The sequence below is a fragment of the Leptonychotes weddellii genome, chromosome 15, assembly GCF_054177405.1.
Source record: "Leptonychotes weddellii isolate Sample4059 chromosome 15, ASM5417740v2, whole genome shotgun sequence".
Classification (NCBI taxonomy): Eukaryota; Metazoa; Chordata; class Mammalia; order Carnivora; family Phocidae; genus Leptonychotes; species Leptonychotes weddellii.
Window position 1 is genome coordinate 31,886,234 of NC_138383.1, and position 68,566 is coordinate 31,954,799.

Below are 68,566 nucleotides of genomic sequence, written 5' to 3' on the forward strand. Positions count from 1 at the left end.
TTGTGCTGTGGTGTGGAAGAGCCCAGAAGGCTCTCACCTTACTACCTAGCAGCTCTTGACTGTGTTCATTGCTCCATGCCTCCCCTGATAGGCTTTTCCCTTGATTCCTGTCTCCTGCGGGGCCTCTGCTTGGACTGTTTCCTGCTAGGGTTCTGCTCTCTAGCAGCAGCAGGCCCACTATGTGTGCATTTCACTGGCTTCAGAGATGTGGAAGAGAGGAAACCTGGTAACCCAATAGCATAATAGCCAGAGCACTTCCATTCCATGCATTCAACGAAAATTCACACGCCGGCATTGTTCCAGGCTTCCGGCATGTATTAAGAAACCATCCAGACACAAACCCCCTCCCTAGAGGCATAGTCAGTCATTCTAGTGGGGGAGGGAGACAATAAACCAGATAAGAAACATGTTAGATAGTGATCAGCAATATGGAAGAAAAGGGGACATGAGCAAGGTGGGGATGGAACAGTGGGGGCTCACATTTTGGATAGGGATGGGCTGGGAGGCTTACTGAGAAGGGGCTTTTTACCCCCACACAACCCTTTGAGCAGGGAAGGGATCCCACATGTGTTGTACCTCTAGTAGATGCCCAGCATCACCCATTTATACATGCCATGTGTATTTTTTTCCTTTTCAATGTACAGATGAGTAAAGTGAGGCTCAGAGAAGCCAAGTAATTTTTCCTAGGTCACACAGCCAGTGTATGGAAGAGCCCCCAGGACACTGGAAAGCCCATGCTTTCTCTGCAAACCCACACTTTCTCCGTGAAAGAGTTAGCCAGGCCAGGCACCACTGACTCACTTTATAGGGAAGGAAACAGATACCCGGAGAGTCTTAGGTAGAGGTCAGGGATGCTGTTAAACAACCCACATGCAGAGAATTGTCTCCACAACAAGGAATTACCCTGCCCCACGGTCGAAAACATCGAGGCTGAGAAACCAGAGGTAGAGGGAGTCTTCTACAAGGGAGGTAGCTCATGGCAATGCTCTGCTCACGACCCTCTCAGGCTGCCCATCTCGCTCACAGTGGGCTGGGGGAGGACAAGGCCCTCCTGGCTCTGTTCCTGCTCTCTGTTCCACCTCCTGTTCCTCAGAGCCTTGCCCCTACTTGCCATCAAATGTCACCCTCGCAGGGAGGCTTCCCCACCGCCTCATCTAAAGCTGTAGCCTGGTCCAGCGTTCTCCATCCTCCTCCCGTGTTATAGGGGTTCCCACCTCACCGACGGCCTGACACACTAAGTTACTGTATTATTTTCTCTTCCCCACAGGGAAGGCATGTTTGTTTTGTTCACTGTTGTACCCCACTGCCTGGTGCTCAAAACACATTTGCCGAACGAATGAATACATCCACATCACACCGTCCCTGACTTGCTCCTCTCCTTGTGCCTGCGACCTGATTCCTGAGGCCACCATCTTGTCAGGAAACCAAGGATCATGCTTGAGCCTTCCCTTTCTCCTTCTGATAGCTTTATTGAGGTGTAATCCACATACCGTACAACTCATCCACTTCAAGTGTGCAATTCAGTAGCTCTTCCTAATCAGGTGGGTATTCATCATGTGACCACCATCAATTTTAGAACATTTTCCTTACCTCTCCCCTCAAAAACCCCATAGCCATTAGCCATCAGCTCCTAGTCGCCCCCGCACCCCAGGCCTAGGCAGCCAATAATCTACTTTCTGTCCGATACATGTGCCTATTCTGGACGTGTCAGATAAATGGAATCAGACAATACGTGGTCTTTTGTGACTTTTTCAGTTAGCATAATGTTTTCAAGGCTCCTTCATGTTGCAGTAGGTATTAGTACTTCATTCCTCTTTTTACTGAATGACACTCCATTGCATGAATTTCATCTTATTTATCCATTCATCAGTCGATGGACATTTGGATCGTTTTTGTGTGCATGTATGTTTTCATTTCTCTGGGGTATAGACCTAAGTTGCTGGGACATATGGTAACTCGATGTCCAACCTTTTGAAGAACTGCCAGGCTCTCCCTTTTCTCTAAGAAGTCATATCCAACCCTCCACCATGGGCTGGGGTTCTCCTTCTTGCATCTCCAGAAACCGCCCGGCCGCTTCTCACCTGGATGGCCACATGCTTCCTACCCGGGATGTCTCTCCAGTGGGTCCCCCTCAGCTGCACATCGGACTCACAGGGAGAAGGAGGTTCAACATCCCAGGGCCCAGGCCACCCCCCAGACCCATTACAGCAGCCTCTCTGGGCAGGCGGGGGTGGGGTGGACCCAGGTGTCAGCCTCTCCACGGCTCCCAGCTGATTACAAGCACAGCCATAGTACCTCTGTCTAACTCATCCTCCATGCTGCCACCTTAGTGCAAGTCTGGTGGTGTCACCCGCACTCTTCTTGAAAGCCCCTCATGGCTCCCTGTGGCCCTCCACAAAATCCCAACTCCCTGGGATGCACGCAGGTTTCTGTGACCTCCACCCGCCTGCCTCCGTCCTGCCGCGTCCCCTTCCTGACTCGTGTGGCCCCTCGCCCCACCACTCCATGCCTTCAGACACACCGGTCCCCCTCCCCTGGCTGCTCTCTGCTCCCCCTGGGGGGCTGGCTGGAACCCCTCCTCCACACTGACTGTAACCTTATGTTTACTGGCCAGTCCGTGAGCTCCTCCAGCCCAGGGCCAGCATACGATCCGTCTCTGTATCCTCAAGCTGCAGCTTGCCTGTGGGTTTGTCGGGTGGGTGGGGAAGGGTGATGAGTGAGGGAGAGAATGCCTGCTGGTCTCCGGAGGGACGGGAGCCAGGTAGGCAAGCCCAGCCGTTGCCAGACCGTCGTCTTCTGAGTCCCAGCACTAATCCTGGGGCGGCCAGCAGGCCCTGCCCGCCGCGCCTCCCGGACCAGTGAGGGTCAGGTGCGCGTCCACGCTGGTGGACTGGCCATTCCCCGCCGCGTTTCCCCACCTAGCCCCAGCGTGCTTCATTCCCTAGCTGCGGCCCTGGAGCCGGCAGGTGTTGGCAGAAAAGGGGGCACTGTGAGTGACCGTCCTTCTGCAGCTAAAGGCAAAGGGCCCCAACCTAGACATCAATCATGTAAATCCACTTTCAAAGGGCCTGAGTGGAGTGGAATGTCCCTCGTCCCTTCTTCAGCCATAAATCTTCAGGCTGCGGAAGGTAATTGTCCTCCTCTTGAAGAAGCTATAAAGGGCACGGCCCGTCAACAGTTGGCAGGGCAGAGACTATAACCGGCCCCCTGGGTGGGGCCCCGACTGTGCGCCCTCCGCCCGCTGAGCTCTCCTCCCCCTCCACCCTGGCGTGGGCTGCGCCATCTCGGGAGGGCCTGTCGCGAAGCTCCACTGCTTGTTCTGGAGGCTCCCACGGAAGCCTTCCATTGCCCCGTAAATAACCGAACCCCCTTCCACTGCTCAGCCATGCTGACGCCTCTTCACTTCCCGGGGCGAGAGGAGCACTGTAAAGGGAGTCCAGCTCTGCTGTGTGACTGTGGGTGACTGACTTCCCTCTCCGGGTCTTGGATTGCCTTGAGGTGAAGAGTTGAGGAGGGTGGACTGGCTGACGGAGAAGGGCCGCTGTCAGCTCTGACGTCACAGCCCGCTCTCCTGACAGCAAGGCTGTAGGAAGGTCTTCCCATGAGGGCCTGAATTATCCCCGTCGGTGGCGAGACCAGGGTCAAACCCAGCAAAACATAACAAGCTGGAAAATCACTCCTCTCTGTATCTTCATTTCTTCTATACCTGGCCTCAGGGTAACAGCAGGGGAGAGGGACACAGCACTGGACGAAGGAGCCTCCAAGACCTGAATTCAATCCCCGCTCTGCCCCTTACTGACAAGCGTCACTTGGGGCAAGTAATTTTTCCCTCTGTGGGACTCAGTTTGCTCATCTGTGAAATAGGGATATTTCACACTTCATTCACACAGGCACTTGCCGAGCGCCTGCTCTGTGCCTGGTCCAGGGCTTGGTGGGGGAGAGAAAAAGGTGGGTAAGGCACGATGCTAACTCTCAAGTTGCTCACAGTCTGGTAGGAAGACGGCCAAGCAAAAGGGCAATTGTAATACAGTGTGGCGAGTGATATGATAAGGATCATAATAAACACCATGACAACAGCTAGCGTTCATTTATGTCTTGTTAGTGCTCGGCACTCTGCTAGGGGCTTGATCATTTCATTCCCTCCTGTAACAACCCTCTGGGCTGAGCATGGCAAACATCCCATGTCACCGGTGCTCAGGGAAGGCAGCCCGGAGGAAATGGTGTGTCTGCTGGGAACTGAAGCGGGTATGGGAGCTTTGGCAGGCAGAGACTGAAGGGCTGGGAGGGAGCATGGGGACTGACCAAAGGCCTGCACACGCCTGGAGCCCACATGGCTGGAGCCCACGCAGGAGCTGGGGTGGGGAAGGGGCTGGTAGGCAGCCAAGCCATGGGAAGGGCTCCGTGGAGCCCTGTGGAGGATGAGCCAAGCAGCCAGCGAGAAAGGCAAGAAGACCTACAGACCTGCTAGCGGTGGGAGCCCCTTCTTTGGAGGCTGTCATCATAGTCCCTAAGGGCCTGGGCTTAGGGACTTGTGGCCAGAGGGGACTGATGGCCATGTGCGTAGAGAGTGATGCAAGCTAATGAGATCCTGCATCCAGGCAGCCTGGCAGAGCCCTCCAGGTTGTCCCCATTCTAGCATCAGTCTCATTCCCAAAGTGACCACTGCCCCGCTCGCCATCTTGGCTATCAATACACTGACTAGCACCAGGAGAGAGGGGCAGAATGGGGAAGACTGGGAAACCAACCACAGTCCTGAAAGAATAGAAGCAGGTAGGATCTGAGCAAGGAGGCACGTCAAACCCAGGGGAAGGACGGTTTGATTATTAAAGCAGTGGTCCAGAGACGATCAGAAAGACATCAAGTTACATCTCTGCCTCATATCACACATCCAAATAAAATTTAACATCTGTTAAAGAGTCGCATGGAAGTCAACAATTGGAAAACAATGTCCAGCAAGAGAGAACTGGTTAAAATGCGATGTATTGCTATCCTGTGGACAACTCTCGAGTCATTAAAATCGGTTTTAGGAAAATATTTAATGCTCATGAGAGGTTATTAAGTAAAATAGCAGACTACCAAAAACGACACGGTTATGATCACAGTTTTGTAGACTGATTTCCCACAATATATATGGAAGAGTGCTCATGTGAGTCCACGTGGATGGCACATACTCATACTCACACGCGCACGTATCACCAAAAGTCTGACATGAAACATACCAAAATGATAATAGCAATCATCACAAGTCATTTTTACTTACACAGACTTATTGGGGTTTTTTGCAAAAATTCTACAGTGAAGACTCATTGCTTTTATAATATGGAAAAGAGATAAATGTTACTTAGAAAATTAAACTATGCTGGCTCTAATATTAAAATAATTTAAACACTTTGGTGAAAGAAAGTGAAAATAAATCTGGGGAGCGTACCTCATGAAGGCTGGAAATCCAGTCGCCCAAGGAGCTCAACATTTTCCTAATGCCCCTCCACGAAATGACCAGGTATGACTATTAATATTCCTGGAACCTGACAGAAACTTGTGCTTCTCTGGAGAGGAGACCTCTTCCTGCGTCCCACAAGATGGTCCCAGCTGACCCAGGGGAAAAATGAAGTCCATGATTAGCGTTTTTTTCAATTAAGATTTATCTCCTATAAGATTTTCTTAACATTTGATGCCTGAAGTTACTGATATATTAGAATCTAGTATGAGATGATATCAGATTCAGTCCTGATTATATATTTAACTCTATTAAGTTTAATATGTCACCATTTCAGTATGCACTGGTTCTCAAAAGAGTGAAGACTACAACAGCCTGAGTCTCTGGTTTTCACAAGTTCTCCAGGTGATTCTGAAACTCACCAGCTGGAAAGCCGCTGGTGTTGCTTGTGCTTAGGTAGGGGGTCTCAAACTTCGCTGTAATTAGAATCACTTGTGCAGATTTTAAACCTGCTCGTGGCAAGACGGCATCCCAGACCGCTAAACTCAGATTCCGTAGGTTTTAAAGTTCCTCAGGGGATTGCAATTCAGCCAGGTTTGCGAATCAGTGTTCTACTGAGAGCTATCTGAAATCCAGGTGCTAGGTGAGCCCGAGAAACAGCCTGGGGTCTAAATGACTTTGTGTGTTCTCTGTCTCCATCTGCTGGCCATTCTCCCGCACTGCCATATTTTACCTGTAAAGGCGCGCGGCTGGCTTCTACTTTTAAGAACGTTTGCCGGGTGAAAGAACCAAAAAGAACTGACATTTTTAAGTAATAAAAATAGCCACAGAACGTATTATTGTATATAATCGGATGGTCTGAGTTATAAATGCAGTAGGATAACCCGTCTAGAATCTTTTCTGTCCTTAAAACTAAAAGCAGCCAAAAATGGTTGGCCGTGACCATTACAATGAGGCATGTTGGACCCCATCTTCTGAGTACAGTGAGTCGTTTCTGAATGAATGGCTTTTCTCCATTTAAAAAATATATTTAGTGCTACTGTAGCTGGCATCCTGTCAGCTGTGGGTACCTAATGGTAAACAGACACAGTCTATACGCTGAGAAAGACATCGAGAGAGAGAGAGAGAGACCGAGATTTTTAAAAACTATTATTATAGACTTTTGAGGGAGTATATGTTCCGTGAGTTTCCACATAGAGTTATGTAACCACCACCACAATAAGGATTCCAAACAGGTCCATCCACCCCCAAACACTCCCCCATGCTTCCCTGCTGTTGAATGCTTCCTCCATCCCAGTCCTTAGCAAACACTGATTTGTTTTTCCTAACTATGATTTTGCCTTTTCCATAATGCCATGTAAGTGGAATCATACAGTATGTAAGTTTGAGAGTGGCTTCCTTCACGCAGCACAATTTTCTTTCTTCTGCTTGCTTTAGGTTTCTCTTATTTTTCTAGAGCTTAAGTTTGGAATTGAGATTATTGATTTGAGACCTTCCTCCCTAATTTCGCATGCTACAAATTTCCATCAAAGCCCTGCTTTAGCTGCACTTATACATTTTGACATGTTGTAGGTTTGTTTTTGTTCAGTTTAGACTATGTTCTAATTTTTTAATATCCCCTGAGACTTCCCCTTCGATCCAGGGATTACTTAGAAGTATGTTCGTTTCCAAGTATTTAGAATTTTTATTTCCCAGTTATTGATTTCTGGCTTCATTCCTTTGTGGTCAGAGATCATATTGTGTATAATTTTACTTCCTCGAAATTTGTCGAGATTGGTTTTATGATCCAGAATATGGTCTATTTACTCTATGATTGGTTATGAGGAAAGAGTAAGTGTTGAATCTCCAACTATAATTGTATGCTGATCCGCCATCTCTCTTTGCAATTCTACCAGTTTCTGCTTCATGTAGTTTGAATATTTGTTGTTAGGTATATAGCCATTTAGGATGACTATGTCTTCTTTGTGTGTTGACCTTGTCATTCTATAGTGTCCTTCTTCCGTGCTGGTAAATATCCTCGCTCTGGGGTCAGTTTTGTCTGATATTAATATAGCCACTCCAGCTTTCCTTTGATTAATATCCGCATGGTATTTTTTTGTTTTTTGTCCTTTTATTTTTAACTTACACTATTTACTTAAAATGGGTTTCTTATACACAGCAAATAGTTAGGTTTTAAGGGGTTTTTTTTGTGTTTAATTTTTTTTTTTAACATCCTGACAATCTAACTAGCATAATTTAGGTCTTTTGAATTTAATTGTTGACATGTTTAGATATAGGGCTACTGTTTTATTATTTGTTTTCTATTTGTTCCCTATGTTTTTCATTCCTGGTTTCTCTTTTCTTCTGGTTTAGCTGAGTATTTTTTTGTATTCCATTTTAAGTTACCTATTAGTTTTTTTACTGTATCTTTTGTGTAATTTTTAAATGTGGTTTCTCTAGGGATTTCAAAACACTTCACTTTTCATAGTCTGTTTAGGATTAATATTTTATCACTTCAAGTGAAGTATAGAAATCTTACTACCATACAGATCCCTATATCCTACCTCTTATAATTTTCATATGTACTGTATCTACATTCACTAAAACCTCATCAGACAATGTTGTGGAAATGAAACTTATATTATACATGTTATAATGGGCTCAAGATGAGAAAATAATCGATTATATTTACCCAAATAGTTCCCATTTCTGTTGCTCTTCTTTCATTCCTGAAGTTTCAAATTTCCCTTTGGGGTCAACGTCCTATTAACAAAATATTATCATATCAAGAGGTTAAATAACGGGGCGCCTGGGTGCCTCAGTTGGTTAAGCGACTGCCTTCGGCTCAGGTCATGATCCTGGAGTCCCAGGATCGAGTCCCGCGTCGGGCTCCCTGCTCAACGGGGAGTCTGCTTCTCCCTCTGGCCCTCTCCCTCATGTGCTCTCTCTCTCTCTCTCAAATAAAAAAATAAAATCTTTAAAAAAAAAAAAAAAGAGGTTAAATAAGAAAAGCAAGAGGGAGAGAGAAAGCAATTGTCATCACTCTCTTGCTGCCGGGACCACACTTCCTCTGGACGGAGAGAAGAGTTTTCTCCCTGTAGTGTTAGGTACCGGCCTGGCTGCAAGAGCCCCTGCCCCAGTGGGCTTTCCAAGGGGCTGCTGTGGGGGAGGGGAGAAGCAATAACAAACGGAATTTCCCCCACTCTCTGACCTACAGGGCCCTCTTTGCTTTTCCTAAAGCAGGAAATAGCTTTTCTCTTTTGGTCTGCATCTGGTCTGCAGGTCCAGGTCTCTGTCTGCTTGGAGTCCAGGCCAGGAGAGACCAGAGGGGGGAAATGGCAAACTTAGTGCCAGGTTGGTGGTGCTCTGAGTTCTCCTGTCCCTCGCTCATGGTCCTGTTTACTCCTTCCCTTCATGACAGCTGCATCTGGAGTGGAGAGATAGGACCAGGACTGGAAGGAGAGATGGATTTGTATTTAACAGACAGGGGCGTGGATTTATAAAGGCTGGAAAAGTGCTTCCATGGGGCACACTAATTTAGGGAGAAATTCTCTTTTCTTCTACAGTGTGGTGGCTAAAAGGCGGCTTCCTTGAATTTTTGCATTCACTTTTGTAGATGAAATTTAGAATCATTTTGTCATTTAAAAAAATCTTATTTTGATTTTGATGGAAATTTAAATTTATAGATTTGAAGAGAGGTGGTCTTTTTATAATAATTGAGTCCTTCCATCTAGAACATGGTATACCTTCTCTTTTTAATGTCTTCTTTTGTGACCATTGAAAAATTTTTAATATTTTTTACAAAATATTTGCATTGGCTTTGTTTAAATTTATTCCTAAGTATTTTATTTTCTTGTTACTATTGTGAATGGAATCTTTTTTGACATAAAAAAACACATTCGTTATTGCTGACATACAGAAGAGCCACTTGTTTGGGCATATTTGTAAACGGCTACCTTAAGAATTTTTTTTTTTTTTTAAGATTTTATTTGACAGAGAGAGACACAGCGAGAGAGGGAACACAAGCAGGGGGAGTGGGAGAGGGAGAAGCAGGCTTCCCGCGGAGCAGGGAGCCCGATGCGGGGCTCGATCCCAGGACCCTGGGATCATGACCTGAGCCGAAGGCAGTCCCTTAACAACTGAGCCACCCAGGCACCCGCTACCTTAAGAATTTAAGAACTTTTATGAGGTCTATTATTTTCTGAGTTGATTTTCTTGACTTTCGGCAAATAGTGATTTGTGAATTCAGTCTCTCAGACTGGTGTTCTACAAATAATGGTAATGCAGAAACTCTCTTCGAAAAAATTTCTTGGAAAATTCTATCACTGGTTTAACCATCTCCTTGGCCATTAAATCTTGTATAGTGTTAGGTAATAATCCTGATGACTGGCTTGCTTGTGTCGATTCTGACTTTTTAAGCAAAGACACTGATAGGTATATTTTATGCTGTTAACGAAGTATTTTTTATTTATTTATTTTTTTTAAAGATTTTATTTATTTGGGAGAGAGAGAATGAGAGAGAGCACATGAGAGGGGGGAGGGTCAGAGGGAGAAGCAGACTCCCTGCCGAGCAGGGAGCCTGACGCGGGACTCGATCCAGGGACTCCAGGATCATGACCTGAGCCGAAGGCAGTCGCTTAACCAACTGAGCCACCCAGGAGCCCTATTTTTTATTTTTAAAAAAGAATTTTGATCAGAAAAGGACATTGAACTTTATCGAATGCTCTTTTGGCCTCCATAAAAATGACCATTTGGGTTTTCTTATTTGACATGTTAACGTGATAACATTTTGTTAATAGATCTGCTCATTCTAAAAATGCCAGCATTCCCACAGTAAATCCTAGCTGGTCACAGAACCAACTGCAGAGCCGTAGTTCACAAGGGAAGGCTTCTGCAAATGATCCAAGCTCCTGCAGCTTTGCCTTCTTTCTGCAGAGGGGTCTACCACCCCCACCCCCGCCCCCCGCCTTTGTGCCATGAGCTGTTGTTGCTGATGGCCTTGCTGTAGTCCTTGGGTGTGCTGGACAGGAAAGGCAAATGAATGCTGAGTATCCGAGACTTTGGCCCCAACCCGAATATAATGTCCTTGTCCACGGGAGCTGAGGATCCCTTTCGTTTCGACCTGAAGACTCAAGCTTTGTACTAAAAGCAGACAGAGGCTCCTTCCCCAAGATCCCACTCCAATCTCTCTCTAATGAGGAGACAGACATTCAAGCCCAGGAAAGACATCAAAGAAAAGCATTAACGAGGGCACCTTTTCTTACTGAGCGCCTGCTCTGTGCTCCAAGCCAGATGCTCCACTCATATCACGTGACCTACCCCTGACACTCTGAGGTACCGCTCTCCCCAGCTTCCAGAGGAGAGGTCAAGTAACTTGCCCACGGATGTCGTTATTAAGTTACAGCTTTGTCCTTTAAAACCCAGGTGTACTTCCAAAGCTTGTGGAAACTGGATCGGTAATTTCTCACCGGCCCTCAGAGATGGGTCATGAAGCAGAACTAGGGAAGGGGTTATTGCTGCCCTGTTAAAACTGTGGCCTCCCACACATCTGGTCCTTTCCCTGGTCCATGGGGGACCTGTAGGGGGCAAGATGCACGGCAGGATACCAAGGTCCTGGGGCAGTGCCTCTCCCACACGGCTGGATTCAGCTTCCCGAGGCAGCCCAGGTAACACCTCACCTGAAGGAGCAGTCAGGACAACCCAGCTATTTGTCATCACGAAAGGTCATGGTGTGTTGAGAGTATTTCTGTCTAGCCCTCTGAAAATTCAAGGAAAATAAATATCTGACGTTTATTGAGTACCAGAAGCTATTCTAAGAACTTTCCACACATTAACTCATTTAATCATTGTAACATCCTTATGAGGTAGTCACTCTTATCCCCATTTTACAAGATGAGAAAACTAAGGCACAAAACGTTCACAGATAGAAAGCGGCAGAGCCAGGATCTAAGCCCAGGCTCTTGACCACTGCACTGTATTAAGGAAGTGAAGGCCAAGTGAACCAGAATAGCTAGAACTCACAGAGCTCTTATGTGGGGTTCTGCTCAGGGTCAGCATTCATGCACAAATGTCAGAATCAAGGAAGCCCTTGCCCTGGTATCCCATGGGAGGTTTCTGCTGCCCTGTAATCACCACAGGACCCCTGCTTTCCCATTAACTAATACCACAGAAGAGGTTACAACGTGTGCCTTCCTCAAGTTCTAAAAGTGGGTAGAAATTAGGGAGTTTCTTTTAGTGGTCACAGAAAAGGTTCAAAAGTAAGTGAGGTGTCCTAATGCAGTCAGTTTGTTAAAAACGAAGGCTCTAGCCATCTGTACCTGGATGACCCCTTCTCCAATTTTTTTAAATATCGAAAGACAGTTCAGAACTTAGCATTCTGAATGAGGATTCAGAAGTGAAGCTGAACTTTCTATTGTTTCTGCATCAGACTCAGTTCTAACTCTTCATCGTCTGCATGGCCTCCCTTCAGGATGGCAGCTTTCCTGAGGCCCCGGCCCCGGGCGTCTGAGGGAGCTCCAGCCCCTGGGTTACCCCCGCAGTGCCATAGACAGAAGTCAGCAGCCCATCCAGGCAGGAACTGTACCCTGATACCTAGAATTCCTAGCAGCTGACCCCCGGTCTTTCCCTGCATATGGACTCACTAACATCTGGAGACCTGGAAACCTTTACGGAAGGGAAAGGTTTTGTTTTTGTTTTGTTTTTAAATGAGATTTAAGATAAATAGCAAATCATCAAATCAAACCATTCAAAGTCTTTTCACAAATATTTTATCAAGAAACTCACCAGTGAGAGCCCCCCAAATAGTGGCTATCTACGCCACATTTTTGCTTTTATGGAAGTGACAAGTAAATGAGCTGCTACTAAGTATGTATCCCTTCAAGAGAAGGTTTCGAGATTCATCATCAGATCAGTACAGTTCAACTTGGGCCCCAGGCCTCTGTAACAATTCGTGTCCAGAACCATCCCCAAAGAAAAGCAAATTTAAAGAATGTTTTATAGGGGTGTTTTACTGTACCTGTGGTCTATTTCTTTGGAAACTGATTGGTATTCTACCAATAGAAAAGTGGGCCTTCAGTTGCCAGACTACTCTGTTTCCCAAACTGCCTGGGCAGCACTTCCTGAGCAACCAGCAACACAGTGGAGGGAAAAGAGCAACTTAGGGGCAAAGGAGAAATGCTGAGGACACATGTATGGCCTAAAATAGATATTTTAAGCTAAATAACAATAGTTAAATAATGTATCGCCAAAACCTTTTCAATGTATCTTGATTCTTATTTATCCCAGATCAAATGTAAGTATGGAATAATTTTAATTGGTTCTTTTATGTATCTAAATTCCTACCTGAAATCAATTCTCACAAACTGTTGGAGGCTAAGAGATGAATGCAAAATTTAAATGTAAATAATTCTTCAGTGAGAAGTGACTTTTATAAGTGCTTAGACATGATCAAAATGTAATTTAAAAACCTTTCTTTCTAACCATCTAAATTAAATAATTCTTTTTTAAAGCACAAATTCAAAGGTGACGAAACCACCATCAATTGAGGATAGGACCACACTTTCCCACGGGACATCAGGGAACAGAGACAGAAATAGGTGTTACAGCCAGGGTGAAACAGACACGGGCCTATTCGGGCAGCCTCTCTGTGCCGGGGGTCAACGCTTCTGTGAGTGGGTTGTGGGGAGGCGTGGAGAGGCTTCCAGGGTTGGTACTGGGGAGCTCAGTGCAGTGGCTATTTACCAATCTGTAAGGAACTTTTCAGTATTTTAGCATCTGAAGCAGCTACCCCAGTGCAAACTGGCTGAACATCAGCTCTGCGGGAAGATTTCTATAAGTGCAACTTGATCTGAAAACAGAGGAGATTGCGGGCACGCTATTTTTCATTACTTTATTATAAAAGAAAAACAATTCCCAGAGACACAATACACAACATTCTAATCCCTAAATTCCTTTGTTTTTTGTCTCTACCTTCTGAGGCTAAACGGCCTTCACGACCGCCCAGTCTGCTCAGCCCACACTCAACCCTGTCTCCCAGCTCCGGCTGCACAGGTCAGAGGCTCCAACAGTCTGGACTGTGGCCAATGCCGTGGAACCACTCTCTAAAGTGGTTGAGCCCTTGAGAAAAATTTAGATAGACGCTAACCTATTCTAAATAAAAGTGAACGGGTTGTTTCTGCCCCTAAAATTAAATCCTGCATTTCTGATACTGAAGCTTGGGTCTTTCTATTACCACTCGACACTTGGAAGTATGGCGGACTATTCACCGACTTGTTAATTCTGGGAGCGCTATTTGGGATCCAGATGAGTCAAAATAAATGGTGAGGATATCTTCTAAAAAGCCCATGATGGCCCTCCTGGCTGTGTCGCCCGCCAGTGCCTGGATGCTGCTTACGTGCTCCAGGGCCCTTCTGACCAGCTGGTCTCTTTCATGCGAGCTGTGGGGTGCTCCAGGGTCCTCTCCCTCTGCTCCTGATTTTAGAAACTGTAGGATAAAGGACTGCACCATGTCGCCATTCAATTCAAGGGTTTCTCTGATGCAGGGCAGGTCTGAGGCACTGGCCAAGCTCAAGAGGTGAATCAGTGCCTGGCAGATCTGGGTCCGTAGGCTGGCACAGTACTTGAATTCCAGAAAGTCTGTGGTGTCTTCACTCTTCTGCAAGGCAGTGACCAATGCATTCCAGATCTGAACGTACTGGTCAACAGACCCATAGTGCTCTCTCTTGCTCGGGATGGAAAGGGCAGTGGCGGATCTGATGCGCACTTTGAAGTTCTTGCATGATGTTACAACTGACGTCAAGGCGTTGTAGGCCTGGGAGGTCCACGGGGCTGTTCCTAGAAAGAATCCACTGGCATTGAAACAAATGAAGGCTTAGAAATAAACAGGGGAGAGGGAGGGGGCAGAGGAAGCACACACACTAGTGCTCAAGCTAATCACTATGTTTTCACTTAATTCTCACACTAACCTTATAGGATTAGGGTGACCAATGCTGACTGTGTGATTCTGGGGAAGGCGCCGAGTAATGACTCCCAAACTTCCCATTTCCCTAAACAACCCTGCCGCACGCTCGGGGCCTCTGCTACTCGCTCCTCTAAATGGGGACTTTGGCAACCATGCAAGAGGCTTCTTCTCTGGGAAGAGGCTGTCCTGAGGGCATAAGGCTTGGTGGAGGAGCACAGACTGAATTGTAGCCCCACTTGTTCTCTCAGTCGGATGCTTCTGAGCAGTGCGCACCTGCACAATTGTATGCCCAGCCTTGTTCATGCTGACAAAAGAATATTTCTTCACCCACATTAGCATCCAGACACTGCTCTGGACACAGCAAGTCATGCATTTTATTGCAAAGAGAAAGAAAATACTATTTAGGCAGTGACTGGGGAACAGAGTACTCAGATTAACCAAAGGTGCAATTGTCTAATTTTGAGATCATGATGCCCAGATTTCTGTCTTCTCTCCCTTCCTGATGGTCTCAGGAAATCAGCCTGCTTTCTTCCTCATCAGCGCTACCACTCCCCACTCCATTTTGGCGGGGGGGAGATTCTTTTTCCTCAAGATGGGCAGCAGAATAGATTTCAGCTTCCCTAACTCTCCTAGCCCCTCCCAACTTCTCTGTTGCCTTTGAAGACAGGCAAGCAGACATGCACCTTAACGAGCTCCAACTCCACAGGTCACGTTAGGCTATTTCTTCCATGGAAAAGCAGAGAAGCTACTTCTCCATTGGCTCCCTTTTATTTTTTTAATTAAGTTTATTTATTTATTTAAGTAATCTCTAACACCCAACGTGGAGCTTGAACTCATAATCCTGAGATCAAGAGTCACATGCTCTTCTGGCTGTGCCAGCCAGGTGCCCCCTGGCTGGGAGCTCTTGGCAATAAAGGGGAGCAGAGCCAGATTTCCCTAACCTGACGCATGCCCTGCTGGTCCAGAATGGATTTAGCTCCCCAGGAACACACCTTGTTTCAAACCCTGTCACAGAGACAAACGTATAAAGCAAATGCTGGTAAGGAAAGTGAATGGGATTTGGAAGCTATGACCCACATGCCTAAGCAGCTATTAGCCACCGATGTTCTATCACGGTACACGGCAGGTCATTACTTCGATGCCCTCCTTCTATGCAGCAGCCCACTTCGGTACCAAAGGCTGACATGGGATTTCCAATTTCTACCCTTTCTTCCATGCCACTTTTTCTCCTTCATTTTTACCCCCTGCTGTTAAAACAACATACGCTCTTGTAGAAAATTTAGGAAGTGAAAGCAGAAAAATATCCTACTCATCATCCCTTTCAGAGGCAACCACTGTTATTAATTAGGTTAATTTCCTTTCAGTCCTTTTTTCTACCCATTCATTGAGATCATGCTGTAGAAACAATTTCATATCCTGTTTTAATTTGCTTAACATCAGAAGTACTTGACCAGATTATCAAAAACTTGTAAACATAATTCTAAAAGATCCCTTTGAGGGGTGCCTGGGTGGTTCAGTTGGTTAAGCATCTGCCTTTGGCTCAGGTCATGATTTCAGGGTCCTGGGATCAAGCCCCACATTAGGCTCCCTGCTCAGCGGAGAGTCTGCTTCTCCCTCTCCCTCTGCCCTTCCCCCCTGCTCGTGCTCTCTCTCTCTCTCAAATAAATAAAATCTTAAAAAAAACACCCATCCCTTTGAATATATATACTATGATTTATCTCAACCATTCCCCTAAACTTGGGTGTTCGGAACGGTTCCATTTTTTTCTAACACTGTGATAAGTAGCAATGTGAGGAACATCTTCAATAACAATGTAGACTGGTGTGTGTTGTCCTAGGGCCCTCCACCAGAGAGAAGAGGGAGACTTTCTTACCTAATGGAAGAGCAGGATTTTTAAATACATTCCCCATTGCATAACAGGCATTCCATCGGACTTTCATGGCAGCCTCAATTAGAACAGTAGAAATTAGGGCCTGGATGGACTCCTCAATGATTTCAGCAAACCTGGGCTTTTCTATGTGAGATGGCTGCAAAAAATGAAGCAAATTTCCAAGGGCCCGGACTGCATTGCTTTTTACCTAGAAAAAAATGTAAAAAAAAAACAACAAAAAACAAAACAGCATTAGAAATCTGCTTTGCCAAAATGATGTTACAGAAAGTATTTAAAAAAAACCCAGGAAGTCTTAGACATCTTAAAGCAAGACAGCCAATGAGACAAGCAGCCTGTAAAGGTGTAGCTTCTTGAGACTCTGTAAAGGTCTTGTGTGGTGAACAGCCCGTGCCATCAGAAAGGTGAGGTCCTCCACAGCTCCTCACTGATGTCTTTAGAGTAGACGTCAGAGAGCTCTGTCTTCCTCATTTTGCAGAGATGGTATGGAAGGCCCAGGGGCAATAGGGCAAAGCTGGCTTACAGCAAGGTGAGGAGGAGAGCTGAGGTTTCAAAATTCCAGTCTAGTACTTTTCCATTAGAGTCTCAATCTTTGTAGCATACTAGAATCATCTGGGGAGCTTTCTTTTTCAGAAACCAATTCCCAGGTCCTAATCCCAGAAATTCTGAACCAATGAGTCCAAGGCAGGGTTTCGTAGGTTTTCAGAATCACTGTGCTAAGTTAAGTACTCAGTACGGGTCAGGTGCTATGCTAGGTGCTTCAACACAAGCAGCTCCAAGGCCACTGAGATTCCACGTCCAAGATGAGGAAACTGAGCTTCAGAGAAGTTCAATAATACACCAAACATCACCCAGCTACTAAAGGGCAAGCCAGGATTTGAACCATGTCTGCCTGACCCTAAAACCCATTTCTATGCTTTCAATTTATTAGTCCAACCGGGGATATTCAAAGCCAAGAGTTGCTCATCTTTCTGACTTGTTACTTCTACTTAAAGATTTTTTGGAAAAAACCAAAACAAAACAAAAGCAGATTAATCTTAAAACAAACATGGGCAGATCATGGAGTGGTATTACAAACAGCAATGATATTTTTCAGGACACAGGAGACAGGAGAGAAACCGTGCAAGGTGGAGTAGGCCACATTGTACCCTCAGTACTCTCTCAGTCTCCTCTGAACAGGGATAAATTTGGTGGGACAAAACCATAATACGATAAGTATTGAATTGAGAAATACTAGTGCTGTGAGTCTACCTTGTCTTTATCCCTGGATGCTTCTATAGCTGATCGCAACATCTTCAGGAGCAGGAGACCAGAGAACTCTTCTTGGAAACTTGGGTCTGGTATCTCCCTATTCCATCCAAAGCAGGCAAAACATGTTGAATGGTAAAACCCAGTTAAACATACACATATACACATACATTCACTTAGTATAACTATCAAAAATTTGGGAAAACAGCTCAACAAATCTGTTCAGATTATACCAAGAACTTATAGTTTATATACCTTTTGACCCAGTAGGTCCACCTCTAGGAATGTGACCAAAAAGTGTATCTCAAAATAAAGATTTCATGCACCAAAATGTTCACTGCATATCAAAGCCTAAAATAATGCAGATGTTTGATAACAGGGGAGCGGTTAAATGATCACTGCACCGTGATGACGGTCTAACAATAATTCACATCTATAAAAGTTGGGAGAATGCTTATACACATTATACGTGAGAGCTCAGCAATGAAAAGCAGGACGCTATCATATGAGGAACAACAGTTGCCTCCAGGGAGGGGAGCAAGGTAGGAGCAAGGCTTTAGACTGAATGCCTCTTTTGTATTGTTTGAATGTTTTTAACCTGTGAATATATTACTTTAAAAAATTACAAATTTGACATTTAAAAAGCAGTGCAACTATTACTATGGTTTTGAATTTCTACTTCTATATTGTCCACATTTTCTATAATGTGGATATATTACTTATATCAGCATACAGTATTAAATATATATACATACACACACCAACACACACATATATAAAGAACAACTTGCTAATTTTGGGGGGGAGGGGGGAGAGGGAGAGAGAGAATCCTAATCAGGCTCCACACCCAGCATGGAGTCCAATGTGGGGCTCAATCTCACAATCCTGAGATCATGACCTGAGCTGAAATCAAGTCAGACACTTAACTGACTTGAGCCACCCAGGAGCCCCACAACTTAATTATCTTATTCCTTGAAGTAACAGAAAACAAAACAAAGCAGGAAGACTGACTACCCAATATGGGAGAATTACTGTTAGTTTTTTTTTTTTTTTATAGTAGAGATCAAAGATATCTTCCAGGGACCTCAGTCTCAGAAGTCACCCAGGGGAAATGAGTTGAGTCACGTACATGTTGACAATCAGAGTGTCTGTCAGGTTGCCCAGGGACCAGGCTGCTTTGGCTCGGACATTCAGAGATTTGTCTTGAAGTGACATCAATATTGCATTTGCTGTGTCTGCAACAAATATGACATCCTATAAGATAAAACACCGTAGTTACTTGACGAGCTCACACGGCTGCTTGGAATTCTGATATTTATTTTCTGAGAAAGATTTAAGTCTTTACCACAAATTTCTATTTGAAAATCAACATTTATTTATTCAATTTACTGTTCAACTATATTACAATTTGGACACTCACTAAAACCTGAGAGGGGGGTCTCCCATGATTTTGGTATGTGCCATGCACACCCAAGGAGCCTATGGATTTTGCTCTTGTTGAACATCTTATAACCTGGTCCGCGACAGTTACCTGTGAATTCTGTGCTTAGATTGTCACCTTGGGAAAGGATGTTGACAATGAAATGCATTTCTAAAATATACTCTTATTACACACTTCTCAGGGAGATAAATGTCACAGCTAAGAGTGAAGGAGAAATTTATCTCCTTCTTAGTAAAAATTCTATCAGCTCTCCAAATTATTACTATCACACGGTAATGTCCCATTTCTTTCTCTTTTTTCCCCAATTATTCATTAATTTAAACATCACCTGGGCACCGAGGGTCCTGGGCAGTACAGGCATTACCATATTTTATAAAGTTGCAATTAAGGAAACCAGATTAAAAGCAATGTCATGTCCTTTACCATCCAGCTCTATATGCACCCAAAGCACTCTCGCTCTGGCCCATCGCAGGCACGGGAGGGCGGGGCGGGCTCGCTCTAACCTGTCTGAGGCAGGGGAAAAGCACATAGACTCCAAGGGCCCGTGAGGTCGCAGCTTTCACTAATCGGTTCTTGCTGTCATTCAGCCCAAGCAGCATGGTGATGCACAGGATCTGCTTGTCACTCTGCAGTGAGAAAGGTTGGCAAAGGAAAAGCGAGACTGAAAGAACTATGAGCCACTGTCCTCGACAGGCAACCGTGATGAGTCTGTGTCTGAGTTCATATTTGGGAGCTGAACACAACTGAGACCTTGAAGCTACCTCGGCAGAGAGCAGAGGTTCACTTCGGACCCCAGCATTGGGGAGTGTTTGCACACACGGCATCTGTGACCTTTAACCTTGACCACAACATGACCCGGGTCACTGTATTCTGCTCCTTCGTGAAAGCTAAGAGCAGACACAAATGCCACTGGGGACTACAGAAGGGAAGCCGCCAGAATACCCTGTCCGGCAGTGGGCACCAGCCAAGTACGGCCACACACTTCACGTTATTCATCACGTTGTGCCCATTTTATAGAGGATAAAACTGTTTTACAGAAGTTAAGATCATCAGAGAGGTGGAGAGTGGAAGAGCTGGGACTCAGACCCAGGTCTTCCTAACTTTTGGCTTCGAAAGCTTTCGGAAATGTCTCTCACCTCCAAGCCTCTCCCCCCACTTCCGCCACCCGCCCTCTAAGCACAGGGAGGAAAAGCTCTCCCGAGACGTTAAGATTCTAAGTTTCATCACCACCCTCGCCCCCCACTCAAGTAGACTGAGCCCCCTTTTCTCAGAGAGCATGTTGAGTACTGGCTCAAAATGAAAAAGAATCTGAATCAGACTGAAGCTCGGATGCTCATGGCGCCACTCAGGGCTGAGGAAACACTCCCCGGGTTACCGGCAGGCTGCTGAAGGCTTCAGGCAGGATGGAAGACAGGGCGTCACAGGCGCTCGCCTGCAGGGTCGGGTGCTCGGAATTCTGCAGGGCTCTGGGCAGAGGGCCGTTCAGCATCATAGTCCAGAATGTCACCACCTGGAACAGGGGCACAGTCAAAGCCGTGGCCCAAGAGCCAACAGTGGACCCAACTCGACGCGAACACTACCACGGGGGCTGTAGTAACCAAACGTCCTTCTGTGAAGCAGCGGCTTTTTCTAATGCTTCCGGTAGTCCTTCCACAGCAATGGAAGGGGCTTCAGAAAACCATGACTGCATCCTTCCACTTGACCGACCAGGAAATGGTCTGCTACAGTCAGGCGGCCAAAGAAGATGATCGTGAGGAGAAGGGGGAAGATGATGGTGGTCACGGCAGCAGCCGCTGCTCTCAGTGCCTCACACAGATCTACCCACTGCAGTCCTCAGCGCAACTAAACCAAGTATGTGTCGTTATCTCCACCTTCACACAAGGAAACTGAGGCACGAAGAGATGGTGTAACTTGCTAATGGGCGTCAGGGTCCTGCAGAGCCCAGAGGCGGGTGCCAGAGTCCAAAGAGTGCGGGACCAGAGGCAGAGCTGGATCCTTCAGCGGCTGTTTCCCGTCTCTGCAACCTCGGGCAAGTCACCGAACCTAAGTGTAGCTTCCTCTTCAGGAGAACAGGGCAAAGCTGTCTACTTGGCAGAGTGTGGGTGAGAGGAAAATGTAACGCTATGTGTGAAGTTCCTCACATAGGGCCCAGTGCGTAATGGAGACTCTTAAACTGAGCAGGGGGCTGTTGTGAGCACTATGAAAACTGAACTCACTTTAAAGATCTCAAGGTAGGCACCCGAAGAGTACCTTGAACAGTTTCCTTCCCATGCTTTCTAAAAACCCGGGGATTTCATGTGCATTTGCAAATCTGTCTGTGGTTTGGTACCTCTACTTTCTGCCCCATGGATTTAGTCCTGAGTTTTACCATGTATCCCACAGCCCAGTTCTATCCTCCCCTAAATCCCAACTCCTAGAAACCCAATCTGGACCTTTCCCACCCCAAACCAGAAGACTTTGGACAGGTATGCTTGCCAGCCTCCAAGATGGCCCACAGTGATTCTCGCCTCCTATGTTAAGGAGGTGGCCCTCCGCCCCCACACTGGCTAGAGCTGACCTGTGTATCCAGTAGGGGGCTGTGGAAATGACAATGTGAAATTTCCAAAGCAAGGTCATAAAAACACCGCAGCTTCTGTCTTGCTCTCTCTTGATTCTCTTGCTGTGGGGGAAGCCAACGGCTGTGTCAGGAGGACACTCCTGCAGCCCTCTGGAGAGGTCCTCATGGGGAGGAGGTAAGCGAGGCCCACTGCCAAAAGCCAGTGCTAACTTGCTAGGTATGTGAGTGAGCCCTACTGGAAGAAGATCCTCGAACCCGTCAGGTTCAGTGAACTGCAGCCCCTGCCGGCATCCTGACTGCAACCTCAGAGAGACCCGAGCTAAGCTACTCCCAATTCCTGGGCCACAGAAACTATGTGAGAGAATGTATGTTGTTTTAAGCTACTAAGTGTTTTGATAATTTACTACTCAGCAACTGACAAGTAATATAGCAAGTGTATCCCTTTTATACAGATAAAATAATACACAAATGTGAACAGAAGAGTCTTGCCTAAAAGTCACTTGACAAGCAGGGGGAGAAGTCTGGATGCAAACTCAGGTCTGTCTGAGCAAATCAACTCATCTCCCTGTGAATGGTGACATTCTAGCTTTAGTGGCAGTCTCGGGAAAGGACTAGGGCTAGGTATTCTTAATTCCTTGCAAGGATGATGGAAGTTGCAAAGGGAAAAGAAGTGGCAGGATGAGGAAGGCAGGAGGAAAACCCATCACTTATGGCAGGGTCACGTGTTCACACCTCCAGAGGACGGGCACAGTGTGGGGACAGCAGCAACCACCTAAGATCTCAGGACTTTAATGGGAGCCACGGGGGCGCAGCAGAGAGGGAGTTAAGGGAACTGACGTCTACTGAGCACCTACTATGTGCCAGCATCTTTACATTTCAGTCTTCCAACAGCCCCAGGAGTTAAAGATTATTATTCCTCCTTATGAGGAAACTATGCTCATACACCCATTAATGGTGCTTCCTAGATTTGATCTCCTGTCTTCTGATTCCAAATGCTTGTCTCTTCCCATCTTTCCAGTCTGCCTCTTGGGCAGGATGAATAACCAAACTAGGTTTTCTGTGGAAGAAACGTTGGTGTTTCAAATTGCTGGCTGTATGTTACACATAATTCAACCACACACGGAACTGCAAAGAAACTGAAGCGCAAATAAATCCTATTCATGCTATTATCATGTCAGCACAGATTATAAACTAGTTTTTGATACTGGAAGAAGTCATGCTGTTTACTTCACTTTCTCACTGAGCCTCAAAACTGACTGAAGCACTAAGAAAAGAGAAAACGGTGAACTGACGCGTACTCACCAAGGTGACTGGCACTCTCTGATCAGATGCTATGGTAGAGTCTGGTTTATACTGTTGTATTAAGCCTGTACCCAGTTCTTCCAGAAGCTGCCGAGGCAAAAGAAATAGATTATCAAAGCACAGTATTATAATTACGGAGGTAGAAAACCTCACTTGTTTGGAGATGACCTCAGATCAAGGGGAAAAACAATTTCCGACTGAATTTTCTTTCCTTTCTCAGCAACTCCTATGTCAGAGGCATTCTTTCAGGAACAAAATCACCAGAAATATATTGGTAATTTATCACCAGATGAATTCTTTGGGTTTTTGTTATTAGAGCTGAAAATAAAGGAATGTGTGACTTTCCCTACCTGAAACCTCTGTAAGAAACCTCAGAATGGACAGACATGCAGCAGAGGGAAGAACATAAAGGAAGAGAAGAAAAAAGCAGGTGGCTGTTCATGAAAGTTACCTTTGCTCCATGAAGCTGAATGGACGGATCTGCTTCCCCCATGCACTTGCAAATCACCTCTCCAAGTTCCATTAAGTACACTTGAGCCATTGAAAAGTAGCCCCTGGCCAGATGAGCCAACACCTGCAAAGGGAACAGAGGAATAACCCCCAAGATCTGAATGCCATGCGGGGCTGCAACATCCAGAAAAGTGCTTTCATATTAACAGACATCACTCACACTTAACAAGGGGCAGGATTCTAATGTTGAATGAAATGAACAACTATGATCTTTATTTTATGACTGAAATCAATTAACTGTATCATATAATTTCATGGTGCTCTACAATTTGTGAAATGTGTTTCATTAAGACTGGCAATATTATTTAAGCCTGGGAACAATTTTCTGAGACAGGGACTAATCGAGTACTTCAGCTGAAGGAGCTAAGGCTGAAAAAGTTTAAGGTTACAGGGCATATTTAATATCAACCAGACAATTAGCAGCAGAGTGCAGAACCAAACCCATGTCTTAGATCACAGCTGAGTACAGAAGAAGCGAGTACGTTAATCTAGGATCGTTTTCTTCCTTTGAAGGAGCAATTATTTTGTTGTCTCTAAGCAGACAGAAGATGAAAGAGAAGTTATGGAGAATTACACACTTACTTAAAATTGCAGAAATCAAAGACGAACTGTGCAATTTCTTTCGGAGTTACTATATAATCTAGCGTACCCACCTGTCACGTAAAGACGGAGGTGACTAAAATGGCTTGCACCAAAAAGGACCGCATCTGACACTTACAACCAAGTCTTCTCCCAACCTCCACCAAAACCAAAACAACGGAGCACTCACACCTGAAATACAACTCCCACTAACACCACTGGCCTGTGGCTCGGTTTTACATTATTTTCATGGACTCACTCCTCACAATCCATCATCCTGTGAAGGCAGAATGATTACTTCCATTTCAGAAATGAGGAGCTGAAACCTCGTACCTGTAAGGCCTCCAGCCGCATGGGGGATGGTTCATAGGTGCTTCCTGCCGCAGAGCCAGCATCGCTACCTGAACAGGAATCCTCCCTGGGCAGTACAACAGTGGAAATGCAGAGTCGGATGAGCCAGCAGGGCTCCGAAGACCCCTTAGGGGAGCTAACTGATGCTTCCTCCAGAAAGGGTCCTGAGGAGGCTTTCTTCCACCAGTCAGGAGTGCCGAGGTGGGGAGTCGCTGAATTGCTATTGAGTCCGGAAGAACAGGGCTGCTGTAAGAGCAGCAGGACTTCAGGTAAAGGCGCGTGAGTGGACACGATGGCTCCCAAGAGAGTGAGGCTTGACACTCGAACATTCACATCTGTCAAAGTTAGCGGGAATCACTATCACTGTGGGGTCATAACTACCCCCGCAGGCTATGAAGAGTTAGGGCATCCTTGGTTAACCTGCATCGAATTAAACCTCTAGCCCTAACGTCTGGCTTAGAGAACTACATGGGACAGAAACAGAAGTTCAACAACACTGTCAAGAGACCATCTGGCAAACTGAGCACGTGAAACGTGCTGGAAGACAACCCTCTGGGCCTCATCCATACATCAGTGTGGTGAAAGAAAGAAAGGGCTGATGGGATGGTTCTAGATTAGAAGAGACTAGAGTGACAGGATAATGACATGCAACGCACGAACCCGGAATGAACCCAAGTTCTTACAAAAAACAAGGAAAGACTCTTTGAGACATATGGGGAAAATCTGAATGTGGAGCAGATACCAGATGATACTATGGGATCAATGTAATTTTCTTAGGTGTGAGAATAGTGGTGTGTTTTTTAGGAGATTGTCTTTATTCTTAAAAGATGGGTGCTGAGGTATTTAGGATGAAATATCATGTCTGTAACTGACTTTTTATTTTTATTTTTAAAGATTTTATTTATTTATTTGACACACAGAAAGAGATACCAAGAGCAGGAACACAAGCAGGGGGAGTGGGAAAGGGAGAAGCAGGCTTCCTGCTGAGCAGAGAGCCCGAAGAGGGGCTCGATTCCAGAACCCTAGGATCATGACCTGAGCCGAAGGCAGACACACAACGACTGAGCCACCCAGGCACCCCTGTAATTGACTTTTTAAAAATTGTTTAAAGATTTTATTTATTTGAGAGACAGTGAGAACATGAGCAGGGGGAGGGGCGGAGGGAAGAGGGAGAAGCAGGCTACCCGCTGAGCGGGGAGCCCAAAGTGGGGTTCGATCCCAGGACCTGAGATCATGACCTGAGCTGAAAGCAGACGCTTAACAGACTAAGCCACCCAGGCGCCCTGTAATTGACTTTCAAATGGTTCAAAAATACACATATTTATACGCACATATGTATACACAAGGACACAGACACACATATGCAGAGACAAAGCCAACATGACAAATGTTAACAACTGTCAAGCCTAGGTAGAGGTATGCAGATGTTCACTGTACTAGTCTTTCAAATTTCTGTGGGTTTGACCATTTTAATAATAAAAATGCTGGAGGACAAAGCCAGACACTTGGAAGGGGCTTTTGAGACCTGATCCACTCCCCTCAGTTTGCAGATGAAGAAAAGCTGGTGCAGGGGAATGATCAGGAGGACACTGAGCCCAAAGACTTGGGTTGTTTCAATCTTACTTCTGCCACTAACATGATGAGAGACCTCAAGGCAGGATTTATCTTTCTGGGTCCCATTTTACACATTGGTGAAACAAGTGAATTGGACTTAGTTTACATGTGATTACCTCATTTAAGCCTTATAAACATCTTATGAGGTGGGTCTACTTCTTCCTGTGAGGAGGAAACGAGGCTCTGACAGAGCCGCAGTTCTGAGATGGCAGAAGTGGGACTGGGCTGCAGACCCTCAGCCTGACTCCAGGTCCACCAGCCCTCCCACAACACCACAGAAACATCGCCACCTCCTTCAAGTACTAGAATTCACACTGAAAAACTTAACTTACCAGAATGTGGTCTGATCCTAAAGCTTGCAAGCAAAAGGAACAACTATTCTCCAGGCAAGTGCTACAGCACATATATATTTTGTGTGGGAGTAAGCCAAGAATCAACACGAAATAAGACTCTGTAGCCAGTGGGGACTTGAGGCTCTGGAATTTTATCCGAACTTCAGAGGAGATAATGTTAAAGAAGTTAGGTTTTATATTCCAGTTTTTCTTTCCAAAAAGAGAATGATGTCTCTGAGTGTCCATCCATCCCTACTTCTTCCTATTTTTTCTTAAAGATTTATCTATTTATTTGAGAGAGTGCATATAAGTGGGGGGAGGGATAGAGGAGGGAGTGGGAGAGAGAATCTCAGGCAGACTCTCCACTGAGCATGGAGCCTGATGTGGGGCTCAATCTCATGACCCCGAGATCAGAACCTGAGCCAAAAATCAAGAGTCAGATGCTTTACCAACTGAGTCACCCAGGCACTCCCATCCATCCTTACTTTTGCCTGAAGGATATGAACTGTGTATTATATACCAGAGGGGGCTCCCCGGCACTTGGCTCACCCCTAATTCTAAAGTCACTGCACTGAAGTAGCGAAGAGCCAGTAATCTTTACAATTAATTCTCCACCTCACTTCCTTCCAGTGGTGTCTACTGGGGCTTCCGAGGTCAAAAGTGGGGTTCTGGCAATAGCTCATTTCCCCAAAAACTTGAGAATAAGCAGGGATATCTTAGAGCTATAAAAATGCTCTAAATACTTTTTAAACTAATAATCTAGATTTGATTGATATAAAAAAGCAACTGACTTTAAACTACCACCAACCTTTGTGGCGAATATAAGGCTTTATCTGGTTCCAGACTTTGGTCAACAGGCTGAGTTTCAGACGGTTGTACGGTGAATTTGATACTAAATTCGCAAGGCACTGCAAAATACAAGAAGAGCCCATCAACAGGTCTGATTAAGCCACAGCACAGACACAAACTTTACAGCATTTAATTAAAGAAGAAAAGTCTTCATCCTTATTTGAAAATCAGTCTTTTTCTTTTTTGTCCTTTTTTTTTTTTTAGGGGAATAGCACTTGTATTCTCATTGGTACAACTTAATACTAAAAATAGGAGTATTTTTAGTAAATCATTTATTTGGATATACAGAGATTATAGGTAAGATCAAACAAGTAGGCACAACAGGATAGCTTTAAATAAAATCACCAGTTAGAGTTCCAAATAGGGTATCTTTAAATAAAATTAGTACTTAGTTATATTCTTAAGTCAAATTACTTTTGGACAATATAAAACATTATACGAAATTGAAACAGACAAAACCCCTCCAGAACCTATGGATAACTTGGCACGTTTACCTTAATTATCTGAGTTAGGGTCTGTGAGGATGACTCAGCCACCAGGGCTAACAAAAGACATCTGTGCAATTCTCTGATGCTGGATGCAATCATCACGGAGAAGGGAGTGAAAGCCCTTCTGTGGTCACTGGTATCTTCAGCAACAGAAAGAAACTGCTTTGAGCCTTCCAAGATGGCAGATAAAACTTGCAGAGCACATGCACGTGTCTGAAATTTCAGGATGATTCCCATCAGTTAGTTAATAATCAGGAGTCAAATCCCCTTCTTCCTATTTTCGTTTTTAATTTTCAAAGTATTCTGGATCATTTTCATTAGGAAAAGAGGTATTAGGATTATCTATCAGGTCCTAAAAGTAGCCATGAACTAGGCTCCCTGCACCCCCACTTTAAAAAAAAAACAACTTATATCACATTGCTGTTAGGTTTCCTTACAGTAAGGAATAAGTCTAAGCTACACCACAGTACAAAAACCTGAAATCATGAACATGAGAATAACTTAAAGAAAAATTAGAGGCCTTGTTTATTCAAGCATAAGGCCAAGGGAAAAGAGAAAGCGAAATAGCTCACGGGGTAGAAAAAAAATACATGAGTCTAGAGTCTGTTTTACATCAAACATGCTGCTTTATATGCTCTCCTGAAGCATCATCCATGAATGCTCAAAGTTAATTAAACAGGATATTAGGGACTTTGTGTACATTCAACTTGGCAGGCATCATTAGTGATCCAACTTTTCAGAAACATTCTTAGGTACAGAAATGAACACTGCCTGCAATGAGTCTCTGATAATCAAAGAAAGGAAAACCATTAACTGTAACCTTACAGAAGGAAAGGAAAGTATGTGCCCCTTTGTCAATGATCTGCTGTACTTGTCAGGAAAAGGGTCACTGGAGCAATATTGTGTTTATAATGTTAAAAGATGACTTTGAATTGGCACTTGGATGATTCTGTGGTATTAAAAATCAGGAAAGAAAAAAAAGAAATAAAAAGAAAGCCAATTAAACCAAAATGGAATGTAGGTGATAAATGTAGGACTAATAATGCAATATTGTACCCTCTTTGGCCAATCCCCCAAAATGCCAATTAAACACTGTCAGATATTTTTAAAATGGAGACTCAACATAATCTAGGGGCACCTGGGTTGCTCAGTTGGTTAAGGGTCTGCCTTCGGCTCAGGTCATGATCCCGGGTTCCTGGGATTGAGCCCCACATTGGGCTCCTTGCTCAGCGGAGAACCTGCTTCTCCCTCTGCCCCCCCACCTGCTTGTGCTCACTCTCTCACTCTCTCTAATAAATAAAATCTTTAAAAAAGATAAAAATTCTAATCTAAATATTTGCTCATCATGAAGCATATCTGAGTTTGATATGAAAAAGGTTTTCCAGAAAATCTTCAACCATATCACCTCCAAGGAACAAGGAAGGAATAAATCATTTTTGCACGCCTTTTGTAGAGTGGACTCACAAACAAAAAAACTGCAAATTTACTGCTTTGAAAATAAATTTGTAGTACAGCAATGAGTCTCTGGAATTAAGCATAATCCCTGAAGTTAGGAAGTTGACAATGTATTAGGAAATTATGTGTGTGCGCACACGTGTGTGTTTGAGAGACCATGCATGAGAAAGAACTCGTGCACAAGTCACAAGTCAGCTCACCCAAGAAAGACTTAGATCAGGGGCTGGCAAACTTTTTCTGCAAAGGACCAGTAGCACATACTTTATATTTTAGACTTTGTAGGCCCAAGAGTCTCTGTTGCAACCACACAGCCATAGTAGAAAAGACACTAAATAAAAAATAAATAGGACTTTGTTCCAATGAAGTTTTACTTATGGACAATGAAATCTGAATTTCATATAATTTTTACAATCATGAAATATCATTTAAAAAAAAACATTTAAAAGCATAGAACTATTCTTAGCTCATGGGTCATACAAAAACATACCTTGCCAACCCCTGATTAGTTGGCTGATCTGAACTGAAAAAGGTAGATGTTGTTAAACCTCCATTTCTTCAGACAGCAATTAAAAACCACGATTCCAACAGCTCGCAAACCAATTACAATTAAAAACCAAGTTGTGGAGAGAGATGAACTTATGCTCAAAAGTCAAAGAATTTTAGCTCAATTAACTTTGGTACCCTAAGAGGGAAAAAGTTTCCATGACCATCACAGATGAAAACAAAAGTAATGTCACTGAAATATATCACTGAGGTATGAAATCTATAAAAAATGTGATATATCAAATTATACTTCTCATAGTTCTGACTTAAACCCTGTTTAACATATCTTTGTTCCTAAAAAAAATGCTATTTATGACATTGAATTTCATTCAAGTTCTGCTTCACTGCCTTTTACATCAATATTTCATACACTGTTTAGCGGTTCTGATCAGCATTTTCAGCAGAAATTACTGATGTGCAAGCAAACCGTAAGAGGTATAGCTCTCCAGAGAATTCATTTTGTTAAGTTTTTATTATCTGAATATTTGCAATTATGGATGAAGACTTTTCAATCTGATAAACATCAGCGTGCTCCATTTCACCAGTGGCTGGTTTCACTCCCTTGGACATGTAGTCTTGTTCAAAGGTAATGAAACTGGAAAGCATTTTCCCTTTTTTGCTACCTATGGATGTAGCAGAAATGTCTGCTAAGGTAGCTCAGTCAATCCTTATGTTTTCCTTTTCTCATGTTTGTTTGGTCTCAATCTTTCTGGGAGGGTGATAAAGAAGTCACTGCTGGGAGTGGGTAGCAGTGAGGTTTCGAAGCACCTGGATGTTCCCTTCTTTGGCTTCGTCCCAGAACTGATTATTCTGCACACATGTTCAAGGTTAATTTTATTTGACTGCATTTCCAGAGTTGGTTGCCTTTAGGGTGGAGGCATTTGAACACTGTGTCGGGGTCTCTAGATCTGGAGATATCCAAGCCAAGGTCATCTGTTCTTGGTTGGCCTTATGAGAGAAAACCTGATTATTTACCAGTCCGTGCTTTCCTAGTTATGCTATCTACTACTCAAGATTTTGATTTGTTTCCACATTTCATAACTCTCTAAAAGAGAAATAATCATTATGGAATTTCAAAATCAGGAAAATTCTCAAGGTACCAAGAAGACAGTACGCCCCATAGTTTGTTCCTTAGATCAAGCCTTGATAATAATCTACCTTTTTAACAACTGAGGAATTTATATAGAAGAAATCTGCAAATTAGTCACAGTATTTGTACTGATAATCTGCTATGTGCTGCCTGGAAACATACAGGATGTGCTTTCTGAAGCACATTTCCAACATGTAAAAATGTGACCATTTCCCAAGTACTGCTCCACAGCCAAATCTTAAAGGAAGTTTCTAAGTTTTCTCCTTTGCAATTAACTGTTGTAGCATCTCCTACTGTAATTTCCTGAAAGCAATCCATTGTCTGAATGAAAAGGCCAGCCCCCTTTCCTTCTGTCCGTTTCTCTTTGGAAAGTTTCTCAGTGTATCAGTGGGAACTGTGCTTCCAGGTGAATCTACCCTCGGTCGTATCATTACAGCACTTTTTTCTCATCACATTTCTTGCATTCACCAAAGTTAAAGACCAAGAACCCAAAAAGATACCAAATCAAGGAGTACTTTGCAGTACGTAAAATTTCTCATGACACTCTAAGTCAAATGCAAACATTATAAAGACGTGAACTCCACCACTTTCATGAGATCTGACTCCATAACCTCTCTGTCCTCATACCGCAGTCTCACGTGCCCCTCCCCCCTTAGGGGTGCGGCTGCGGTGCGGGCACTGTACTTGGCCTACTTGCTCCACAGCACCATCTCCTCAGCTACTGCCGGGCTCCCCTCAGCTGGAGACTCTTCAAATATTACGTATTTTTATCCTTTATAGTAGTTTTCCTTTCAATTACCAGAATGGCTTCATTACTGACTTATTTGCCACCACTCATTCCCATTTTCCTCCCAGGTTCTCCTTTGCTATTGAGTCAGTCAATCTGAAAAATTTCTGCCACTTTTAACTACTCAGGTTATTGGGCATTTGCCATTTTTTTGTGTACAACTGAGGCCCATTTATTTTTCTTGACCCTATAAGAGCTTTTGAAGGGTCACCAGAAGTTTTCTTATGTTTTCTCATCATAAACATTTTCATTTCCTTCATAACCACTATGGACCAAGATATTCCACTGAGTGTTTAAGCCACTTTTAATTTTTTCCTATTACAAATACCACGCAATCAACATTTTCATCGGAGGGAAGGAAGCACAGCTGCTTCAGTGCAGCTCAAAAGGGACACTGAAGTTATAACACTCAGTGTGCTCAGGCTTGAAGCGAGCCCTGGGCAGGAGGCAACCTCACTGTGATCTTTCTCAACCTGTTATTCACATAAGCCCATTTCTAGCCTCCTGCCTGTCCAGTGGTTCTCAGGTCAGAACTTGGGCTGGTATTAATGAGCACTGTATTCAGATGAGATCAGAAAAGGTAGAGAAAACAACGAAGATGTGTAAAGTTCTTCTTCCTACTATCATGCTGAGAATTTAAATGCTTTTACCTTCGGAGAAGGATCTTTTAATGTAAGAGTCATCAAGGACACGGACTGAGGGCTGCCAAGCTCAGGCGTATCAGGAACAAAGGCTGACCAGTAGCCATAAAGAACTTTTTTTTCTACCGATTTTATAGTAGAAAGAAAGCAAGCTAATGCTCCTTGGCGAACTTTGGCTTGGTAAGACCTACCCAAGAGAAGGAAGAAAAAAGTCTTAATAGTTTTAAAAAATATAGACATGAAAGGCTATTTATTCCAGCCAACTCAAATGATACATTAAGAAATTCAACATTCTGAATAAACCCTAAGGAAAAGATGCCAATGTGATATTAAAAAAAATATTTTTCAATCAAAACTTGTTAAAGCAATTTGTTTATATAGCAAGTTAATAAAGTCGACAATATAAAACACAACTAAACAGAAAATAAAAGGGCAACAGTTTGAGGTCAGGAAACTAGTGTTAGATATGAAACACTGCAGAGTATCCATTCATCCAACAGAAGATATGAAACACTGCAGAGTATCCATTCATCCAACAAACAAGTCCAGAGTACTTAAGTATGTGCCAGGTGCTGGGCTGAGGCCGACAGACATAAAGCCTGCCCGTGTCCCTGACAAGCTCATGAATGGCAGAGACAGAGAGTTAAAGAGGTAACCGCAACACAGCATGATCAACACTAAGGTGGGGATAAGTCAAGGGGTCATAGAGTAGGGACCTAAGCCAGAACTGGGGTGGGGGTTGGGGGGAACCGTCAGAAAAGACTTCTCAGAGGACGTGACTGCTGAGCTTGTACTGAAGATGAGTAGTGGTTAACAAAGCAAGAAGGCAGAGAGAATGAAAGGAAATTCCAGGCAGAGGGACCACATGTACAAAGGCAGATGAAGGGAATGAGGCAAAATGCAGAGTAACGCAAAGCCCGCATAAATGAATCTTCAAGTTAAATCCCGTGCACCAGTGAGGTTTCTAAGCAAAGTTATAAACTTACAAGCAACAGAGATTATAAGGCATAACAACATAACAAAATACTACTACCTCATTTTACTCTGCATGCCTCCTTCAGCATCGGAATAGTCGGACTCACTACTGCTGACCCTCTTCCAGCCGGCAGACCGGATGGGCAGGGGGACTCGGTCTTTTCCTGCAGTGCCGCTTCCCTCCACCGGCAAACTCTGGCCTCCCAGGGAGGAGGAACAGGGAGTGTCCCCCTCATGCAGGTGCTCTCTGCCCAGGCCAGCAACGGGTGCTACTTCTCTTTCACCACTGGATTCTTCCTCTTCCTCTTCTCCTTGCTGGATTTTCTTCGATTTTACTTTCGATTTTTTCTTTTTACTCTGATTTTAGGAGCAAATGAAAATGTATATATGACAGCTATTGGTGCCTTTCTCATTTAATAACTACTAAATATGTCCCCAACATGTAGTATGAGGAAAGAAGAAAAGAGAAGAGAAAAAAGTGGCACTTATTTCCTACTCTGCGTGTCCGATGCTATGCTAAGCGCTTACACACACCCCACTGGACCATGGGAAATAAGGCGTGAAGTGCGTGCGACAGAGCCACGCTTGTAGCCTGGCTTTTTATATTCTACCCCTGTGACTCTGAGCACATCACTTAGCCTTTCATTAGCTTGACCTTCCTCATCTGTAAGCATGAGGCTAATGCTACCTTCCCTGCACAGTTGTGAAAGCATTCAGCTGCAACAGAATTAGAGTATAGAAAAGGACTTGAGTGACAATTTTCTCAGTTCTTCCAGATAAGACACGTAGCTAGTGCCTCTCTAGATATAGAAGAGAGATGCTAATCCACCACATACAGTGCATGTTTTAGGGCACTGGGGCTTTGTAGATACGAAGTAAAAGCCAATTTTTTCCCTTTCTCCTATTTCCTTTCCAAATATCTTTGGAATCTGTGCCACCCTCTGCAAGGTCCCTGACTTTGAGGAGGAAGGTCCTCATCCCTTCTATTTTGCATTATTAATGTGGCTCCAGACTCACACCCTTTTACTTGCTACCTTAGTGATTTTTCTAAGATGTGTATCTGATCACCTCACTCCCCAAATGAGAGTCTTCATCTCTACCACCTGTAGGATAAAAACTAACTCCTTAGCATACTGTATAAGACTCTTAGGATGTGGCCTATGCTACCTACGTGTCCCAGCCTTCCCCTGCACACACCTGATAAACTCTAGCCTACTGGTTAACAAATGGGCTAAGCCCATGCTCATTCTCTATGCTTACGCACCTTCTGTTCCCTCTGAATAAAACGCTTTCCTTCCTTTTTGTACTCTACTCATTCTTAAGTCTCAGTTTGGCCACCACATCTTTTAAAAAGCCCCCTCTTACTCCTCTATTTGGACTGGGTACCCTGAATGTGATCCCAGTATACCCTGTGAATATTCTGATGAAAGAAATCACAATACTGCACTTTAGTTGCTTATTTATCCACCTTCCCCTTCTCTCCCAAACTCCAAAAAGCAGAGTCTATATCCTTAATGCTTAACATAATGTCTGGGATGTGGCAGAAGTTCAGTTAATGTTGCATAAGTCAATGAGTGAAAGAATTTCTAATTATAAGCATTTTGAAAGTAATACCGGATACATTTCTAGATGTAATACCGTGGCCCATATATCTATATGCTCTAGGTTCTCCAATGGAAACATAAGGGAGATGGCAGCTATATGAACAGGCTGGGAAATTTGGCAGTTGTAACTGAGACCTACAATATTTACCAATTAGCCTTTTATAGAGAAAGCTGGTTGGCCTGTGGTCTTGAGCATTTGGGGAACAAGGATGTGTGGCTTTGGGTATAAAATGAATGCCCACTGTTACATCTGTTCTATTGTCTAGAACGCTTAGAAATATAAGAGACTCTAACTGGTGTTTCCAGCAGTCTGATGAATTTAAATTTACTATGCTAAAAACCCTAAACTGAAATCAAATTCAAGGTGAGCCTTTGGAACAAGTAGTGATGCAAATCATAGAAAACACACATAACAAGCAATTAAAGGCAATCCACAACTTAAACCTAAGCAGACACAGGCGTACCGCAGTTGGTCGGGAAGCGCTGGATTCAGATTGCTGTGGTTTGACAGGTGGTCGCCCATCATACTGAGGAAGTGGAGTGGGGTATAACACTGTGGGCAGCTCTATGTTTAGTCCCGGGAGTCCATGAAACATAGATTTCTAATAATGATGATTAAGGAAACACACACACAAAACTAATCATAAAACAGAATGATTCACCATATTCTGGATCACATCAATGAACAAATTAATGTCCAGAAGCTTATTAAGGAAATTAAAATGGACAGAAAATTGATACCTTGGAGGTTTAGGGCTTATAGAAGAGTTTAATCTCATCTGGATGGATCTGGTCTGGCCAGATTAGGTTAGGCTTGATTTTAGTTTATTTACTTATGTTTTTTATTTATTAATTTTTAAAATTTATCCAATCATTTGATCTATAATTTTTTAACCAATCAATCATTCTTATTTTGCTTATCCATGTCCACACCTAGCTGTCTGTATATTTGGGAGACAGGACAGGGAAAGATTTGAAGTTTTAGTCATGATCAATCTAAGTTATCATACATGGCTTTGACTGGAGGCCACCTCCTGGCTGAACTAAAAGGTGGGTCCCCAGAGAGGCTGATCTGACCTTCCCACTGACCGGCAGGCTCAGAAGCCAAAGGATGCAGTCTATTGATGCCATCTTGACTGGCCCACCTACTGCATGGGCCAAGAGCCAAAGGGAAGCCCTGGTTCTTCTTTCAAATATAAACAGGTTTGAGACGATCTAAAATTAAGTTATCTACAGATCATAACCTATTCCTTTCCTAAGTTAAGATTCATAAGTAAAGTTTTAGAATTTTGATATATTTACTTAAAACAAGGTTTACTGTTTTCAGTTCTTAATTTTAAGTATGCTTGTATATGAACATTTGAATGATCTCTCCTAAAATATAATACCCTAAAGCCAGCCTTGGAGTGGTGATGTAAAGTGGTCTTATGCCTGGGTTTAAGTAGGAAAGACACTCGCCATAATGAGGACTTGGGTTTAAACGGGCAATGCCTTACCTTTAGCACAGCCAGAAGAGCTCCAAGTTCCTCCGTCTGTGTCAGTTTCATCTTACCCCCATTTAGAAGAGACTGTATACCTTTTAATGCATTTTGTAACAACTAGGGGAAAGAAGAGGACAAGCTTAAAGGTAAAGGAAATGTGGTTATCCAGGGATCAACTTTCTAGCACCACTGAGGCTGGAGGAGAAAGTCTCTACATGATGGAAAAAACCATTCAAAAGGAGGGGGAAAAAAAACAAAACAAAAGAAGACCCAGAGGAGAGAGATCTGATGAACCACTGCTAATTATTTTTTAGGAGAATAGAGTGCCCTCACGGAAGAGTGGTCTTATCGTACATGTTTATAAGCTAGTATGTACAAACGGTGAGCAAGAAAAAAAAAAAAGAAGAGGTCTGTAGTGGGAAGAAGGTGATAGGGATGGAAAAGTGGCAGCGGAGACCGGAAGTGGGGAAGCTCTCTGATGCAGCAACCTCACTAGTTCTTAAAGGCAAAGGCATGTGTGTGGGAACAGGTTTCTAGAGGGCAAGTCTGATCCAGATTGATCTTCTGACCCAGCATTCTCATTAAGAAATACCATCCTAAAGAAATACGCACCCCCCCCCAAGGAGAAGATGTGGACCACAGCCTTTTTCTGAAATAGTGGAAACACTAAAAAAAACTTCCATTTCCACCTACTATGACAATGATTGTATAAGAAACTGACCCTCTGCTACATGGGAAACTCAACCATAATAACAGCAAGCATCTGCCAAGCACTCTAAATGCTGTATTTCATATACTGCTCGCAAGACCCCTACAAGGTAATTGCATCATTTGTCCCATTTCAGAGAGAAGGAACAGGGAGGCTCAAGAAGTTCAGCAACTTGCCCAAGGTCTCCCAGTGACAGCAGTCAGAAAGCCTGAGGTACATCAACAGGTGCCCAAGAAATATTCACTTTAAAAAGGAGATAAAATTGTAAAACAGCGTATTTAATATGACCCCACTTGAAAATTATAAACTATGCTCATCTACGTACAGAAAAAATATTTGGGGGCTTGTAGAACAAACTGTTCCAGGTGGTTATATCTGAGGAGGGAACTTTGAGGAACCTTCGCCATCACAGATCTGTAATTTCTGATATGTGTCACTCTGAATTTAAAATATGTTAACAAACTGTCATATTTCTATCAGATTTTTAAAAAAGAAATAATATTGCAGATACTATTGAAATCTACTCCTTTCCCTTCCATCTAAAAGATAGTTACTAGGGGCTCATCGGTGGCTCAGTCGGTTGACTCTTAATTTTGACTCAGGTCATGATCTTGGGGTTGTGAGATCAAGCCCCGTGTCGGGCTCCATATTGGGTGTGTGAAGCCTGCTTGGGATTCTCTCTCCCTCTGCCCCCCTCCCCCTGCTTGCACTCTCCCTCTCTTAAAAAAAATAAATTAAATAAAATAAAATGACAGTTACTAGTTTGAAATTGTATTGCTTTCATGTCAGGAGGGAAAAAAATACTTTTCTTTAAAAAGCTTTAAAATTGCAAAACAAAATAAATAGAAACTGTCTTGTAATTTAAACCTGAAAGATATGATGTCCATCTTTGTAAGTTATAAACATTCCACGTATGCCTATTATCTCTAGACAAAACAAATTCAGCATTATACTCTTCAGTAACAGCCTCTGTTCTGCTGCTCCTAGACACACCTGTAACAGGCATAAGATCAGTGGTAGCCCCACCTACCATGCAAAACGTGATATCATCCATATCAGATGATTTCGGAGACTGTAAAGCGGTCAGGAAAGCCCGGAAGCAGATATCTGGGTAGGGCTCCTCCAAGTATGGCTGCCCTGGCACACTAAAACACACACAAAGAAAGCAACGCAAACTCAGTCTTCTCTGAAATGAGGCTCGCAAGAGTAAGAATTAAAAACAGCAGTAATACAGACCAACGGAGTGGGAATACACCCTTGGATGAAACTGTATTAAGGAAGACTGTGCACTCTGGGTAATTAACTATGGCTGCAGGACAGCACAAGCATGGAATCAATAGGAAAGAGGAAGAGTGGTTTCCATAGGGAAAAGTTACAGAAGTTTGTGGTGGAAGAAGTATAGAGGAAGAAATCCTTTTTAGTTCTGCTTTTCAGTGTTTAGAGGGGAAAGAATGCAGACAGGGCCTGTCAAGCTAGAGTCACACAGCTGAGCCAGCCCTCCTACCCATTGGACGTTGGACCCATTGGACAATACAGAGACCAGATACCACACAGCAGCTCAGGTCTGTGCTCCTCATTTTTCATTGCAGGCATCTACAACTGGGTGGCTGGGATTGGTTCCAATTTCTTAGAAGAAACTGGCCTTGAAAGATGCCTCAACAAAGCTTAAATTCATATGACTATATTCTAAAAGACTCAGTATGGTTAAAATTTATATCAACAGAAAACAAAACCTTGACATATTGCACATGGACTCCTTTTACCCTATTTTAGGGATAAGGTCCTAGTCTAGTTTTTCCTTTATCTTTTCTATAAGCAATATTAAAATTAAACAATATAAGATGATCTTATTAGTGAGGCACATGGGAACCACACAGTAGGTTCTTTTTCTAAGTTGGCTCTGGCTTCAGACAGATTGAACCACCTACAAAGGGCCCACGAGAGGCCCTATCTTACCATGGCTGGGAGATGTTACTGGCTCCACATACCTGAGACATAAATTTGCCATACAGTGTACCGCAGCTCTCCGAACTTCAGGGTCGGGCTGAGCCAAGTCACTCAACTTCATCAAAATCCCGCTCTTGCCTAGCAAGCCTGGGAGGTACTAAAACAAAGTAACAGCTAATGTTGGTCAAAGAAAGCTTCTAAGAAAATATTACTCTTTAGACAGATGTCAGTTTTTAAACTGAAGGGCAGTTAAGTACCAGACGACTAGCTGCTAGGTAAATCTTCCAGATGGGCATGCAAAGATGTGCCCCAAAACACCAGTGGGGTTCACTGCTCCCAGCCCAGGTAGTTGCTGAAGCTCTTTAGTTGTGGGTACATAGCTGAAGAGTAGTAATAATAAAAAATGGTAATGGTATTTCCTGAGTGCTAAGCATTTCAGAAGGACTGTCTCACTTCATCCTCTGACGAACTACTGTATACACGAAGAAATGAGGCTCAAAGTGGTTGAGTAAGGGTTGCTCAAGGTCACACATATCATGAATGACAGGATAGAAACCTCAGCACAGGCCTGTTGGTTCAGAGCCTGTGTTCCTAACCTTTTGAAGGAAAGACAGAACACAGTTTAAACTACCTTTTGACATTTTGAGCCATTGCAGTAAACCAGAGCTGCCAGGGCTTGAAGAATTTCCATGTGTGTCCAGGAACTACACTGCTGAATAGCAGAAATAGCATACGCCAACAGGAAATCCAGGTTTTGTTCATCCACAATCACCTATCAAGAGAGGAAAAAATATGCATGATCTAACTTGTAAAAAAATATTTTTATCCTTTCGGACATGTATGCTCACCTGAATCAGGCTATGAAAAGGAGAGCACATGAGCCCATCTTTTTGGGATCAAAAAGATCAGCTCTAAAGGCCTTGAAAGTTTGGTCAAGACAAGGCCTTCTCCTTGCCCCACGGCCTTGCTCATTTCCTCCCCCTTACTCCCTCCACACAAAGTAGAACCCGGCCAAGTCCTTGTAAGTTTTCCTTGAGCTAACCAGACACTGGCAGCTGTAAATCCATATATATGTGTAAGACTCAATCCACTGAAATTGCCTTCTACATAATAAATGCTCAACAAATACACTGTGAACATATATGTCTGCTAAATAGCTATTATGTCTCACCCTGATGTAGGGAATAAGACAGGAAGAGAGGGCATATTCTTGTCCTCAAGGAGTTTATAATCTTGTTGAGACAAAGTAGGCTAATCGAAGTATCAATTCATGAATTATTGAGATAACCTGTCATCAAAAGCTAGAAAGTTGGCTAACGGCTGTAGGTACCATATGTGATCAAGAATTTTTCCAACTGCCCATGTTACAAAGGTAATATACCTGAGAACAGTAAACATTTAGAAGACACCATATCAGTGTGAAAAATTCTAAACTTGAAAATAGCCTCATTTCATTTAGGAAGACACACGTAGCAGACACTGCTTACCCATCAGCATTCATCTCCTATCTCCTGTTGGCAGAATACTGATTTTATTTGGGTGCTCATCTCTTGTACATGAAACCTGACGGTAAATCCCAATTAGCTAAGACAGTGGTTCTCCACCAGGGGCAATCTTATTTCCCAGGGAAATAAGATTTTTTTGCCCATTTGGCAGTATCTGTAGACATTCACAATTGGGGGGATGCTACTGGCTTCTAAGGGAGAAACCAGGGATGCTGCTAAAATCCTACAATGCACAGGACAGTGCCCCTCAACTAAGAATCATCCAATCCAAAATATCAATAGTGCTGAGATTAAGAAACTTTGATATAAGAGTTGAGCTACATTGTAATCATCTAGGGAGCTTAAGCCCTCCAGGTGATTCTAATGTGCAGTCAAGGCTGACCCCTGGTTTAAGCCACTCATGGTAGTACCATTCCCCTGATCAATGGGTGTAGAGGGGTTTCTCGTATGACCTAGGTCTCCCCAGCCAGCTATCAGGGGAGGTCTGATGGAGAGTGTAGGGGACAAGCTGCCTCATTCTTAAATCAAAGGGACACAAAATAAATTGTTCTTTTGCTTCTGCAGGATGTTATTTATTTATTTCACACAGGATGCCAAGGTGTCATCCTGACTATGAGAGATGCCCAAAACCCATACACTGGTGGCAAATGAAATAAGTTTCTTATTATTAAGTGCCCCTTAGAGTGCCTCCCTTGGGGGTTGTGACATAAGATAATTTAAAAAAAAATTTTTTAGCTATTCTAGGTTGGCTTTTCTGTTTCTTGCAGCCAAAAGAATCTTAGATTGCATAATGCTAATTGTAAGGTTTGCGCTAACCACATTCACGTACTCATGTGGTATCTTATGGTAAGTAACAGCCACAACTTCTGAACTGTTCCTAAAAAGATATGAGATTTATTTAGGAAGTTATAAAGGTTCTGGAGAGAGGGGAGCTATAGTACACATCTTGATATAAATAACAGGAGTCTTTTCATCTAATGTCCTCTTGCTCCCAAGCTACTTCTTATGTTTTATGATGAACAAAGTAGACCAAAAAATGGTAGCTTTGGGAAAGGGGAAAAAATATTGGTAGGAAAGGAGCAGGGGATTGTTTCAACTTATTCTTAGATATATCTTGGTCAAATACATCTTCCATGAAAAATCCTAAGACCTGGGGGCCTCAACGATATTGGTTTCTTGAACCAAACAGAAAGGGACACCTCTAATGGACAAACTTCTAGAATTGTGCAGCATAATTTTTTCATCAGAATTACATTTAATATCATTCTTAGTAAGGAACTGCTTTTTGCAGTTTCTCAAAATATCAGCCTATCACACCTAACACAGACATAGCATTTCAAAGGTTTAGTTTATGATGAATTCTAAGGTTATACACATGATTACCTGTAATCTGTTAAGTAAATGGTGGATAAGTTGAGACACTTTGCTGACAAGATGATTCTGATTAAGAGGCACCAGTCGGCAAGCTTGGACAAGAAGAGTACAGACATCCTACAAAAAAAAAAAAAGACAATGAAAAGGCAATATGCCTATTAGTCAAGTGAAGAACCACCCCCACCGGCCCACCAAATACAGCCAAACAGAAAAATGAAAGTGAATGTTCACACTCAAAATGAGGAAAGATGAAATCTGAGGCAGAAACTAGGAAAAAAAATTAAATGATACCACAGAAATGGGGTGTACTAAAAAGTAAAAGACTCAATATGGTTTTTGTCAGGCTAAAGACTCCAGAGTCTCTACATATGTAGACAGTGCAATTAAATAACCAAAGAAAGGCTTCCAGAATGTAAAAGCACACACTGTAGTTAAAGATAGCAAAAAGTAAGCAAACAGACACATGAAAAGATGCTGAACATCACTCATCATCAGGGAAATGCAAATCAAAACTACAATGAGATATCACTGCACACCTGTCAGAATGGCTAAAATCAAAAACACAAGAAACAACAGGTGTTGGCAAGGATGTGGAGAAAAAGGAACCCTCGTACACTGTTGGTGGGAATGCAAACTGTGCAGACACTGTGGAAAACAAAACAGAGATTCCTCAAAAAGTTAAAAATAGAACAAAAATAGTACAATTCCTGTGATCCAGGAATTGTACTACTAGGTATTTACCCAAAGGATACAAAAACACTAATTCAAAAGGATACACACACCGCTATATTTATAGCAGCATTATTTATAACAGCCAAGATATGGAAGCAGCCCAAGTGTCCATCCATGGATAAATGGATAAACATGTGGTTTATATATACAATGGATTATTACCTAGCCATAAAGAAGAATGAAATCTTGCCATTTGCAACGACATGGATGGAGCTAGAAAGTATTATGCTAAGTGAAATAAGTCAGTCAGAGAAAGGCAAACACCGTATGATTTCACTCATCTGTGGAACTGAAGAAACAAAAAAACAAGCAAAGGGGAAAAAAAAGAGAGAGAGACAAATCAAGAACCAGACTCTTAACTATAGGGAACAAACTGATGGTTACCAGAGGGGAGGCAGGTGGGGAGATGGGTGAAATAGGTGATGGGGATTTTTTTTTTTATTATTATGTTATGTTAATCACCATACATTACATCATTAGTTTTTGATATAGTGTTCCATGATTCATTGTTTGTGCATAACACCCAGTGCTCCATGCAGAACGTGCCCTCCTCAATACCCACCACCAGGCTAACCCATCCCCCCACCCCCCTCCCCTCTAAAACCCTCAGTTTGTTTTTCAGAGTCCATAGTCTCTCATGGTTCGTCTCCCCCTCCGATTTCCCCCCTTCATTCTTCCCCTCCTGCTATCTTCTTCTTTTTTTTTTTTTTAAACATATGATGGGGATTAAGGAGGGCACTTGTGAAGAGCACCAGGTGATGTATGGAATTGTTGAATCATTATATTGTATACCTGAAGTTAATATAACACTATATGTTAACTATATGGGAAATAAAAATTAAAAAAGAATAGAACTCATTTATTCCTATCTTAAAAAAGAAAAAGAAAATAAGCAAACCATATTTTCAATGCCACTGGGAAAATCAGAAATGACACCTGTATAAATTTATTGTAAAATTAGGTAATTCTTCAAAAAAAAGAGGGCAACCTATTTGCAAATCACACTATTCATTCATCCACTGATGTTTATTGAATTAAAAGGTTTGGAGCACTTACTACGTGCTAGATAGTGTGCTAGATCTTTGGGCTCCAAAGGTGAACAAACATATTCCTGAACTTTAAAAAGAGCTCAGTGAGGAAGACAGAAATACTCACAAATAATTAAAGTGAATTAAATGTTGAAAGAATTAACTGCAAACTCCGTGGGGAAATGGTAATTAGGGAGGTCTTATGGAGGTGATTTTTTTTTTTAAGATTTATTTATTTTACAGATAGAGAAAGCACAAGGGGGGGGGGGCGCAGAGAGAGAGGGAGCAAGAATCCCAAGCAGACTCTGTGCTGAGTGTGGAGCCTGATGTGGGGCTCCATCCCAGGACCCTGAGATCATGACCTGAGCTGAAACCAAGAGTCGGACATTTAGCCCACTGTGCCACTCAGGAGCCCCATGAAGATGATTTTTTTTTTTTTTTAGATTTTATCTATTTATTTGAGAGAGAGAGAATGAGAGAGAGAGAGAGCATGAGAGGGGAGAGGGTCGAGGGAGAAGCAGGCGCCCCGCTGAGCAGGGAGCAGGATGTGGGACTCGATCCCGGAACTCCAGGATCATGACCTGACCCAAAGGCAGTCATGCAACCAACTGAGCCACCCAGGCACCCCTCACGAAGGTGATTTTTAAGCATAATTTGGAATGATATGAAGGATGACTAAAAATCTGCCAGACAGACAAAGCAATGAAAGACACAGCAAGCAATGGGAATAAAGTGTGCAAAGACCTGGAATTGGTATTCCAGGAGTGAAACACTAGTAGATGCTTGAGGAACAGCAGGTTTTAAATGACTGTACACAGAGCACAAAAGGAGAAGTGACAGGAGACTCGAAAGGCACATATTTTTGATGGAAAAATATCAAATTGTGCCAATAAAGCAAAAAGTTCCCGAGTAAACCCTTAATTCCACTCCACTCCCTAGTGACACACACTATTATTTTGTTGTAAACTTTTCCATTTGTTGTTGTGAACTCTTTTTTTTTTTTTAAAGATTTTATTTATTTATTTGAGAGAGAGAATGAGATAGAGAGAGCATGAGAGGGGGGAGGGTCAGAGGAAGAAGCAGACTCCCCGCTGAGCAGGAAGCCCGATGCGGGACTCGATCCCGGGACTCCAGGATCATGACCTGAGCCGAAGGCAGTCGCCTAACCAACTGAGCCACCCAGGCGCCCTGTTGTGAACTCTTTATATCTATAAATGTACATACTCTGTTAAACGCACTCCTCACCCTATATTGGTGTCGTACTGCAATGAACCGTTCTGTAACTTGCTCTGATCATCTACCAATATGTATTAAAGATCTTCCCAAATCCGAGTTTTGCCTTCCTAATCAGGTTTTATTCTCACAAAAGAAAAGATCACTCTAGTAGCAGGACAAAAAATGGTTTGGAGAAGAGCTAGACAGGAGGCAGAAGAGAAGTTTGAGGAGACCAGTGGAAGAGTTCAGGAAAGTCATCTTGCCTGAGGGCTTAAGGCATTGGCAGCGGGAACACAGAAAAGGGAATGAGAAATATTTATGAGATGGAATCTGAAGAATCCGAATTGGATAGATCTGGGAGAAAAAGGGAAAACACCAGTGTTTGTGCCAGTGTGACTTGGCAGACTGGGCATGTTTCTGTGAGTTGGGGGATGGGATGGGTTGTGGATATAGTGTGTCTACAGAGATAATGTAACTTCATTTTTAGGAACTGTCCAGTTTGAGGTGCCTGTGAGCACCAGAGGCAGGGGTATGACTGGGTCAAGAGTTCTGGGAGTTCAGTAAGTAGTATCCAAGGCCTGATGTGACTATTATTATTACTCAGTGTCGGAGTACTTGTAAACAGGAGGTAGAGAGAGAAGTGCTAGTACGAAAGGACAGAAAATGGCAGGGAGCATGTGACAGCCTTAGGCTCCAATTCTACCTCTGCCTTTTGCCAGCAACAGGACATTGGATCTTTACGTGCCACAGTATTTTTATCAGTAAAATAGATCTAAAAATACCCACGTTGTAAGATTCCTAGAACCGTACACCGTAAATTACAGTACACGATGGTCTGAGTGCTATGTATTCAATAAATGGTAGAAGTGAATTTTATATACAAAGTGTTTTGTATGCAGGGAGTGGAGCTGGGGGACGGGAAGGTGGGACCAGAGATGACACCTGCGGTGTTATCAGAGCAGAAGTCATCAATGGGGTTTTAAAGATGCGAGTTTGCCAAGCACTGCAGGATCTTCCAGATAGAGGAGGGCAGAGACTGTCACGGTCGGAGGGAGCCAGCGAGCCTAGAACTAAGTAACGCGAAGCCGGGCTGGGAAAAGCCGGGCGCGGCAGGCGGGAGCTACCCGCTAGGGCCCCTGAGGGCGGGGCCGGGGCCAGGAGGCGCGGCCCGAGTCCTCCCCACCCGGCACGCCGCCTACCTCCGGAGTCACGCCGCCGCCCTCACTGTAGTTCTCAGAGATGAGCTGGTCGAAGAGCAGGTGGATCTCGGTCCGGGCGGAGCTGCTGTTATCCGGGCGCAGGGCGCAGAGTCTGGCCGACAAGCAGCGAAAGGCACTGCTCTGGTCCGGTGGCATTGCCCGCGCCGGCTCGTTTTTGGGCGAGCCGCGGAGGTGTGCCGCCGCCATCTTCCCTACGTAGGACAACAGGGAAATAACTTCCGGGGTGTTCCCGGCTCCGCGCGCCAGTTCCGGAAATACTTCCTTAGACCGGAAGCCGAGTGAGACCCTGGACTCTCCTCTGCGTGGACCGTCCTCTGCCTGCTTTGCGAATATTTGTCAGAAATTAGCTTGGAGGGTTTTTTAACTTACATTTGTCTTTGAGTCCTGACTGAAAAGTGGGACTTTATTTGTCCTCCTAGAAAGTGTGTTCCTGGACAAGGCTGACATGGCTCTTTAGTACTAGCGTTTCAGGCGGGCTGGATTTGGAGAGGGGCTGTTTGTGGTGGCAGTGGCAGAAACTGCTAGTTGTAGAACATCCTTGGACTCTTCTTACATCGTGTGAGAGCCCTTGATTCTTGCCCAGGCACAAAACCACCCTGTAAATAGAGGGTATAATTCCCAGTATTCCTTGCAGCTGGCTCTGCATCCTCCTTTGAATCTTGCACTTCATTACACAAGAAAAGTAATTTGGAAGTTCAAACTGAGCCATGTAAAATATAACCTGCCTAAGGGTGACCTGGTTGAGATTGGACACCCCAAGATTTCCTGTAGCCTTAAAAGCAAGAAGCTGGAAAAGAAAATAGCCATTTTAAAAGCCATAAACCGTTTTTAGTCACCCAAGAGGTGAAGGCATGAAATTTACATTTGGTCATCTCTTGGGCTTTTGAATTATGCAAATATAAAGCAGATTCTTATCAGTGATTCTTAGGGAAAACCTTGAAGTCACCTGAAGGTACATGTTTTATCCTGAGACTAAAACACTTGTGTTTAGCAATAACAATTGGGGGCTTGCTTTAGAAAAGCTTGTTTTCTGAAGACTTTGGGCTTTGGGGAGAAATACTAATTTTTTGTTTGAATTTAGATGTCCTATTATTGTTTATTCTTGGGATGTATGTGCATGTTATGTATGTGTATGTATTTGTGGTATTCAAGCATTTGCTCAGGGAAGATCAGGAGCTGAGACCTAGTCATGGAAGTGTTAGTCTGATTTCTCCCAAAGCAGAGTGTTAGGTGAGGTTGATATATTAGTGATTTAGTCAAGAATGAACAGGGAAGAAAGGAGAATCAGTACACATATGTACTATTGAATTGGCCATTGCAAAGGGTGAGTGATTGCTCAATCCTTCAGATTTTCTGAGATGCCTTCTGGAATGTTCTCAGCACCCCCTCCTGAGGAATGGGAGATGGGCGCATATAACTGTCAGCCTTTGAATTCTGTTGTCAAGCATTACCCCGCCAAACATCATTTTTCCAATGTTTCTCATTTGAGCATGCATCAGTGGGTGGTGGTTCCTGCAGGAGTTTCTTCTTGTACAAAGAAGCCCTGAGGCAAAAGTGAGAGGTGTAGGGTACTAGGGTACAAGTCCAAGGCAAGTCTCTGACAAGTTACCTTGTGCTAAACTGATAGATGCCTGACAGAAACTGGTTACCTTGTGCTAAACTAGTAGATGCCTGACAGAAACTGGTTGCCATAGTGATGATTAAAATAAGAGTGTAAGGCCAAGAGTGTTTGAAGCAGTGCACAAGAGATATCCAACACACTGGGCTAGAAGGATGTGAGGCCTGGTCATCACCGCAGTGGAGGTGGTGTGATATAGACTGGAAAGGATCTGGGTTCAGTGTGGCTCATCTTAGGTTGTAAGATGGATGGCCCACACATACTGTTATTCAGAACTGAATGACCCAGATATTGTAAAGTGTACTGATACCGGTCTGTTGAGTTCTGACGGAATATACCCTTGCAGATGGCAGTGTGGTTTCTACAAGGAAAGGAACATTCCTATCCTTTGGTTATCACCAACTGAAGAAAACATACATCAAGCTCTCAGGGAGGACTTGAGGGCCCCCTTCATTGGCTTGTGTTTAGACAATAACCCCCAAACTGTGGAACTTAAACCTTGGCAAAAGTTCTCCCAAGAAAATCTCCTCACACATCCTTACTCCTCCTCACTCTCAGCATTTTTTAATCATACATTGACCTTGGGGCCTTAAAGATGCTAAGCATGTTCACAGCCATTTCCCTTTATAAATTCTGCGTAAGGTGATCTGGAGCCTTACTCTGGAATATCACCTCTTTCATATTTTGGAACTCAGTCAAGACTTTATTTTAATCACCTAATTAGAGTCTGGATCATTCTAACTGAAGTAGGCTTTACCCCCTTCCCCTTCTAATTCGCATCCTTGTTTATTTCCTTCAGAACATTTACCATAATGTGTAGTTATCTTCTTTATTGTAATATTATCTGTTTCTTCCTCTAGAATGTGAGCTTTGTGAAGGCACACATCTGTCTGTCTGGTTCACTATTGTATCCCTAACGCAAGCACAGCACCTGAGTCATGGTAGACACCTCCCAATACTTGCTGGCAGGATGAATAAATTCACTGTTTATTCAGAGCCCCCAATTTCCCATCTGTTGGTTGATGTGAAAATCAAATGGGATCTTTGTGAAAATACTTCATAAACTATAAAGTTCTATAAATCTTAGCATCCAAATGAGGTAGATACTGTTATTTCCTCCTTTGTACAGATAAAAAAAGTTTAATGGCTTAAAGAAAGACAATTTAAAGGGTTTAAATGGTTTGTCAAGGGCCACACAGGCAGTAAATCGGCCAAAATCAGACCACAACCCAGGCCAGTTGCGATTATGAAGAACAGAAAATAAATGTAAGTCTATTTTTACCTCCCATGTTTTGTAATGGGGAAAACCAGAAGAGAGGGGCTGGTTTTCAGGATCCAGATGAACTACGATAGGCTAGGAAGGAGGATTGTCTTAGGCTTCCATTCTAGAGTCCTAGAAAATCATCACTAAGCGACATTGGCCCATCTATTTGATACTCATAACAATTGCAGTTAACATAATGAACTAACTGCTTTTGTCCTTGTAGCTCTATGAAGCATACATTGTTATACAAATCTGAAACCTGAAGCACAGAAAGGTTAGGACACACGCTAAAGGTCACACAGTTATGTGGCAGGCCTGGGTCTAAAATTCAGAATCAGACTTCCTAACTACTATGCTATAATGCATAGGCCCTGGAGTTGGACATGGGATTAAGGTAAGGCCCTGACACTTACCTGCCATATGATTTTGAGCAAATTACTTAATCTCTCCAAACCTCAGTATCCTTATATATAAAATGGTATTGATAATAAGCATAGTCACAAGGTGATTATAAGGATAAATTAGATGATGCTTGTGGAGAATATAACACAGTTGCATACCAAGTGCTCGACAAATGTCATCTATCTTCCACCCCGTCCTCCACCTCATCATCACCCTTAACCAAATAACTCAAGCAGTGTGGGTACTTCTAACAATGATGATTTATTAAAAGAAATGACGCTTTTTCCTTCCCCACCACATCTCTTGTAATCTCCACCCACAGGCCCCCATTTTCATCTGTCTTCCTGGTCAAGGAGTTCCAGTCATATCTTTGAAGATAGGAAGCGATGAAAAATTATTAGAGAAGGATGATCCTCAAGATAAGTCTTCATCTGAAAAATGGACCAAAAAATTATACATGAGACCTGCTGTTTTGGGGACCTGGAATCACAGAATGCAATTGAGAGGTGACAGTTCTCAGTTCTGGGAATCAACAAGCACCTACAAAGAGCCAGCAAGGCCAAAAGCATCCCAAGGACTGTGGGTGGATTGGACAGATAGTACCTTCTGAACACAAATGGGTTACTTTTAAAGTTTATGTTGATTCTATTGTGTTAGTTATATTAATTAATAAATACAGCTTAATTTATAATCAAGGCTGAATCATGGTAGCTTTTCATTATGCATTTTTTTTTTCATTTGATGGCTACTGAAAATAAAGAAACTATTATGTGAGGACCCTGAAATATTTCTCCAGGAAAAGGGTTCTCATAGGTCAATCTGGCAGTGTGCATCAGAGCCTGAAAATGGTCATAAATTATAATTCTTAGAATTTATCCCAAGGAAATTAATAAGGGTGTATGCACAAATTTAGTATTCATTATAACTATATTAATAAAATAAACAACAAATGTGATCAATGGGGGTTACTAAGTATATGAGCATATATGATGGACTTCATTAAGGCTGTTAAAGGTGATGGTATAGAAGATTGGTGTTTTTAAAAGTTGTTCACTAGCTATTTCTAAGTGAAATAATTAAGAAATCAAAATAGACACAATATTATCTCATTTCAATATATATATTATGTATTTGCCTGTGTGTTTAAAATATGCACCAAAGTATTAAGCAGGTATCATTTGGGGATGGGGGGTAATGTGACTGATTTTTATGTTCTTTTTGTTCAAATAAATAGTCTAATTTCACTGGGTAATGAAATTATTTTAAAGGTTTGGAAGCCAGCATCCTGTGATAGATGCTTCTTTTTCTTGGGAAGGGTGTGAAGAGGGAAAGGCCACAGAGAAACAGGTTTCTACCCCACCCACTTCTGGAAAATCCCATCAGAGCCAGCCCACCAGCCAGCTGGGACAAGGTTTGAGGAAGCAGGGAAGGGCCTGATGTTTTTACCTGTCCCTAGGCTGCAGCACAGATGTGACCACACCCATTGCTGACGCAGTGCTCTCCTGGATCACAATCCCAGTCATCATTGCAGAGCTCAATGCAGGTGCCTATGTTAGAACAGACTAGCTGAAAACCACCCTGCTTTAAGCACAGGTATCAGAGAGGATAGCCCTTGACTGATTAAAAGAACCCATTCCACTTCTGTCTTTCAGTTCAGTGAATAAGGGAATTTGTAAATGATTACTCACAGAACAATACTCATTAACATCTTATATATTTCAGTTAAAAACAATGAATTCACATAATCACAATAAAGTAAGGCCTACTTTAAAGAAGAGCATAATTGTGTATGCAGAAGCAAAGTGCAAAGAAGCCCACTCAAATGTCCTCACTTCCATACTTTGCAGGGAAAGGGGCAGAAAAGGGGAGACTCATATCTACCAAATGCCATCAAGAGTGCCTTGCACTCACCCTGCGAGGTGAATCTGACTAGTCTCATCTTATAGGCATGGCAGCTGGGGTGCACAGAGGTGAACTGCCCACTAGTAGGTGCAGAAGTGGAATTCAACCGAGACCTGCCTGGCCCCTAGGCCAAGCTCCCTCTGCCGTCCCACATGATGGAACAGACCCTGACATGAAGAACACATCACCAAATTTCAAGGAGTCACTCCTGGCCTGAGTGGAGGCCCCCCAGATTCCCAGAGGCTCAAAGTTAGTCTTTGAGAACCAAGGAAGTAGGTCCAAGAAGCTGGTTAAGACCTCACAGGAGCTTCTAGTTAAATGTAGGCAGAGCTCTGGACGAATGTGTGCTATGCTTCTGTTGTGCTGTGCTTTTGCTTCTACTCAGCTGTTATCACGAGTTTCTCTACCTGATTCCATGTCTGGACTTCTCTGGACCTTTGTTTTCCTCATATGTAAAATGGAGCTCTTGGATCTAGCAGGGAAAATGAAGTTCATTCTCCAGTGTCAATTCTGATCCACAGAGATGACTATCTGATGCTGTGTTGAGGGGGCTGGGACACCTTGTCCAGGCTCAGAAGGAAAAAAAAATGCTGTGATGACTAGCAATGTAAGACTCTAAGAATGGGCCTAGTGCAATGTCTACAATATACTTGCAGACCTCAGAGAAAGTCAGCACGATTTGCTGTTGTTGACTGATGGTGAGAAGGTTGAAGACTTTGTCTCCACTCATAGCAGCTTGGTCATTCAGTAAATCTGTTGATTTCTTACTAGGTACAAAGCATAGGGCTAAGTTACTGAGAAAATATAAAGATATAAAAGTCATTACCTTAAAGCAGCATAGAGTCTAACAATGGAGATAAGACTTGTGTTTAAAGTACGAAAAACAAGGCAGTATGTGACAAGTGTCCTGAGAAGAGGTATATCCAAAGGAAAAGGGGCTCAGAAGAGAGAGGACATTACTTCCAATTAGATGAACCAAAAAAGGTGAGTCTTGAAGTACAGGAATCTTTTTAAGGCAGAATTGAGGGGGGTGGTAGAGTCTTGCAGAAGAGAAAAAAATTACTAACAAAAGTTCACAAGGGGAAATGTAACAGGGCCTGGAGTAGGAAGAGGCATGCAAGGCACCTGGGGCACAAAGTTTAAGGAGGCACTTGCACAACCCTGAGAGTGAGCACTCCCTTAAATATGGCACCCTGGGTGCCTCATCTCCTCACTCCTTAGTCTGAAATACAAGGAATACAGGAGGACTTTCAAATAAATGCAAGGCTGGATAAGTATACGGGGCAGTTGGAAGTCAGGCAGGAAAAGCAATTGGGGGGTAAAGTTACGGGGCCCAGACCTTGAGGACCTGAGGAGTTTGGGTTTCACTTGGTAGGCCAAGGGAGGGATATGACTGCAGTTCACTTAAGAATATTATTCTGGCATAAGGGCATAGAGTGGACCAGGATTCAGTGAGCAAGCAAACCTCAGGAGCAATCAAGGGTCAGGAAGTGCTGTCAGAAAACCACACCACACTGGCCCAAGCACGGGGTCGTCAGGGCCGGACGGGCCAATGTGGCAATGGGGAGTGGAAAGGAAGGAGCACACGCAAGAGACAGTTTCAAAGAATGGATGGTATTTGGCAACAGGTTTAAATGTGGGGGGAGGACAGCAAAGAAGAGAGAGGAGTAAGAGCTGAATCCAACAATCTTTAGGGAGAAGTAGGAGCTCCAGTGACGATCATCCAGGAGACAAGAAAATTTGAGGATTGATGGAGTGGCAAACCATGTCAGGTGTTGCCGAGGTTACAGACTTGTAGCTGAGGAGAGTCAAGATATTTATCAGCTGATCCTGGGAGCGAAGTTTCTGGAGACTGATGGGGACAGGAATGGCAATAATCTTCAGGAGGCAAAGGAATGAGTTGTGAGGAAGTTAGGGCAGAGAATTAAGATTGCTCCTTTGAGAATGTTGGTGGTAAAAGGAAAAGCGGAGATTAAGATGACTCCCATATAACATGATTAAGAAAATATGTTCTCTTGTGATCTTATCTATTTGTAACAAGAGACCAAGAAACCCATGGGGGAGAGAGATGCTGGGGAAGATGGCGGGTGGCTGATGGGGAAGCAAAAGGGAAGAGTGGAGAGTCCAGTTGAAGGGAAGACCCAAGGAAAGGAAGGCGGGGGGAAGAGTGGATGCAGAAGGAGAGAGGTGCTGCAGTCACGGTGGCTCCTGGACTAGAGGATCTTTCCTTCTCACCTTTCTCCCCCACCCCCACTGGAGCACAGCAGTCCCTGCTGGCCCACTTTTCAGCTCCCTCATGCAGAGAACGGGCCGCCTTCTGCCCTGACTTACCCAGAAGTCGCAACGGTCTCACTGCAGCCTGAAGCTCCTGTACCTCCGAGCTGAGGGTGAGGAGCATCACAAGATAGAGGAAGCCCCCCAACTTCATGTTGCCGTCGGAAGTCTTCGGTAAAAATGCAGCAAGCCTGGGAACAGCTGCAATTTATGCTCTTCTGCCCACTGAGCTAGAATGCAAGCCCAGAGGTGGGACTAGGCACGTGAGAGCCTAAGCCCTGCCCAGAAACTCCTTCTGAAGAACTCACACCGGTAGGTCTCCTGAGGAAGGCCTTGCTGTTGCCCAAGCCAGTCTGAGCTGAAGGAACACTCTCCAAGGGCAGATGAGTAAGAGTCTCCTAAAGCAAGAAAGCCGTGAGTGACAGAGAAAGGGGTGGAGTGGGGTCGGGGTAAGCACTAACTTTTATTACATACTTTATCCACGCATTCCTTTTTCAACCCAAGTAAATGCCTCCTCTGGGCCAGGCACATGCTCGGCACGAATACATCCTTATAGAAATTACAATCTAGGAACTGGGTGTTAGCGAGTGTGCAGCCCCCTGTCTCACTTCTCCCCGCCCTGCTCTGGTCCCTAGGGTCTCTGGTACGAGGACAGGGAGAGTCAGGAGAGCTGACAGTGGTGCTCCTAGGTCACCTGCTGCTGGGAATGAGGCCCCCTTAGTCTCCTGGCTTGGTCTGATTTAGGCAGTTGTGGTGGTCTTTGCCTATATGATATATGTCCTTTTGTGGCATAGAGTTGCACTTCATCTTGTTCACCTTCTTTTCTGAGAACCCTAACTCTCAACATACATGTTAGGCTCTTCTAGGATGTCCCTCATCAGGCAGCACTGGGGTGGGAGGGCGGGGGCAGGGTGGCTGCAGTAACCAACCAGCTGGGGAGTGAGATTTCATTTCCCCCTTCTTGTAAGCACTCCTAAGCTATAAGAATGATTTTTCTGAAATACTCCCCTTGGTTTTTTGGAGGAATACGCCCTCCCTCCCTCCCCAGTGGCAGTGGGGTCAGTGGAAGGCACGTGTAACTTCTGGCCAAGAGCATCGTGTCCCATAAGATGTCTTATTTAACATGGGATAAGGATGACTGGGCTGCTTGGGAATGGCAGGACGAGTTTGTAGATTCTTATAGCTCTGGGGAGAGGGTTGACTTCTCTTTGGAAAGTAGAGTCCTTGACGTTTCACTAGGGGCCCTGGTTCCTAATTCTAGAACTATGGAAAGAGACCCTCCCTATCATGCTTCCTTTGTCACAGCTCCTGAAATGCCACCAGTGAGAGGTCCTTTGGACAAACACCTAACATCATAAACTGCTAGTACCCCTGGGTAGGTTAAGGGGTGCTGTTATAGGTTATTCACAAAGCAATTTTGCAAACTGCCTCAACTCAATCCTGCCTATCCCAAAGCTGAGGTCGGCTGGTGTCCAATTCCTGTAACGGAGTCAGAGCCAGAGAGAGACGTTTAAGAGACCCTAAACACTGAAAAAATGATAGTGATGTTCTCCACATGTAATTCCAAGTTTTAAAAAATGCTTCAACTTGAAATAAAGATATATTTTGAAATAATTTTGAAATTTCAACAAAACTCAAAGGTATGTTGAAATTAAAACTTGTTTCTTTTTAGATGTCCTGTTTTGGTGGTGCCCTAAGCACATGCTTTGTCTGTCCTTTTCTGAGAACTGGGCTGAGCAGGGCTTTCAGAGCCTCGGCAATAGGGCCTTAGCCTGCTTCCCTGCCTCCTCCCTCTCTCTTCACCCTGGCACTCTGGGCTGCTCTGATTGCTGCCCCTTGCCAGGTACATCACACTCAGTTCAAGCTGTTCCTTGAACTTGGAACACCCTTTTCTTTTCTTTCCCTGCCACGTCTCACCAGGCTCAGCACAAACCTCACCGCCGAAACCCTCCTCAACCCCCACCCCCGGGAGATGTAACTTTATACTTGTTTGGTCATAGCACTTTTTATTATTTTTACATTTCTCTCTTGTGAATATCCTGATGGCAAGGATGGGGGAGTGGTCTCATGTATCTTTTGTCTTCCATCATCAGTGATTAGCGTTTACTGTGCTCAATAATTATTAGATGAACACATAGTAGAGACAGTGATAAATGAATGAGAGTTTTGACTAAAGGGTGGGGACAGAAAGAAGAGCGGGAGAGCAGAAGGGGTTTTGGAGCATGCCGTTGATAATGGGTCTGAACAGGACACATAGTGTGTCCTTTAGTTGTCAGAACGGAAGCCTCATAAAGGCACCAACAGCGGGAAGGACACGGTGTTGGAACTGGATAAACTGCCATTTGAATCCTTCCATGTGGCTACTTCCTGGGTGTGTGCATGGGCAAATGTTAATATTAGTGAATGAAAACAATTGCATTCAGTTTTTGGAAAAAGCCTTATTGTACTTACTCTGTACCACGCCCTGTACTAAATGCTGGGGATCGGGTATGAACAAGGTGGACTTCCTCTTACAGAGGAGGAGGTAAACATTCTATAGCACCCAGGCTGGTATGAAACAAAGAAAATACTCTGTTCATACAAGCAAATTTTAAGCTAATGTCATCTGGCTCCCCCAGGCCTACCAAGGGGAGTGCCTTTTGCATTTAAACTTGATTGTGCTCCCAATCTGCCACCCCCCCCCCAAAAATCAGCAACCTTCAAAGTGTTCCCCAGTCATGGTTCTTCCTGTTTCTCAAACCATACAATGGAGGAAATGTGACCATTCCGGAACTTTAAGTTTAAAATCAATCCAAAAAGGGGCGCCTGGGTGGCTCAGTCGGTTAAGTGCTGCCTTCAGCTTGGGTCATGATCCCAGGGTCCTGGGATAGAGCCCTGTGTTGGGCTCCCTGCTCGAGAGGAACCTGCTTCTCCCTCTCCTCCCAGCTCAGTGCTCTCTCTCTCTCTCTAATAAATAAGATCTTAAAAAACAACAACAACATAACATCACTGTGGTTTTAAGAGAGTTGAGGAACAGCAATATGGCCCTTATTTCTGGCTGTTCACTAAGACCAATGCAAGCACAGCCCAGCGCTTAAGACTGAGGACTCTGGGGTGCGACAGATCCGGTTTGCCTCTGGCTCTGTGGCTTGGGAGCTGTGTGACCTTGGGAAAATTAATTTCCCTTTCTGAGCCTCACTTCCTCATCTGTAAAGCGGGTGTTATAATTCCTACCTCATTGGCCTGTTGGGCAGATTAAAGGAACAGATATGTACACATATCTATTCCTGGCAGAGTCCTTAAAACTGGCAGCTACTATCATTATTAATTTCTATGAAAGGGAATGTATGTCTTTCTCTTCCCGATAGCATGTATAGATAGCCCATGCAAAAATGTATCAGTTCCCCAAGAAAATATCACAAAAGAAAGGGAAATCAGAACCTGTCCATATTTTATTCTGTTGGAAATTAGCAGCTGAATCATGAAGAGACTCCAGCTGAACCATCAACCCCATGAAATTGTCAGCTCAACAACTTTATGTGGGTTCAGGATTCCCATCTGGAGGTCAGGAAACTTAGCATGTGACCAAGTTTTGCCTAACGAGGGTCAAGGAAGTCACACTCTTATATCATTTCTCCTCAAGGTGGTAAAGAGCATAGCAATCATCTAGAAGGGACCATCCCCATTCAAGAGTCCCTGCTCCAAATGAAAGCTAATTATCAGCAATGCCTAGTGAACATTCACCTGCTCCAAATACCAGCTCTTCCTCTCCCTGGGATCTGCAGAGAGCATGAGACTGAGGTCAAGGGGATCTGGCAAGGATAACATCTGGTCCCCAGGAGAATGTTAAGCATGTGTCCTCCCACCTAGACCTCTATGCTGTGTCAAATCTAGATCACGTAGCAGGCAGGAGTCTGAGCTCAGGAGCCAGACCACCTGGGTCAGATCCCAACTTGCGTTCAGTAGCTATGCGACCGTGGACAAGTTACTGGACCCCTGGGAGGCTCGGTTTCCTCCCCGTGATGGGGTGAGAATGCAATGAGATAATTATGTTCATAATTCAGCACCACGTCTGGAAGACCGCAAGCACCCCATAATGGTTGCTGTTTTCAGGGTCAGTGATAGTATTATTTAAAAAGGAATTCTTGCTTGTAACTAAGCACACCCAGGTTTAAGCCCCAGACTGTGTGACCTTGGATAAGTAATGCCGTCTTTGTGGGATGCAAGGGTCCTCATCACTAAGAGCTGTTGCTAGAGCAGGAAGCTCACAAGTACCTCTCCCCTCCCCGCCAGTTTGAAACCCCACCGATGTGAGCGCTTCTCCTTTACCCGGACATGGGCGTATGCTTCTCCTTTAAATGAAGTGAACTCTGGATAACTGGTGCTCTTGAGCATTGCTGTCTGTGCAGCAAGATGCTGTGGTGAATACCAGCGAATGTGGGAGCAGAGGAGGCCCTTGGAAGGGGCTCTGGAAAAGAGGACAGCATGTGAACAGAGACAGAGGTGACACTTGAGATGCTACCCTGGGCTTCCTCTTAAGATACAATGTCTTGTGCCCCTGCCTTCCTCACTCTCTTCCCCTCCTGCTCATCTTTGTACACACATCCTTCTATCCAGTTCCTCGTCCTAACACAGGCAAGCAGTGGCTGACCAGACCTACCGAACGCCTTGCCGGTTTGGAGGGCAGCCCAGTTTGGAGGACAGCTCCATGCTGAGAGTGGGGAGGGCTGCAAGGAGGAGGACACCCCCGTGCCACGTTGCTGTGTGGAGTCTCCTTTGATGACAATGCAGATGGGCAGAGATGGCCTGATGTTCATACACTTCCTCCCACTGAGCTGGGCCAGGGTGTGGAACCTGGGTGGAAACACAGGTATTTGGAAGCTTAAGCCCTGATATGGGCAGCTGACCTTCCTGGATTATACAGATCCATGTTTAATATTGAGTAATAGTGTATCTTCAAACAAGCTCTCTGAGCCCAAGTAAAATAGTTTCTTTGGCCTAATAATCAAGACTGCTAAAGAACAGAGGCCACTTTTCTTCTAAGTTTTATTTACTTAAGTAATCTCTACATCCCACGTGGGCCTTGAACTCATGACCCAAGATCAAGAGTGACATGCATGCTATTCTGATTGAGCCAGCCAGGTGCCCCAGAACAGAGGCCACTTTGAATGGCAGAGGGAAAGGGGGGTGAGCATCTCTGTGTGCCAGATTTTACAAACATATACATATGCAAATTGGATATTATAGATACATATTTTAAGTAGTATATATAAATTGACCTTTAAACTAGTATATACATGTATGCTATCTCCATCCCTTTTAAAAATAAAAACTACTCGCAAAGGTTATCTCCATACACACATGAAGAAAAGTCACTCCCCAGTAACTTCCTAATTATTCAGGTCCTCCTGATCCAAATCCCAACCCCGCTCCTCCCCACACACAGTTTATGCCTTTTCCTTACACTTTCCCATTCCCCAGACTTTAGATCCAAATATTAATATTGTGGGGTTCAGGGTCTGGTCTAGGAATGGAGACTGGCAACCTCTCTACTTCTCCCCCATTCTCTGCAGAACTAATTAGAATTCCTCATCCGGTCATGCTACCTGAAATGCTAACAAGTAGAGATTCCCTGGAGTAAAGAAGCCTCCTGCCATGTTCAGGTGCAGGAAAAGCCCCATATCTGAGTATAACAACTTTTTTCCTCCTTCCACCTTATATAGAATCCTCGAGCCTTTTTTTTAAAAAAAATTTTATTTATTCATTTATTTGAGAGAGTGAGAGAGAGAGAGCACATGAGAGGGGGGAAGGTCACAGGGAGAAGCAGACTCCCCGCCGAGCAGGGAGCCCAATGCAGGACTCGATTCCGGGACTCCAGGATCATGACCTGAGCCGAAGGCAGTCGCTTAACCAACTGAGCCACCCAGGCGCCCTCGAGCCTTTTTTTTTTATTACATCTTCTCAGAAATGTTGATCCGGCTTTTATGTAGTTTTTGGTTTTCCTTTTGCAAAGCTGTTTGGAAGAACACTCATCTTGCAGGGAGGGCTCTGCAGCCTCCGCCACAGTCAGGAAGGCCAGCCTCCATAGAAGCAGCAGGTGGACTCATGTCTCCTTCTTGAGAATAGTACATTACAGTTCCCAGCTTGCCCTGCAGTTAGCTATGGCCATGTGATTGAGTTCTAGGCAACCCAAAAGAAGTGATATGCACCACTTCTGGGGTGAGGCATGCCCCTCCCCACCTTGTGGAACCTGCCTTACTTTCTTCCACTTGCTAGCCTGGAGCACATAGACAAATAATTCTAGAAGCCAAGTATTGAAATTGGTGAATCAAGGGGCACCTGGGTGGCTCAGTCGTTAAGCGTCTGCCTGTGGCTCAGGTCATGATCCCAGGGTCCTGGGATGGAGCCCCGCATCAGGCTCCCTGCTCGGTGGGGAGCCTGCTTCTCCCTCTCCCGCTCCCCCTGCTTGTGTTCCCTCTCTCGCTGTGTCTCTCTCTGTCAAATAAATAAATAAAATCTTTAAAAAAAAATTGGTGAATCAAGATGGAAGGTGCCTGGTCCCCAAATCACCGCTTGGAGAAAAGCCATCTGCTGTTCCAGAATACACATTCTGGATTTCACACCAGGAAGGAGTAAACCTCAACTGAGTTAAGCCAGTCAGACTTGGGGGTTTATCTGTTGTAGCAGCTAATTAATGCAATGTGAATTCTAAGTAGTCACATCCCTTTTGACAGATCAGTTTGATCTCTTTCTCCTGCCCAGCCCTTCCTGCCCCCAACTCCTCTCCCCTTCACCCCCACCGCACTCCTAAATGGAGAGCTGACCACTTTCTGAGATTTTGAATTTCCTGAAGTCCCTATTGACATTTCGTGAATAGTGTTGGTGGTGCAGCTGTTTTGGAATTCTAGGTTCTTACTGCATTTAAGGAGTACCAGCCCAGGCTGCCATTCAGATGTAATTTCATTTCTTCCTTGGGGGCCAGGGCTGGGGGTGCTTGAGGACTTTGGAGCTATACGATTGTGCATGGTTTTGGTGTCATTGAAGGAGTATTTGTGAATCCTAGGATTTCACAAGACTGAGAAAGTGAAGCTCAATGAAGAAGAAAAAAAGGGTAGGGTGACACATATTTTAGAGTTGGATCATCTTGAAATATGCACCGATTTCTGGGCCATCAGTGACTTTCCATAGCATAGATCTCAGCAGCTGCTTCCCTGGGCAGCATCATGTGGCATTTAAGCCTCAGGGACATTGCAAGCCACTGTCAGTTGAGATGGTACTATTGTCCCAACCCAACTTTACAGGTCCCCTCTTCACCTCTCAGTTTCGGGAGGGAGCCAAGACCCATGGCCAACATTTTAGGGACTGCCTAATCAACTTGGCACAAAGAGACTGCATAAGACCTTGATGCAGGTCTTTCAAGCTCTTGGTCTCCCAAATGTTAATCAAGATCCTGTAACAAGTCACTAACCAAGTGTTAGGAAACCCTCCAGTGTCTATTCCTAAGGCCCCAATACTATCAGCGCTTCCAACTGTTGGGAGAATAGGGAGTACAGCTGCTTTCAAAGTGGTTGACTGCAATTAAATTGCCAGACAATACACATCCTAATCTTTATTTGTGGAGGTAGTATAGTGTAGGAAAAAAGAGGGGGTTTGGGGGCCACTAAGATCTGGATCTAAAGGCGGGCTCTACTACATCCTAGTAAGAATCTACTACATCCTCGGCAATTAATCTCAGCAGGTTTCTTCATCATGGATGAGAGGCTCAGATTGTTCAACTCATGGGGCTATTTGTAAGGATAAGGAAATAATGTGGAGAAAATATCTGACACCTAATAACATAGTATATAAAAGATTTTCCTTCTCCTCTAAATGCATTCCTTATCCTCAGTTGGGTTTCAAAATCCCAAAGCTAAGAGGCCATTCTTTACAATCTCTGTGGAGCAGTGGTACAGTGAATAGAACTGCAATTCAGTTGTGACTACCTCGGGCATTATCTTCCAGACTACTAACGAGTCACTCAGCCACTCTACTAGCTCCTGAAATCATTCACTTTGGGGTGCGCTGGCTTTCTGTTCCTGCTGCCCTGCTTGGGGGCTCAAGGGCTCCAGTGTGAGGTGATGTTCAGGCTACATGCGTGGCCCGAAGTTTCTCTGGCAGAATAGCAACTACCAGCCAGGGCAGGCAAGAATCAGCCTGGGCAGGTGTAAAGACTAGAGAAGTGAAGGAACAGACCTGTGTGCTTCACACTAGCACAGACATGTGTTTGGGTGTGAGACAGGGGCTAACTTGTTCACACCCATGTTCTTTCTGACCCTTGCCGAGGAACGATTTGGTAACTTAATAATTTTTCCTTTTCATTTGAAGACTATTTCCAGCTTGTTCAAGGTTTGCAGATACTTCTAAAGCAAGATCTTATTTATCTGTCTTCACAGTCTTCTAGACCTGGGAGAAGGGACAACTTTTCTAATTTTCACAGAGGCTAACACCGGCCCCACCTGCTGCTGCCTTTCTCTCTCTCTCTCTCTCTCTCTGTGGTGGGCCTGACAGCCGTTGTCTGGGCAGGGCTAAGCCTCCAGGTGGCCTAGGCTGCACACGCAGGACTTGCTGCTCTTACCGTGGTCTTGGGCTGGCGAGCAGATGTGGCTGTGTTGGCCAGTGACACGGGGATGTTCTACACCCACTTCCAGTGTCCTCGGTGCTGTTCCACATGGAGCCCTGCCACCAGAAGATGAGAACTGCCAAGCCTGGCAGGAGACCAGGGGAGCGCTGTGAGGGGGCTTACGTGTTTTAAACTTTTGTTCAGTTCAAAATATATAGATATCTACATAGTTTGCCTTATTATAAAAGTAATACATTTTCATTTTTTAAAAAGATCTTATTTATTTGTCAGAGAGAGAGAGGGCATGAGCAGGGGGAGCGGTAGGCAGAGGGAGAAGCAGGCTCCCCGCTGAGCAGGGAGCCCGATGCAGGTCCTGGGATGAAGACCTGAGCTGACGGCAGACACTTAACCGACTGAGCCACCCAGGTGTCCCTATATTTTCATTTATAAAAGGCAAAAAACACTCAACTATATAAAGAACAAGTCAGTCTCCCTTCCCCTCAACCCATCAAGCCCACTTCCCAGGAGGTATCTACTGTTTCCTGTGGCTCCTTCTAGGATTGTCTCTGTGTTTTTATAAATATAAACACAAGCCCATCAATAACATACATATATACACACATAAAATGTTAGTAGACATCTGTCTACTAAATTACAAACATGTGGGGTGAGGCTACACATTTTTTTTCTTTTTTGGTGTTGAAGGATGTCTTCATTAGGCATTTACAATATACATGAAAAGCTTTCAAATGTATATTTGGCCATGCCACTTTTAGGAATTTATCTTAAAGAAATATGATTTCAGGGCGCCTGGGTGTCTCAGTCGGTTAAGCATCTGCCTTCGGCTCAGGTCATGGTCCTGTGGTCCTGGGATGGAGCCCAGTGTCGGGCTCCCTGCTCAGCGGGCAGCCTGCTTCTCTCTCTACCCTTCCCCCTGTTCATGCTCTCTATCTCATGCTCTCTCAAAAAAATAAATAAATAATCTTTAAAAAAAAGAAATATGATTTCACTCAAGGACATTTATCTTTTACTTGTTACTGAACATTAGCCCCAAATGACAGACTTTCTAGTGTTAACAAGACAAGGTGTGGAAAATAAGACATATCTATATACTGGAAAACAATAAAACCATTTAAAACATGCGGTAGAACTGTATTTACTGATTAGGGCTGATATATGACATCACATTTGTAAAAATCATATACACACGCTCATTTTCTAGAGGTTTTGGTTGGTTTTTGTTGGTTTATATGTTTGTCTCTATTTTGTTGGTTGTGTTTGGTTTTACATGTTTATCTCTATTACTTTAAGATCTTTAAGGACACAGACCTCTCCTTAATTATTCTTCCAACACTCAGCACAGTAAGAGGCATGCAGTAACAACAAAATAAATCTCTATCCACTGTGAAATCTGCAAAAGTTTGTGTGTGTGTGTGCATGTACACGTGAATTATGGAAACATTTATTTAAATGTTAACGTGGTTATCCAGGTGGTGGGATGATGGATAATTTCTCTTTTTTATTAGTAGCATTTCTGTATGAGCATGCATTACTTGTATAATAAAATAAGAGAAGAAGTTTCTGTGTTCAAAAAGCAGAGACACACAGCGCCGTGTCATGCTTTTCCCTCAGGAATGACAAGCCTGAAAGCAGAGACCAAGGGTATTAACCACCCAAGGAAGAGATGTGTGGGCAGAGCTAAGCAAGTCTCCCTGGGTTCTGTGGGATTTGGGGACCTGGGCAGGGCTGGGGACTTTTACCTGGTTCCTGGGCTGGGGAGCAGATTCAATGACACCCTCTCCTCATATACTGTTCTCCAGCCCTCACAGTCCTGGTTGCCTCGGCAGAGACCCACACTGACTCCTGACATTAGAAAAGACCCACTGAAGGCAAAGAAGGCTCAGGTGTGGTTATCTGTGAGTAGGCCTACTTCTATGTGGTATATAGTACCTAATGTAATATGATATGAAACAGGAGATAATGTGAAAATAAGTCTAAATTGGTATTTTTTTAAAAGATTTTATTTATTTATTTGACAGAGAGAGACACAGTGAGAGAGGGAACACAAGCAGGGGGAGTGGGAGAGGAAGAAGCAGGCTTCCTGGCTGAGCAGAGAGCCCGACGCAGGACTCGATTCCACAACCCTGGGATCAAAACCTGAGCCGAAGGCAGATGCTTAATGACTGAGCCACCCAGGTGCCCCTAAGTCGGCATATTTTTTAGAAGAAATTGAAATAATGTTTACCCAACTATGAATGATGATTATTTCAAGACATCCCTTTCGGTTTAGTTCTCTGACATTTTAGCTTTTGCAAGAAACGTGTAACTTCAATAAAGAAAAAAACCCAAAAATTTAAAAATGGAGAAAATTCAGAGAAATAAGCTTCAGCTTTTTGGCTGATGCTGTTGATCAGCATGAGAACAGAAGGAGAAGAAGGATTCCATGCTCACCAAGTCATTCCTATGCATGTCAGTTGCACAAAAACAGTGGTGGGAGGCATAAAATTCCCATTTAAGAAACAAGGACATAAGAGTTCAGAGAACATAACTGACTTGCCCACAGTCAGGGCTTGTGAGCGGTGGTGCTGGGATTGGAACCCAGGTGGCCCTGGCCTTGAAGTCCATTATTGAATAGAGACCTTCTCCGTGATTCCCCAAAACACATGTACCCATGTGGATTCAGGTATGCTCTTGGATTGGTTCTGCCGGGGCTATATATATCTGAGGGTCCAGTGTGTCTTTTGGGAGGCACAATGACTGTGCTTTTTTGCAGGGAGGGGAATGGTGAGCCTTCAGGACAGAAACTCATAAACAGCTGAGGAATCACGCCATCCCTGACCTCCCAGGCATCTCTCCTCTTCATGATTCCCACCACTGCACCTACAAAGATGGCTTCCTCCCTCCTGGGTGTGTAGGGTGGCATTCTCCCCGGTGTGGCTTCCAGTTAGGGCCTCTCTCACCAGGGAAACGGTGCTGCTGCTCAGCCTCCTGAGCCCAGGTACCTCCTGAGATCTCTTGCTGTTTGTGACACCATCCCAGATGTATTGGCATCAGCCAACACCAGGGTTTTCCAGTGGCTGAAGTCCAACACATGGCAAACTTCATTGCCTTCTCTTCCCTTCCTCAGGGTCGGTGGGAAAATGTACCACATACTTAGAATGGCAGAGGAGTACTTGATGAAAGGCAAATTTGAGCAAAAGCCACCTTGTATCACCGAAGCTGTAAAACCAAGTGCCATGACAAAGCTATTAAAGTCGCCAGATATAGGACGAGATCCCTCCGCCATCCTAACCACAGCTGGAGCACAACCAGGTCCCTTCCCTGGCAGTGAGGCCAAGTGTGTGCTCGAGGGGCCCGAGTGACCATTGTGAGCAGGATCCTTTGGGTTCAAAGCAATGTCTCCTCCTGTTTAAGTGACCTGGCCGAGTTTGCTACTCGTGTTTTTAGAGTCACATATCAGGATCCAGACCTTAATTATTAACAGCTTCCAGATTAAGAAGCCATACTGAACAGGAAAGAAAATCATGCAGAGGGAGCAAAGGTTTGGCCTGGGGCACTGGTTGAGGGCAAAGTAGGGGGACGTGGGGTGTAGCTTGTCAAGGGACTTCTCAAAATGTTCTGATGCAGCTGTGCAGAGAATTGTGCAGAAAGGTGGCTAGGGAAATGGGAGTAGGGTGTCCCCCAAAGAGCGAGCCAAACTAAAGAGAATGCACAATCAAAGCCTTTCTAGGGGACTGGGAGGGGGGCCACCCTGCTTTGCACCACCCCAGTAGAAAAGTGCAAGAGGGAAGCTGTGTTAAACCCCGTCCGCCTGCAGGGGGAGCCAACATCCTTGACTCTGTCCACCAGCTGTGACCCTGGCATCGTGGCTTTGGGAAACCCGGCTAATGTGGGCGCAAACTCGCCCCCAGTGAGCCTGGCTGTAGGGCCTCAGGCTGGGGTCAGGCCTGATGGGAGGGGAGTTCGGTCCCTAGGTTTCCCGCTTCCAGGCTCATGGCTAGAGGATGGTCTAACCATGCATGAGTTATTCTCTGGTCTGTGAGAACGTTCGGTGAAAGAGCTCATCTCCTGTACGATTTCCAGAGAGAAAGAAATCATCTCTGCCACCGTTCTGTCAGCTGAGCCAGTGGACAAACACGAGCTTCCCGAGGTGTCTGTTTCTTCTGTCGGGTGGCTTCCTTGTTTGGAAGGTGGAGTTTCTTACACAAAGGAAGTACAGTAATTTAACAGTGGAGGCTGAGCCATATCAAACAAACACCAGATCACCTGAGAGTCTGATCTGCTCCTTTCCCGGTTTTGTTTCATTTCCTTCTCCTGGGCGATGTCAATTAAATTTGCCTCATTTAGGGGAAAAGAAAGGGGAGGAGGAGAGGACCCCAAAACTCTTCCTGTTCACCCCAGCCCCGCAGCCCATAAGGTAGCAGTCACGGGTTTCCTGAGTTCTTACGCTCTGCTAGATGCTTATTCCAGACACACTCAGACGTTTCATTTAATCTTTCCAAAATGCCGTCACACAGAGATCATTTTCTGGGGTTCACTGAGGAGGCAACGGAGGATTATAAAAATTAAATACGCTTCCTCAGTGTCAGGACAACATGTTGAAATCAAGTTGAAATCCCATGTGATGTTATCATGTTTTCCGTTGCCTTGTTCTTTTCCCTATGGTTCATTTTCCATACAAATGATACACTAGGGTCGGGGCCAAATACATTATTACGTTAGCTCATGTGGTCCTTACCACACCCCTCTGAGGTGGGCATCATCCCATTTTGCAGATGAGGAACCTGAGGTGAAGTAACTTGGCCTGAGCCCCCAAGTGGGTGAGCCGCAAAGGTGGGATATGGGAAGGCCCCGGAGCCCCGCGCCTCCCACTTGGCCAAGTGCAGACCCCGGATAGATCATGACCCCGCCACTCACTGTTTTCCTGGCCAACAGGAATTCGTGGGTCACTTAAATCTGAGGAACCACTGTTTCTTCATGTGGGCATCATAATAAAGAGGGCCACAAAATTTAGCAAGAATTATCACTGAGGCATTGCTTAGAAAAGCAGCAACAAACCAACCAACCAAACCAAACCCCACCTGGAACCTTCACTAGAAGGCAGTCTATTGAGGTGACGTGGTGGATTCTATATGGTGGCATATAATAAAGTCCGTCACCTAAATAAAGAACTGTATTCAGTTTAATAATTAAATATACTAAATTAAATATATTAAGTAAGTGTTGACAGCAGAAGACGCTCACAACAAAACTTAAGTTACAAAAAAGTACTTACTTGATGACTTTGGGGTTAAATAACAAGTATTATTAATACTTATTTAAATATATATAATACATACAATGCTGTGGACATATTCTTTTTTTTTTTTTTTAAGATTTTATTTATTTGCGAGAGAGAGAATGAGAGACAGAGAGCATGAGAGGGAGGAGGGTCAGAGGGAGAAGCAGACTCCCTGCTGAGCAGGGAGCCTGATGTGGGACTCGATCCCGGGACTCCAGGATCATGACCTGAGCCAAAGGCAGTCGCCTAACCAACTGAGCCACCCAGGCGCCCCGCTGTGGACATATTCTTTTCCTGGGTAGCCAAAATGCTGACGATTATATATATGTGTATGTGTATAGACAGGCCCTCATCAGTAGTTTCTGATTTTTATATAAGGAGCATTACTTTTGGGGAAAAAACGGGAAATGAGGAAAGGTCTTTCAAAGGGGTCTTTATTAATGAGACTCTGGGCACAAGGCTCCGTGGCCCGTTTTCCTTCTGGAAGGGCAGGAGTGGAGGGAGAGGCCCCAGGAACACCGAAGAGGACTGTCCCATTTCTCAGCTGAAGCCCATGCATGGCTAACCCTGGGCACACCTGATTTGTGGAATGGAGCCAGACTCCTTGTCTTCCCTGCACTGGGGGCTGGGGGAGCAAACCTGGCTACAACCCTTCCCGACGCACAGTCTTCCAGCCCTGAGGTCCTGCACTGGTGCTCAGAGATGCCTGCCAGAAAAGATTCATCAAAAAACCTTGGTCTCTGGACCCAGTGCTAGGAAGGGGCTGAGGCCAAGAATGAGCAGAGCCCTTCCTAAGAGGCAATGTCGGCAATTTGCCCTTCTTATGAATTACATAATTTATAATGTGCCTACTCCTGCAAAAAAGGTCACTATCTATATAGAACTTTGCAGTTTATGGAATACTTTTGCAATGTGCGTGTGCATGACATAATGGAGATGATATTATTCTGAGAAACTCAAATGCTAACGAGGTGTCAAGGAGTTTGTTCAAAATGTTGATGAAGTCCAGTTGTGCCATTTTAACCACAATTTGGGAATGTTTCAATAAAACAAGTGATAAAGAGGGGTGCCTGGGTGCTCAGTTAGTTAAACATCTGCCTTCAGCTCAGGTCATAATCCCGGGGTCCTGGGATCGAGCCCCCCATCAGGATCCCTGCTCAGCAGAGAACCTGCTTCTCCCTCATCCTCTGCTCCTCTCTCCGCTTGTGCTCTCTCTCTCTCAAATAAATAAATAGATAAATAAATAAAATCTTTTTTTTTAAGGGTAAAGTGTGTATTTTATTTATTTGTACTTAAACCTATAAACCAATCAGCCAAACTGGTACTATTATCATGACACATTAAAATACAAAACATCTTTCTACAAATACTAGAATAATGAACAAATTAACAGTTCTAGTAAAACAT

General features: G+C 44.1%; 1 protein-coding gene and 1 long non-coding RNA gene across 2 annotated transcripts; both read right to left on the reverse strand.

The window, feature by feature from the left end:
* Positions 1–13,290: 13,290 nt before the first annotated feature.
* HEATR6 (HEAT repeat containing 6) lies at positions 13,291–46,057 on the reverse strand. The gene is made up of 20 exons (XM_081805319.1): positions 45,820–46,057; positions 41,655–41,762; positions 39,398–39,538; positions 38,808–38,923; positions 37,850–37,964; positions 36,126–36,227; positions 35,094–35,231; positions 33,084–33,382; positions 32,060–32,237; positions 27,541–27,747; positions 27,006–27,105; positions 24,234–24,586; positions 23,263–23,385; positions 22,812–22,898; positions 20,328–20,462; positions 19,456–19,578; positions 18,641–18,765; positions 17,515–17,611; positions 16,249–16,453; positions 13,291–14,248 (listed from the first exon to the last, which is right to left on the reverse strand). The coding sequence occupies exons 1-20, from the start codon at positions 46,024–46,026 to the stop codon at positions 13,677–13,679; spliced, it is 3,531 nt and encodes a 1,176-aa protein (XP_081661445.1). The 5' UTR covers positions 46,027–46,057; the 3' UTR covers positions 13,291–13,676.
* Positions 46,058–49,366: 3,309 nt separating this feature from the next.
* Positions 49,367–53,595, reverse strand: LOC115940721 (uncharacterized). The gene is made up of 3 exons (XR_004075454.2): positions 53,358–53,595; positions 50,571–50,671; positions 49,367–49,555 (listed from the first exon to the last, which is right to left on the reverse strand). It is a non-coding gene; the product is annotated as an uncharacterized LOC115940721 (long non-coding RNA).
* Between the last annotated feature and the right edge of the window lie 14,971 nt (positions 53,596–68,566).

Excerpts from the sequence above, each read along its gene's own strand:
- HEATR6 (XM_081805319.1), bottom strand. The coding sequence starts at position 46,026 with ATGGCGGCGGCACACCTCCGCGGCTCGCCCAAAAACGAGCCGGCGCGG. Across the intron at positions 41,763-45,819 it reads GCGGCGGCGTGACTCCGGAG|GATGTCTGTACTCTTCTTGT; the intron begins GTAGGCGGCGTG and ends TTTTTTTTGTAG. Across the intron at positions 16,454-17,514 it reads CATCCAGGGATAAAGACAAG|GTAAAAAGCAATGCAGTCCG; the intron begins GTAGACTCACAG and ends ATTTTTTTCTAG.